The sequence below is a fragment of the Photinus pyralis genome, unplaced genomic scaffold (genome assembly GCF_008802855.1).
Source record: "Photinus pyralis isolate 1611_PpyrPB1 unplaced genomic scaffold, Ppyr1.3 Ppyr1.4_unclustered_Scaffold5100, whole genome shotgun sequence".
In the NCBI taxonomy this organism is placed as follows: Eukaryota; Metazoa; Arthropoda; class Insecta; order Coleoptera; family Lampyridae; genus Photinus; species Photinus pyralis.
In genome coordinates, this window is record NW_022171712.1 from 1 (window position 1) to 51,421 (window position 51,421).

Below are 51,421 nucleotides of genomic sequence, written 5' to 3' on the forward strand. Positions count from 1 at the left end.
ACTCATGTCGCACCGCGCAATTACGATCCCACCGAGCAGATTCGTGGCAATAAGAGCAAAAAGTATACGCTCATAATAAAGCCTCTATTAAAGGAGGAGGAAGATGCGAAGAGGGGGCGTACGAAATCCGGAAGCGGTATTACTCTATTCAAGGAAGTCGATCGACCGATCGAATACAAATACTGGAATAGCGTACATGAATTGATTCGCGATTTAGAGGTTTTATGGGGTGAAAAAATGGCCGGCAACACTGGTGTAAAAAATGACATAATATCAATCGTGGAAGAGATGTACGAGGAGGGTTACATACAAAAGCCCACGCAGCGATTTTTACGTCAACTAGTATAAATACCCCTTTTCAGTCTTTTTGGTTACATTCACCATGGATAAATTCGGACGTTCGCATACCCATGCTCAATTTGGAAAACTGCTAAAGACAACATTTTCCATTACTGACGATACGATAAATGTGGAAAATAAGAGACTAAGTAATGTTGCGGATCCTATTGAACGGCATGATGCCCTAACCTTACAACACTACCTATCAACAAGACTAAATCTCAACGAAAACCGGTTAATGAATGTAGGCGAACCAATAGACGACGGCGATGCCATAAATAAGGGATTCTTCACATATTATATGCAGATTGCGAAAGCACCTGTAGACGGTCTTCGCAATTACGTGGAGGTGCTAGAGGAAGAGCTGAAAGCGGTCAAAGAAACATTGCATAAACTAATAGAGGATGCAGCAGGTGGTAAATGAGCTACATAAAGCAGCGCGCAAAAAGTTTCCACGTAGACGTACCGTTATTAAAGGGTATGATGATCTTTGGCAAGCAGATTTGGCCGAATTCATACCTTACGCTAAACAGAATAAAGGTTACAAATACATACTGGTAGTTATCGATTGTTTCTCAAAATATCTGTGGACAAGGGGATTGAAGACCAAAACGGGCGAGGAGTTAACAAAAGCCATGCAAGATATTTTCAAAACTACCAGGCGTAGACCACAAAATCTACAGACCGATGCTGGGAAGGAATTCTATAACAAATCATTCGCCAAATTGATGACGCAAGAACGCATTAATCACTACTCCACGTACAGTACAAAAAAGGCTGCCATAGCCGAAAGAACAATTAGAACCATCAAAAATTATTTATACAGACAGTTTAGTCTCCGTGGAAAGTATGTATGGATTGATGCAATCGAATTGATCACAAATGAATACAATAATCGTAAACATCGAACAACGGGGATGAAGCCGATCGAAGTAAAGGTCGACACGCAGCTGAATGTCTACAACCACATCAAGCTTTTCAACAAAAGATATCGATTTAATGTTGGCGATGTAGTTCGAATTAGTAAGTTTAAATCTATATTTGCTAAAGGCTACACATCCAACTGGTCCAGTGAACTATTCAAAATTGTAAAAGTACAAATAACCAATCCTGTGACATATTTGTTGGAAGACATGAACGGGAAACCTATACTTGGAGGATTCTACGAGCAGGAACTCCAAAAGGCAAAATATTCCGACGTATACTTGGTAGAAAAGGTACTACGACGGAAGAAAGATAAAGTGTATGTCAAATGGTGGGGATTAGACGAAAGATCTTGGATTGATAAGAATAACATAGTGTTGTGAGCTTATTGGTTGTAAAATAAAAAAGTCAATAAAAACATTTAGTCTTTTATTTACCATACAACATATTTTTTTACAGGTTTTTTTTTCCTAGCACTATCATCTGTACTCATTATTTTTAAAAGTAACTCATACGTCTTCTTATAATCGATTAATTGGGTGGATGGCCAGATTGCAGAATCTGGCCCACAAGTCCAGCCAAGAATTGCGTTTGAATCACCTTCTCCTTTTTGTATATTTCCCATTATCCATCGGTAAATTTGTTTATGACGAGTATCTTCATAAGGGTTAAATTTGCATTCGATACTTTTCTCTATACATATATCGATAAAAATTTCTAGAGCATTGACATTAGCGTACTGTGCAGATTCACATATACTTTCGTTTATCACATAAATAATATTTCTATGAACAGCCTTTGAATTAAGTAAATTGGTCATATAGATTTTGATATTTAGTGGTAAGCTATCTACTATTTGATTGCCACTAATTTTTGGTGAACTTATAACAGATTCAACTAACTTATCTAGTTCAAGCTTCCTATCTACAAGTAATCTAATACTGCCTGGACTTATATTTCTAAAAGTAGCACACCAACTGAAACATTCGTCCGGTAAGACCAGGTTCTGTAAAATTTCATTAATTAAAGCATAATTTTGCACGGACGGAATTTCCAAAAGAGCTCGTTTCAAAAATTTTTTATAAACTGGAACAGAAGTGTAATGTAATTCATGCTCCAACTGAATTTTCAAATTTTCATGGTTCATGATGTGGCGGATGTATTCTGAAATGTAAAAAAGGGGCTGTGAGACATTGTCAATGACATTTGAATCCCCAAGGACGGGTATCAATGTTATTAGCACAGATAACACGTTTGTCATCGTGAGGACTCAATACTACTTTCTCCTGCTTCAACGTAAATACTGTATGTTTTTTCGAACGAATAAGATGCTGACTTCGTTTTATAATTAGAACGTTAAACAAAGCATTCTTGTAATCATTTAGAGTAATTTCTCTGATGCTAGTCGATGTAGACCCTTTAGATTTTTTCGTCAATTTTCCCTCTACTTCATAAGCGTACATCTTAGCACGAAGGCCTACAAATTCGGTCATAATGTGCCCATGATTTTCATCTTTCATTAGACCGGGGATTTTTTTATTGACTAATGGAATCCCATATTCATTATTGATATCATAATTTGAGGTATCAAATCGATGTATATCATCTTTTATATTCTCGTATATATTGGGAACTGTAAAATAGTATATTAGGCTATCGGTATCTGTATATAGAAGTTTTGTTTTATCTTTAAACTTTTTGAGAATGTAGTTATAATGAAAGTCATAGAGAAACGTTTTCGATATATCTAAAACGGCAAATCCCGCGTATATTGGTTTATTGAAAAATATCTCTAACCTATCCATCTCTATTATAACCATATCCTTATCAAAAATCGTACAACTGCTAAAGTTTGGCTTCGCTATATACGCACGGGCTCCATACCTTCCCTCCCATTTAGTTAATAGTTTCACATCTTTGTATTTTCGCACGTTCTCCATAAGTTTACCATAGACGCAATTAATCATTAATTTGTAAAATTCTATTTCAAACATATTTTTCGCTTGTTGCCTCATGCGAGTGTTTAATTCAATATACTTTTTCAACCACGGTGATTGCTTAAACCGTAATACTCTATTTATTTTTATCAACTTTAATCCATGTTGTACGTACATCTTTAAATTTCTATAATGAACTACGTAGTTGTGCTTTGGGTACAAGGTAAGCATTAGTTTCTTTAATTTTGAGTTATTTGGCACTAGATGCTCTGGGGCCAAAGGTAAATCAGAATGTAATCTGTGGCATTCCAAGGGATACTCTAAATCACAGTCTACAATATAACCAACGTCTGAATCATCAGGATGGTTTAGAATATCTAAATTTTGAATGTCATCTACAAAGGAAAAATCGCTACAAGGCAAGAATTCACACATTGAGGCACCATAAAGGTTATTAATATCATAATACATCAAATAAGCCGTCTCGAGGTTAGGATTATATTTCTCTTTCATGTACGGGTTATTGGCCTTCGCGTATCTCATTGAACATTGTGCTACACCTCCTCTTATACCACTTTCAATAAACATCATTTGATCAATGTCACTTAAAAGCTCTAATTTAACGTCGGTGACTTTAAGCATTGCGTCAAATGCCAAACCCGGGGCGGTGTAATAATGTAACGGATCTAAGCGATAGGTGCGCAAACAAGTATCCCTAAAATTTTCAAAGATATCTGCCAAAAGGAGAACGTCCGTCATCAAATAGAGATCAGAATATTGACCTAAGGTTTTAATTTCGAACGTGCTCCAAATGTTATTCGCATGTTCATAGTCCGCTTCGCTCACAGCTTCATTTTTTAATTGACTAAAAAATGCATCTCGAGATGGTAACGCCACCTCATTTAATTTCTCCCACGAATCAACGTAATCATATGGAAACACTCCCTTTCGAGTTAACAAATGGAATTCATTTGCATTACGACAATGCGCTCTAGTAATAGTTTTCTGCTCATTATCTAAATACGAAGATAGGGTATCTATACTACTACTCATAAATCTAAAGGAATCGATAAATCGAAAATCTATGCTAGTGTTCTGCACATGCTTCGTAAAAGAGATATATTTTTCTTTGTTTAAAGGTAAGAGTTTAATTCCGCCAGGAAAGCCGGTAGCGAGTTCTCGAATAAAAAAATGGGCATCGTATCCGCTTAAGTTATGGAAAACGACTGGTATAACGTGGGAGTGGTTAAAGTTCAAATTACATGCCTGGTGAGCCGCCCCCCTGTACCTCCCCGTCATATGATGGTGATCGCGTACTTTAATTTGATCTTCCGTAAAAGGTTTCTCGCAAATGTGACACACTATAGCGTTCAAATAGTTTTGCATCTGAAGAGGATTAAGAACTTCCATGGGAACAATAGTATTCACAATTTCATTTGCCCAATCGGCAATCTCACGCAAGCGTTTAATAAACCATTGAATACAATCCTGACCTCGGTATGAAAAAAATTTTGAAAGTGATTCATCATACGAACACTTAAGGTAAAAGGCAATACTAAACGGAGTATGCTTTTGGTAAAGTATGGTATTGGTATCTGGAAGATTGGCTTTATCACATTTCTCCAAGATACACTCGAGGTCCGCGTAAATAGTAAATGGTACTTTCTCCATGTTAGAATAATGTGTAAATTTTAGAATCTTTTCAGAGTCATTAGGCAATCGAATGGAACACTTATTGACTTTGTGACATTTAAGCGTATGCTTTTTTACTAAATCACTAGATAAAAAATGGTTCAAGCAAATATTACAGAAGAATTTTTTATGTCCTCGGCGGGACAGCTGTGCAGATAACAATGCTGACATATTTTTAATCCATGCAAAATGGTAGTAGCTGTTACTCGAATTGTGAACTTTCGCGCTTTTGCTAGGAACCAACACCAATAAATTGACAGTTTTTCTATTATCAACTTTGCTACTTAACATAAAAGGAAATATATTTCTTTTATCTACGCAATATAAGTTAATGGAAATGTCATTTAAATCCTCAAATATTTTAATATCTGTTAGTTTAATAGGAAATTTAATCGATCCACGTTTTAATACTTGATCAAAATGAGGATAATTATTTACTCTATCAGCATTTTTATCAACAGGGTACAAAGCGGCGACTATTGACCACAGAAAACAAAACTGATCATTATTCTTTACGTTAATAACTGCTCTTTTAGGCTATGAAAGGAGGAACTTTAACGTATGTTGAAAATCCACCTCTAATGGGTACGTAACTATTAATATTGATTTTGAGATTTACGATATCCGATAATGCCCAACCTGAATTTTTTTCGGAAAAAGTTTCTAACTTTGTTTGAATTTTATCGAAAACGTTTTCTCTGTACCATTCCTTAAGATTGGTACCGACATCAATCGGCGCATTTTTGGTCTGGAATGTTTTCAAGTCTATAATACCAGTTTGAGGATGAATAAAATTACAAGTTAAGATTACGTTTACTTTTAACATAGATCGTGTTAAAGCTACCTTAATTTTGCGTAAAAAACAATCGTACGCATGATTTATAAAAATTAGGGGATCCTTATAATCAAAATTAGCAATAACACCAGTAATTAAACGACCATTGAAGCAGGAGTCTAATGTGTACCACGCTAGTTTACGTGATCGATTTTTATTGTTGACATCGATCCCACAACCCCTTTTATTCGAGGAAAAATTCTTTAATCGCTCTTGTAACGTGGCCAAATAGGTTTTCAAGAGAGCCAAATTATTCGAGTCTCGAAGAATTTTCATTCGGATTATTCAAATGAATTTGATTAACAATAGCTCTTTGCAATATTCGGATGTTGGTTTTAGCGATTGAAATGTGTTTAACAATTTCAGATTTCTTTTTTAAGAGTTTTGCGGAATGTCGAGTTAGGTTAACGATCTCACTGCTGATACTCGAAACAGATTCCATACTTACTATGCTGATCAAAGGGTTTTAATTTTTATCTGTGTAAATCCTAGAAATGCAGCACAGTTACCCAACACTTGTGCGATTAGATCACCTAGGTGTAACAACCGAGACACCATCCGAAAGATACTCTATACGTAAGTAAATCTCGGAACAGAAACAGATCCTCTTTTATAAGTGCAAAGCAAAGGTTGTTGCACGCGCATGACCTACTTTCTTCTATTACTTGGAATAATCTTATCGGCAGGTGTGGGTTTCTTTGACTTTTAACCTGTCTGAGCAAAGTTTACATAGCGTGAGAGTTTATCCTAATGTTACTTAGAATTTTCTTATCGGCAGGTGTAAGTTGCAGTTTTTTTTGTTTAGACCTTTAACAGTCAACCTGCCTGGGCAAAGTCTACGTCCCGGGAGAGTTTATGCTAACGTTAACAAAATTTTCTGAGTATATACCCATCCCCATGCCTTACATGAAACAGTTCACGAATGGCTACGATGCCGGCATCAAAACGCGTGAAACTTTCCACCACAAAAAGTGTTCAAAAAAAAACAAGTGACAATTTACCCACACTAAAGGATATGCTGCAAAGCAACTTATCCAAAACTGCAGCACAACAGGAAGACATCATCAATTTGGTTACCGAAGACGAGGGTGGTCAAACTGAGAGGTAAATATGATTTTTTTGTGTAATTGTCTTACCAATAGGTTCAAGACATGATAATAACATTACCGTATTTTTTTTTTATAGAACTACAACTACCCATCTACGGAACAATAGTACATACAGTACTCTAGATGAGTTGCTGGACCACTTGGATGGTAACATCCATCATGTATATGCACCCCAAAGGTAAATAATAATTCATGATGTAAAAAATAGCATGAAATTAATTTTTTCCCTTTTTTTTTTTAGAGTAATACCCACACCAAAGCTCAGTGACGCATCGTTGGAGCACGGCCTAAAAACAAGCAGTGTCAATAACATACTGTAAGTTATTTTAAAAGTGCACCGAAAAAACGTCTAATACTTTTAATTTATATTTGCAGTCATTATCAACATCATGCAAGTGCTGCAGCAGCGCCTCCTGCTCCAATATTACCCTCAACATCTACCAGTTATCAATTACAGTAAGTTGCAAAAAATGTAATCAAAATTAACCTAACATTAATATTTGTGTGTTTGTTTCAGTATCCCAGAGGCAACAGCGCAAATACTGCAGCATATAATCATCCCACCACCCCCGCCACCGCCGATAGAAGAAGAGAAACAACAAACGAGTACCACCACCACAGGTCTGCATCCTCAGTAAGTGTTGCTTTGAAATTTTAGCGAAAAGAATGTTCTAATATTCCTATTCTCTTTATTACAGACATGCACAGAAGGATATGAAAGTGTTGAGGGAAGTGTTCGAAGAAGCTTATGAAACAATCTCCCAGCCGCCTTCAACATCAGGAGTGCCACAACCTTCAGACGTCGCTCCCTCCTGGTTCGAGCCCTCTACGCCTCGAGAATTAGGCAGGGCGTCGCTGGCCTGGTTGGAACAGAAGGCGCCGATATTTAGACAACGTTATCTCGAGGCGCAAGAGAAAACCAGGAGGTTGGAGGAGGAAGTTGCGGCAGCACGCCTCAACGAACGACGTCTGGAGGAAGAAGTAGCATATATTGAAAAATTTGTTAATTTTTTAAAATAAATGTGTAAATAGGTAATTAGCTTTTAGAAAAATAATGTAATTTGCAGGTATAGCTTTTAGAGAAATAAATGTAGTTGAACAGACGGTTAATTTTTTATTTAAAGGGAATAAAACGAGCAACCTATAATGATATAATTCGTTTGCCAACGAGAATGGTAAAACGAGCAATTTAAGTATAATTCGTTTGCGTTTTAAGTATGAGCGTAAATAGTTCGATTTTAGCAGTGCATAAATACGTAGATTTATTAGTGATCGCATAGAAAAGAAGTTTGCATAACGCTTACTCCCACGATCTTGCTTAAGTATAGGAGAATGGCTAGCTGGGGGACACGGCGGGTCTGTATGGATGCAGTTAATGCATTCTCTAATACGGTACCCGATGCATACACTTAATAGCGCACGCAAAACCGCGGTCGCCCGCGCCAACCATCATTCCTACTATAGGTGCTGCTAATTCAGGGAGACTCCGCGGATATTAACGAGATGCAGTAGTAACATTTTCTCATGAAAAGCCGACGCTGGTAATGTAGGATCATCGCTTCCGCTGTATCGAAAAGCATCGCAGTAAATCCCGCTAAATATACATTAGGTATCGGAGCAATTTTTGTTAGGTTTTAAACAAAATATTGTTAACATTTGTGCTCTACCTTAAAGTACCACTCTTTTGAATAAATGTACCATTAAGTTCATTAAAATTACTTATATTTAAATACTACTTGTAGGAGTGATACGTTTTAAAAATGTAACTTTAATGTAGGTACTCTAATATTCTCAATATAAAGGTGAAATGAAGATTGAGAATAAGTTCTCCGCGGAGATAAAACGTCTATTTTTACGTAGTACATAATATGATAATAGGTCAAAGACATGCACAACTAATGCGCTCGATTGAAATTTCTTAATTCCATAGAATGTAGGAACAGTTTTTTCCTTCACCTAAATTCTAAAAGGCTCCAAAATTATCCACCCATTAACTATTATGAATAACTTTCCCATTAAATACCGTAAAACATTTACTCCCAGACGATAAAACTACTTCATTTTGTATTGTGCGCTCCACTCTTGAAACAATTAAGTTCCCCTAAGTTATAAAAATTACTTATATTCAAATACTACTTCTACTAGGGATACGTTTCGAAACGTACCTCGATAATAAAAATAGTGTACTCTTAATATTCTCAATATAAAGGTGAAGTGAAGATTGAGAACACGTTCTTCGCGAAGATAAGATGTGCCATTTTTTTATGTATTTTACGTATGATACCCATTAACTATTATGAATAACTTTCCCATTAAATACTTTAACCGGAACTCTTTTACTCCTACATGATAAAACTACTTAATCTTTTTGCTATTCACTTTGTAGGTGGTTTGGATTTGGACTAGTATAAGTAAATTAGGTGCATTCAAACAAAGTTTATTGGATGCATGTTTACAAAAATTGTAACAAATTTTTGTTTAGCGAGTAATTATTTGGTAAACTTATTTAATTATAGCTTCTTAGTCTCCATGAAAAAATTCTATACAGAAGGTCTTCCAGCCCGAGAACTCCATAGACGAAATTTCTTCCACCACATCACTCATTTTAAATTTAACTTCTTCATTCTACGTTGGCATTGAAGCAGTTCAATATCCCACTTTAATTTCTTTAAATTTATTAATAACTCCTCAAGTCTCTTCTTTTGCGATCCCTTTGATTTTATCACGACTGCTCTAATAGTTTTTGTCATCTTGCTGTCTATTAATTAAGCCTAACAACCCTAACAGATCACTTTATATTCCCGCAAGTTAACCACGCCCTCGTAAGGCATCCCCTCCCTCGAGGTAAATCGTTGACCTTTGTTTAGTTTACAACAAGGCGCAATTAAGATCGTTAACCTTTGAGAGCTCTAGTTTTTAAAGTCGCCGCCAGGGGGAGAGGTATATGACCTTGACGACACTAGAAAATCACCTTATGGGATTTTACATGGAGTTGAGTTAGGATCGGCCCTATATGGCTATATTTGCATATATGTCCTCAAACCTTAATATGGAATTAGTACTGTTGGTTTGAGAAGATTAATAAAATAAATAAATGTTTTGGGCGATTAAAGCAGCATGTACTTTGTTACTTAAATATGAATGGATTGAATTGACGTATTTGAGCAACTGTACTCAATTGAGTTGAGTACAGTTGTACCGACAAGAACAAAACTGCAACACAGCCAAAACAACCGAGGCGCGCGGCGCAAGTCCGCAACGTAATCCTTCCTTCTTTCCCCAGCGACAGTTTTGCATTTACATGAACAAATCGGCGCGCGTGAAATTGAGGCGGAAAGCCCGCACGTTTTCCTCCGTTCTTTCCCTAGCGACAGTTTTGCCTTTACATGGACAATCTTTCGCGTGCGATTTCCCGCGCACAAGTCTTTCGCGCAGGAAAAAATTAACCGTCTATTCACTTACATTTATTTTTCTAAAAGCTACATGTAATTCTTTACAAAATATTTTTTATTTAAAAAATTGATGACATTTTTTTTATGTAAGCCCACTTCTTCTCCCCAGACGTCGTCCACTGAGGCGTGCTGCTGGCTACTTCCTCCTCCAACCTCCTGGTTTTTTTCTTGAGCCTCATGGTAGCGTTGCCTGAAACAGGTTCTTCTGCTGTAACCTTGCCAGCGACGTCCTGCCTGACTCTCGAGGTGTAGAGGGCTCGAACCAGGAGGAAGGAGCGACGTCGGAAGGTTGTGGCACTACATTTTCTTCCTGTTGAAGGTGGCTGGGAGATCGTTTCGTAGAAAGTTTCCTCGAAAACCTCCCTAAACACTTTCATTTCCTTTTATGCGTGCCTGAAAGAGAACGGTCTGGAACCAGTTCAACAGGGCAAAGTTACTACCCCGGCCACCACACAATAAATATTATACTATGTTTTGGGTTATGTAGCTATGTGTTCTTAATAAACTACAAATAAATTAATTATTTAATTCTTGTTTGTGTCACAAACCACTTTGTGTTTCGAATGCATTACAAGAACGGTTTTTAGAAGGTTAATATACGTTTGAATAAGTTTCCCAAAACGGTTTTTCAAGATTTTCCACGTAGGATCAAAAACGGGTTCTTTAAAATGTTTCAAAAACACTCCATAAATAATTCTTCAAAGTTATGAATCGTTCCAATTAGAGCCGTTTTACATTACACGAAATTCAGATCTAAATTATGAACTAAATTTAAGCACAAAGTTTTAGGAGAGTGTCATACTTCACAAAATTTAGAACATAAATTTGGCACAAATTGTTTGTACAATAGTGTTTGACACTTGTCTTAAAAAATTTCTTTAAATATTTGAATGAATCTGCGCAGTGAGTAGCTACTAGCCTTTTAGAAACTTACAAAAATGGAGAATAAAAATATTGAAACAGCTCTCCTCGGTTGTGCAATTGTTAATCTTATGGCAATTTACTTTGTGATAAAAAAGAAAGCAACGTATAAAACGAGAGTACGAAAAATGTGGTGTAGAAATTGGTTACGTCGGCGTGAAGAGGGTAAAGGAATTCTGTCATTGCTAAATTGTGAACTAAAAAGTGAAGACGCCAGTGCATACAACAACTTTTTACGTTTGTGTGAGAAACAAACGGAATATTTACTTACATTAATAAATGATGACATCAAAACGCAAGATACTATTTTACGAGATGCTATACCTGCTAGAGACAAGTCAGTAGCAAAATTGTATTTCCTATTAAAATTATTGGATAATCTGTAGGTTGCAAGTTACATTAAGATTTTTAGCCACCGGAGAAAGTTTCCGCTCATTAATGTACAGTAGCCGAATTCATGAAAGTACAATATCCAAATTTATTCCCCTTGTATTGGATGCAATTATTAAACATTTAAAACCCTTGTATCTAAAGGTGAGACATTTAACACACATAAATCAAATGACGAAATTAAACTTTGCAGACTCCATCTACAGTAAGAGAGTGGGAAATTGTTGCAAAAGAATTTGAAGAATTATGGCAATTTCCACAATGTTTAGGTGCTTTGGATGGACGCCACATTACATTTAGAGCACCACTTTCAGATGGGTCATACTACTACAATTATAAAGGGACAAACAGCATTGTACTGTTAGCTGTAGCCGATGCCAAATATAAATTCATTTATGTCAATGTGGGAGTTAATGGACGAATCAGTGATGGGGGAGTTTTTCAGCAAAGTAAATTATGCCGTGCCTTAAAGCATAATATGTTAAATTTTCCTGAACCAAATGCTCTCCCAGGACGCCAAAAGAAGATTCCATATGTTTTCATTGCAAACGATGCTTTTCCTCTAATGCCCAATTTAATGAAACCATATCCCCAGAGGGGTTTAGATCATCAGTCTCGTATTTTCAATTATAGACTCAGTAGAGCTCGTAGAATTGTAGAGAGTAGCTTTGGTATCCTAGCGAACCGCTTTAGGGTTTTATTAAATCCTATACCTTTGACAGCTGAAAAGGTGGAAAAAATTACTTTAGCATGCGTCATACTCCACAATTTTCTATGTGCAGAAAATGGATGTAGATATACAGAAGGGAAAAATGATAGCAGTAATTTTTTGCATAATTTGGAAGCAGTTAATCGGGCTAACAGATCAGCTAATTTTGCTAGAGATGTTCGGAAAGAATACTCTGAATATTTTAATTCCCCTTGCGGTATTGTGGAATGGCAAGAAGCTGCAATAAAGAATTGTAACATGTAAAACAGTTTTCTTATGTATTTTTGTATTTGAATAAAACTAGTTTCTCCAATTTGATTAAATATGTCTTTTTAACATTAAGAAAAACCAAGTATATAGGTAACTAAATAAAAAATATTAATCGTCCTGATGTATGAATTTAAAATTTTGATCACATCTAACTCAGCTGCACCTCGGAGAGTTTTATTTTTAATCAATTTTAATTTTTTGGCAATGTATTCCCCAAAGCTATCCGACTCATTTTTTCCTTGATCATAGTTAGTAGAATGTTGTGTTAGTGCTTGTGTAATCTGTGTAACAGCGTCACTTGCTGATTGTAATATTTTCTTATCGGAGTCATCAAGTGCAGCGCGATTTCTTTTGCCTCTTGGCTTTTTTTCTATGGAACCTGGTGTTCTGGCAGATGGAGTCAATTGAGAACCACAATAAACTTGGTTTTCTCTTTCAGAAACCATAAAGGTATCGCCTTCAGGTGTTTCCTCTAAATAATACGTTTCTGAATATGCTTCACTCTCATCCATGTTCTAAAATGTATATACGCATACAATTAGTTTAGCCGATGCAATTTTATAAATGCAATTACCTCATCTACATATAAACTTTCTTGAGTACCATCATGTTCTAATGTATCGATTTCCAAAACACTGTCAACGGACGGTCTAGGTTCGGTGCCAGCATTTAATATAAACAACAATTTCTTATAATACCATAGCTTTGGTACATACACCTGATAATTATAACAATTATAGCAATCTAACTAAAACAAATGGTTACTTACATCATCGTCTCCGCTTCCACTTCTTTTCGATGCCAAAACCTTTTTGTGCTCATTCATGAAATTAGTTTTTAGGGCATTCCATTTCTTTTGAATTTCAGCAACAGTAATCTCTGGCATCATTGGTTTTAATAAACTAAGAATCGATTCTAAAGCTTTTGTTCGCATGTGTCGATTTTTGTAGTCCTTAGATTTGATTATGTATAAACAGGGATTTTTTTCGTACTCTTCAATAAGAAGCGTCACATAATTTTGTACCCACGACATTATATATGATAATAAATTCATAAAAATTCACATGCGGTCGTTAACTTACTTCAGTAGTTTTAGGTTAGGAATACGCAATTCATATATAAATAAACCGTACGACAATAAACACAATCATTCTACTACTGCTGCGCCGATTTACGCGCAGATTTTGGGAGAAAAATAGAACAAGTTGTATAAATTTTGCACAAAATTTTAGTTCAACATTTTTGGCAGTATGATACTTGACTAAAACTTTGTACTTAAATTTAGTTCATAATTTAGAACTGAATTTCGTGTAATGTAAACGGCTCTTAGTTCCTAAAACAATATTCAAAACAGTGGATGGACGTGCTCATAATGTTTCAGAAACGCTCCATACAAACGTTTGAAGTGGAACGTTTCTGAGGGCGGACATTAAACGTTTTTATAAAACATGTTTGAAACGTATCATTCGATGTTTCATGTCCCACCAGAACATATTCAAAACGTATATATATATATATTATATATATATTATATATATATATATATCGTGTAGAGATCATGTAGTAGAAGATATTTAAACATTTTTTACCAAATACGGAAGGGCGTAATGCAAACGTTGAATTCATTTTATTTTATCCGCTATTATTAAAAACGGAAGTACAGATACCAACGTTGCGGAATATACTGCTCTTACAGAAGTCACCTTCTTATTAATCTTGGCCCATAACAGAAAACGTGTAGGAGACATCCAATTTATACAACATACAGATATGACACAACAATCCAGTATAGAAAGAGAAGATGAACTGGTGCGCTTATTAAGCAAAACAGAACTACTCTTGGCCAAATTTTACAAAAAAATCCACACCATTGGAAAGGATCTAAAGAAATTTTAGTTTTAATACCACGAGATGTCCAAGAATTTGTTAATATGATGATAACGGAACAGAGGAAGTACATTGAATTTAAAAATAAATATTTTTTTCTACTTTACGTTCGAAATGAACCTATTTCGACACGCAAACGCGTATCGAAATAAAACAAATTAAATGGAAATGAAGTAGGGCTGTTTTGCGCTTCGAAATTGGTACTTACTGATTAATAACATTAGGTAAACACTTTCGCGCGCTAAATGCCTACCTACAAAATGACAAACGTCAAAATAAGGTTAACGGTACATGTGAAAGAAACATAATTTTAATTTTTACTATCAAATCTACAATTATTATACACATTTATGGCAACTGTTCAATGCGTTTGGGCCTAACGTTAACATCTGGAATATTTGTTGCGACGAAATTGTTACCTCCTGTAATTTCTCTTCGAATCTCCTTGGCCTGATTTGCACTAAATTGTGTGTTATCCTTACCAAGGATAGGGCTGGTACGTGAACATCCTGGTATTTCTAGTAAGTTACGTAAACATTTTCAGAAATTGTTTGTACTTTCTGTTCTGTGCACCAGTCTTGCAACACTTTATAGTACCTCTGTTCGTAAACTTTGCGGGATTTATCTGGTAATAAATTTACTTCTGCATTTTTTGCTAATTCTCGTACCTCTGGCGGAGTAAGATTGATTTCAAATCCTTCGTCGCTCATTTTGAGAGGAAAATTATTCAATTCGCCCTGCAACACTTTTTACTTCAAATTCAATTTTGAAGTTCAAAATTTGTTTGTAACAAGTAATGCCAACTTCAAAAAATGAAAATTCCCAAATAAGACATTTTCCTATTTAAAATAAGCATAAAAGGGTGTAAAAGGAGTGCAGTAGAAAAATAGCATAAAACACTCGTTTACCATAGTTTACCGTCAGGCGAAGGGAAGGTAATTTCGCAATTCGTCCAAAAACTAACTCAAAAGGTGTATACGTTGACTCTGTGTGGACCGTTGTGTTATAATAAGCAAAACACCAAAAAGGTACCGAGCGTACCTAGCGTCTCATGATGATAATAGTACTAGCGGTATAACGGAAATTCTTGAAAGATACTGCATTTTTTTATACCAAGGTGCCACTTGGTACACTTGTTCCTTAGAGCCATTTAAACGATTTGACCCGAAGAACACTTGACATTTTCCGTGTGGGTAGATTTTAGAGAGGTTGGGGGTGATTTTTATTGTAACATTTTTTTAAAAACTAAATATGGCCTAGAGACGAGATCTGGGTGTCGATTCCGTATGATTTTAACCCGAGGAATCCAATGGTAGCGCCAGAAATGTAATCCGGATACCGGAAGTCCGTGAAAAGCCGCCATTTTTAGAAAATGACAGACTTTTGATCGAATTATATTTTTAAGGCACACCGGGTCGTGTAAGGTGTCTAGACTTATGTTTTTGGGGTCAGGGAATTCATTTATGATAACAAATATAACCTACTCGGAACTGCATGCTTCCCTACTGCGACGTCGCACGCGGTGAAACCCAAGATATTCCAAAGTTTTAGGCTTCCCTACTGCATTTTTTGAAGACGTCGCACGCGGTGAAACCCAAGATATTCCAAAGTTTTAATATATAAACTTATATTATTTTATTTAATAAAAATACACATTGACAAAACATAAGATATATTAAAACATGGGGCAAAAAATGTATAAGCCGTTGAAGAATCACCAAGTACATCGCTGACCTCTGAGATTGCGTTATCACCACTGAAAGGGAATTTTACATATAAATATTAAAGGTTCGGTAGTAAATTATATCGAAAGTATACAATATTCTTACCCTTTGTTTGAGCAATCTCCCATACATTTTTGGCATGCAGGGGAACATGGTAATCCGTGTCGCCGCAGCAAAAGGTGAAGGAGCACATAAGGAGGGCGGCGTATGTCGCTGGCCATATCTGGGGATGTGCAAACCAGGTGATGAGAAGCTCTACAAGCCCAGAAGGATGGGGATGGACTCTTGAAGCCAAAGGCTGGAAGGTTCTGTGGTCCAAGCTGCCACAAGTATGGAAGGCAGCCCGTGCTCTGGACAGGTGTGGCTGCGAGACCCTTCGGTGCAACTGCCGGCGACACGGATTGCCATGTTCCCCTGCATGCCAAAAAGGTATGTGAGATTGCTCAAACAAAGGGTAAGAATATTGTATACCTTCGGATATACCTAATTTACTACCGAACCTTGAATATTTATACCGGGTGAATATTCCCAAAACGAACATAGGGAATTAACTTGGGAAAAGGGGTTTTTGTAGATAGTTGCTCCCCATGTTAACTTAGAGGGTTGATCATGACACCAATCGAAAGAAGATTTTTTTCCTCGTCTGATATACGAATTAGTTCATTTTCAGGTGTATTTCTCACTCTATTATCAAAAACTCGAGAAATCCACTTACCAAAATCATGTTTAGCCATGACTAAGACAAAAAGCAGATTCAAACGTCGAATTCAATATCAATTTATGACACCTGGCATTAATTTTTTTGTAAAATGCGGTTCACTGAGGAAAAAGTATTTATAATAAACAACGTTTACAGCGGAAATATTTACTCTAGTACGCGATATTTGTTTTCCGTGAATGTGAAAACCTATTTCAATTCGTTAGGAAATCTCCATGGCTTAACATGATTTTGCTAATTGGATTTATTGCCGAATTTTTGATAAAATCAATGAGAAATATACCTGAAAATAAGTTAATTCGTATATCATTGGATGAGAAAAAAATCTTCTTTTGATTGGTGTCATTACAAACCCTTAACATGGGGAGAAACGATCCGCAAAAAACGTTTTTCGCATGTTAATTTCCTACGTTCGGTTTTAAAATATTCACCCGGTATGTGAAATTCCCTTTCAGTGGTGCGATAACGCAATCTCAGAGGAGGTCAGCGATGTACTTGGTGATCCTTCATAGGCTTATAAATTTTTTACTCCATGTTTTAATATATTTTATGTTTTGTTAATGTGTATTTTTATTAAATAAAATATTACAAATTTATATAGGTATTAAAACATTGGAATATCTTGGGTTTCACCGCGTTCGACGTCCTCAAAAAGTGCAGTAGGGAAGCCTCTCATGCAGTTCCGATGCCAGTAGGTTATTTTTGTTATCATAAATGAATTCCCTGACCCCAAAAACATAACTCTAGACACCTTACACGGCCCGATGTGCCTTAGAAATATAATTCGATCAAAAGTCTGTCATTTTCTAAAAATGGCGGCTTTTCACGGACTTCCTGTATCCGGATTACATTTTTGGCGCTACCATTGAATTCCTCGGGTTAAAATCATACGAAATCGACATCCAGATCTCGTCTCTAGGCCATATTTAGTTTTTAAAAAAATGTTACAATAAATCACCCCCACCCCCTCTAAAATCTACCCACACGGAAAATGTCAAGTGTTCTTCGGGCCAAATCGTCTAAATGGCTCTAAGGAACAGCTGTATCAAGTGGCACCTTGGTATAAGATAATGCAGTATCTTTTGGTATACCGCTGGTACTATAAGCTTTAGCTGCTTAATCTGTAATAATTTACAAGTATCCTTAAAAATTTCGGCCAAAAAATTCGGTTCCCCTGTCTGCCACAACCATATTAGGCACTCCGTATCTCAAAACGAAGTTATTTACAAAAGCTGTGGCTAATGTTGAACTATCTTTGCTTTTTAACGGGTATGCCTCTACGTACTTGGTAAGATCGCACTGTATTGTTAAAATGTATTTATTTCCACTGACATCCGTTTCAAGCGGTCCCACCAAATCTAAGCTGATGCGGTATCCTTATCCCAGACATCACTCAAGTTCAATCGAGAATGAGCGCGAGCGAGTACATGTACATTATTATTTTGATTACCAATTGAACGTAACTCTTCTGACATCAAACGCTAACGTTAAATCTGACATCGAGGCCTATTGGTGAGAACCCCTGACGTTTGTTTTGGAATAAAATATTTCTTTAGATCTGCAATTCGAAGTTCTATTGTGGTGTAAGTTTGTCGCAAACGAATTCTTTCACGACGTTGCACGTTCTGCGTTTAAACCTGCTTCGTACAACTCTATACCTTCGATTAATTGATAAATAGATTCGATATCGTCCGTTAGCTTTGGTAGTAAATTTACAGCAATATGCACGTCCTTTACTATAGATTCATAATTTTGCCTAAATTTATGCAATTCTTTTAACTTACGTTCCGTCAGCGCCGCATTTTGGCGTCGTGCTGCATTGTCCTTTTTTAAATTGTCTCTAAAAGTTCTGATATTGTCGTTTAAGTTACTAAGTGTACTTTCCATCAAACTCCCTAATATTTACTCCACACTTCACTAAATTTATCATTATCACCTTGATCACGACACTTCACCTAGTTGCTATACTGGGGCGGTGCTGATTCTTGCCGAAATCCTGCCCTGGGTCCTGTCATGGTCGCCATGTAATGTTAGGGGATTTATCCTTCCTGTTCGGATTCTCACCTGGAGTCCGAAGGAAACACACTTTCTCTGACCAGTCGAGTTTTATTCGCTACTTCTACAATACTCCTATCCTACCTACATTCTAATCTTACATGTGTAATGTTCCTAGGGGGGTCTATCAAGCCGACACGGAAAACGTTGACTTACCCTATACTTACGGTTGGCAACTCTGACAAAAACTACAAGCAGAGCCACCTACCTTTCAAGTCGAAACGATGGTAGTCTCGCGGCACTTTTGAATTTGGATGACAGTCGGTTCGATATGGGTGGCACAAATGGACTCCTACGTTGTGTAATCGGTTCTTTTATGTGTTGGGACGTGAGACATAATCGGGAAGGGAATTAAATAAAAGACAGAACTTGTGTGCGTAAGAAATGACAAGATCAAATAAATATATTAACGCACACACAAGACCATGCCAGGGAAACCTTCTACGGGACTAAAACCCTGGCACAGGCCACACAAATACATGAAATAAATCACCTACAGCAATAAAATGCAAGAGAAAATACACATAAATAAAACATCTCAAATGGTATGATAAAAATCAGATAATCAAATCAAATGCAATTAAACAAGTTCATAAAATCAAAATTCACAAGACATCATAAATGCAGTGGAAAACATGATAAATCAATTCAGTACAAAAACACATCAAAATACCTGTACGATCAATTGAGATAATACAACTCATCAAATAAACAAATTGCATGTACATAGGAAACATGTAAATGGTGTGGCTCTACTCCATCCTTCAGTTAACATAATTTAATTTACCACGAAAAGTACATGTGAGAATGCCATTGGTCAATAGCAAGTATTCATGTGAAAATCGATTATCGCTCAAACAGAACATATTTTAAATAGAGGAAATGTAAATGAGAGGGCCCCCACTCGTATTGCTAAGATGTTAAGAACTACAATCCGCACGAGACGAGTAGGCAACAGATACAGCGAAAGATCTAACTGCATTAGGTACCTACTCCACGGAGACAGAATGACCCACTCGCACACACAAACATCGAAACATCAAATAAAAGAGCCCCCCGTCGTATAGCTAATGCGCCACGAATAAGAAAGTAACAGATACAGCGAACAATCAAACTGTATTAGGTACTTCCCTCACGGAATAGTTACGGGTCAATCGAACAGAGCAACATCACACCGATAATCAACTCCTCATGAATAACAGAAGTAAATTACTTAATTAAACAAAATAATGGCATAATCATCTGTACAATATGACACAAACATGATTCATCTAACGGTACACGAAACAAAGGCATGGAGTACGCCATGATTCAGATATCGTAGTTTATGCAAAATCAGCAAAATGTAAATATCACATTGTGGCAAGAAATTCAATGATTAAATATCTAGTACAAGAAAGAATAAAATGGTTACTACCTGTAAATACATCTTCAAAACACCACCACCAAAAATAATCAAGAATAATAAAAAAAAAACCGGGAAAGCGTGTGTCTTCTGTCGGCCTCGTCGCCATCTTCTCTCCATTCTCCCCTAGCTTCGTTACCAAAATCCCCTAGTATTCGGCATCTGCGCAAAACGGTCGTTGGTTATATACAGAGCATATTATATTTTTGTTTCGGATGTAAATGTGTGTTGCCTAACCATCAGGGTGGATTATCACAATGCTAGCACTATTTTCCCCTACTACTTATTATTAACTACTACTACTACACCTTGTGCTCAACTTTACCTGTAATTATAATTATGTATGAAAACTAAGTAGACCACGTTTTTGTCATTACTACACTGCCCTGCTAAGCACAGAGGGGGTATCTACAACAGAGGTAAACTTGAGAAATGGAGGTCTAAAGTTGTATGTTATCCATTTTTGCTTTTGTATAGGCTTAATATATCAAATCATAGTTATTCAATTAAAAATTGTTTCGCCTATTTGAAACCAACGTTTTGTAACTATAAACCTTCATTTATAATTATAACTGCATTTACAACTGACCAAAAAATTAAACCAATGTTGGAATACTAAGATCATTTAGCGTAAGTACAAAAAACTAGAATTGCTAAGTAGTATCTGCGTACTTACGGTTGAATTGGTTTAGTAAATACACATGTAACCAAGTTTCCTGAGTATTTTATTGTCCGAAATAGAGGGAATAGTCTATAATAGACAAAGTAGGGAGCTATTTTTAAGGGAGGTCAAAATTGACTCATATATAACGATTTGTAAATGTATAAAAATAATACAAATAATTAGGAAATGAAGCAAAATGATTAAGATCGTACATCACTAAAATAAAATGAAATACCATGGTAGTACTAAAAAAAACTAATTTATTAAAACATACGAAACACACCCAAATACTAAGCTAGAGATAAGGTTACAGCATGATAGCCTAATTAAACGTGCGAGTAGAATAACAAAACTTCCCATCTGTAATCGATAGTCCTACTTAGTGCACTAACTAGTTGTCACCTGGCCTCTCTGGTAGATTTTCCCAAAACGGAAACCGGTTTTCTGGTATAATAGCTTTTTTCCCATGAACTAGTTCTTTCAAAATGGAGGTTTTTCTTTTATGTGAAATTCCTATCGGCATTTCGTGTGCTGGTGGGACCTTCAAACCTTTTTTTAAAGTTGTAGCATTAAGAAAATGAAGTTCTTTCCAATCGTCATTCTCATTAAAAGAACTTTTATAATACAGATTCATTTTACCCCTGATCGCCTTTATTTGATTCATTTCCTTTAAATAAGGCAAAGGTTCCTTTGCATCAGAACATTCAACAGATGAGTGTTTTTTCTTTGTATTAGGTGTCGTATTATTTTTCTTTTTGGTAGTTCTTTTAATGCTGCAGTCTACCCATTGAAAAAAGTCGCTTGGTTTCATCTCAGCTACTGCAACTTTTGAAGAGGCACTTTGAACACATTTTTTAAAATCCTCGAAGTCATACACTTTCTTGAATTGTTGTAATGATTTTTCTACCCTATGGTGAAACGAATCCGCCGACATAAAACTGTGTCCTGTTTCAAAGTATTTTATGTGGATTGTATCAGCAGATATTTCAGTTGAGTTGACACAAAAAACAAGATGTGTAAGAAATGCCCAGTTTTTGTTCTGCGAGGAACAATTGTCCATCCACAGAATTATGGTTTTAACATCACGTCCTTCAGTTAAAAAAAATTTGTATGCAGTGCTAATTAGCTCTTCTTTATTCCTTCCCCGAATTGCATCGTGCCATACACATGCCACCGTTGGACGTTTCGATTTGGTCCCAACAGGAACAAAACATTCATTATATACAGTTAGCCTTGTGGTAAAAATGACATTTTTGAACATGTCACATCTTGGTAGCATTATGACTTTTTGCATATCGACAGAGTAAATAATTTCATCTTCATTTGATACCTTAGCGGAGTCATTCTTGTAGTCTTGTCTTGCAGCACCAGCATTCTTAATGTGAGAATCGTAGATTTTGCAAGTTTCACAGTTCTCAATTTGTACGTTTTCTTTGTTGTGCTCATGTAGGTTAAAATGTTCACATAGTTCGCATTGTTCATGACCAAGTTTCACAAACGAGATGTTTAACTTTGATACCTCACTTCTATACAGATCATAAGAACATTTAAAATTTTGATGCTTTTTTACAAAATCTTCGTGCATTTTTGTAATGGTTAAGTCGCTTGGTAAATACCTACGGTTAGGCGCATGCTCACGCCTGTAGTGAGAAATTGAGGGTTCAAAAGATTCGATGTGTTTTACAATAACCTCATGATCAACTTTGTTTGCTGGAATGCGCCCTTTCCTTTTATCATGACTGGATGAAATGTTGGTCGTTTGCTTAGAAAGGCTCTGCAAGATTTTGTCATTATTTTTTTCATAGCCTAATGTAGCTAAGAAAAACGTCTTGCACACGCGTAGTGAGGTACCATCCGCATTTTTTAGAAAATACTCATTGGTAAAAGAACGCCTTGAGTTTGGACTGCATGTTGTTCGTCTGGTTACCGGCTTTTTGCTTACGGAACTCAGAACAAATGTTTTCTTTTCCTGTGTTGTAGGAAGACACCAATACTGTTTATTAATCTCTTTTCGTCGTTCAGGAGTTATAATTGAAGAGCATTTGACTTTGCAGGTAACTGGACATGATTGTTTTACATTGTGCCCCTCCATTGCTTTTCTTTTCTTAATTGTATTCCTTTCGGTTCGCGACAACAAATATTTCTTTCTCTTTCTTGGGTTTCCAGTCTTGGTAAGTCCACAATCAATTTCTAATTGAGCTTCCGGTATTGGATCACTAGGGGTTTCAGGAACAACCTTATTTACAGTAGGATTATCTGATGTAACTTCAGTTTCTGCTCCTAATTCAATTGGATTAACACTCGGACTAACATTAATACTGATACATACCATTGTTGAAATTTTGGTTATCCTCAGCTGAAGAAATGCAAGGTTGATTAATTGTACGTATTTCATCGAAAGGTAACTGAAGACCATCTATCTGAATACCATCAACATCTATTTCAGTCTCAATATAGTCAATAACTGGATCCAAATATCCGTTATCGTTAATTATATATATGCCATCAGGTATAACTGCTGCTGCACTGGTGGTAGGCGCAGAAACACACAAATCACTATCGCCTAATAAATGATCAGTTTCCGTATCTTTAGCTTCAGATAGATTAAAATCATTACGAGGATCGTTGGAGTTGCCTTGATGAAGGTTTGCGTTGTTGGAGGCGGTATTAGCTTTTGAAGTACTTGTCACCGTAGCCGTTTTCAACTTTTCTCGTTGATCAATACACAAACTCACTAAATGTTTACCTCGTGAAGCCATCAGTTAAACCAACAATGTAAATGTAACGAAGTGAATTTATTATTAATTATAATAATAATACTCAGAAACACAGTCACTGACGCTGCCTGATATGCACTTATTAATTTACTGCAGCTGTTTATTAAGGTTAAAAATGACGTCCACTTACTAGAGTATAATGGGGGCAAGTGATACTTTACTAAAGCAAAAAATGTAGTATGTGACGTTTGCTAAGGCAAAACGCCTTATCTGCAGTAGTTACGGCTGCAGTTGTCTAGTAATCTGTACTTACTCCCAAAGCCTTTAGTAATTCAAGCAAAAAAGGTAGTTACGGCTAACGAAATACGCATGTTTGTTAATATTCAGGCGAAGATACAACTATAATACCTTAGTATTAGGCACATTAAACCGCAAGGAGTCACTTGGCATCGATTTCTCAATTTCCCCAAAAATTGCAGTTACCCCCTTTGTGCTTAGTAGGGCAGAATGTTCGTGAATTTTATACAGTGGCGTACTTGCTTTTAGGAGTGTGAGCACCAGTGCTGTAATAAGGTTTCAGGTATGGTGAAATTTTAGTATGATCATTAGTGACGGGTGTGAGCAGGGCCGGATTAAATCAAATTGCCGCTGTGGGCATAACCTGTGAACGCCCCCCTATTTTAAGTGGGCACATATATAATAATGACCATAACGTAATTATGCAAAAAAAACTTTAATATACATAAATGAAATAGTAAAACAATATAATTATAAACACAACACAATATTAAATCTCCGTGGTTAGTGCTGAAGTCTCTTACGTCGACATTTTAAAGAAGAAAAGTCAGAAATAATGTCATCGAAATTTAAGTCGTTTACTAGCTGTCTTTCGATGTACAGAATGGCTAAATGATTGAATTTTCCATTAGACATTTTTGATCTTAAAAAGTTCTTTATCCGCTTCATTGCCGAAAAGGATCCCTCCGCTGAGCAGTTTGTTGAAAAAAGACAAAGATAAATTCGGAATGCAATATCCATATTGGGAAACACATTTTGTAAGTCACCGGATCTTATCAATTTAGCAATTTGTATAATAATATTTTCTTCGCTGTGAGCTGTATTTTCTGTGATTCCTTGTTCACATAAACAGAAACACAGTGTTTCGCCATTTTTTGAAGATTTTACAAATGAATGTGCCCTTTCTTTGACATATGAATGAAAATGTAGGCACTCCTGCACAAAGGAGTCTTCTAAATCGTTTCGATAAACGCTTATAAGGTTCTTCGCGTATTTTAGAAGGTCACACTCCCGAGTTTCCTTTTTATAAACACATTCCAATATTTTGAACTTCTCCCATGTTTCCTTGTAGGAGGCAGAACGCCTTGTTAACTCGGAGTCGATTTTGTGTAGTATTGTTAAGTACGTTTCAACCTTAAACTTTTCCCTTCCATTCAATTCTATATCTCCTTCTCTCGATTCGTCACTTTGTAGCTTTCTTCTTTTTTTCCTTTTCTTACATGCGTCATATTCCCCATCAGAGGTCACTGATATTTTTAACGCTTCGTTCTCAAAATGCTCAAACATCCCCTGCTCTCGCAAAGAGGGTACAAATTTTGACAATGAGTCATACAGGTCGACGATTTCATTTAAACACATATTTGCAGACTGCACCTTAGTCTGCACTGCATAAAACCTTTCCATCAGTGTCAACCACATAACAGTTAGCACAGCATTTTCAAATTGTTCTAAACGAGTAATAAGACCTTCAGCTTCAGAACGAGTGATAGGCTTTTCAGAATTATCACCAGCTATATTGCAGTTAACGAATCGTAAATTGCATCATAATTTCTGTGCAAACTGCTACACGCATCCGCTCTAGCAGCCCATCTTGTTGCAGAAAGACTTTTCACAACAGGATTTCCTTTAAGTTTGGAACACAGAATGGACCATCTATGCGTGGACGCAGAAAAAAAATTATAAATTTTTTGAACAATGTCAAAAAACTGGCGAGCTTCACTACAACACTCCGCAGCATGAACACCTATCAAATTAAGCGAATGAGCTGGAACAAGGTACATACGTTGCCAAGCTATTAAGTTCTTTTACACGCGCTTGTAGCCCACTATACGCACCGGACATATTACTGGCGTTGTCAAAACTCTGCCCTCTACAGTCTTTTATGTCAATGTCCCAAGTTCTTAAGGCATTCAAAAGAGAATTAATCAACTGTTCGGCTTTATGGCCCACATTGTTTTTAAATCCTAAAAAGCGTTCTACAGGATTGCCATCTTTTGTAACAGTACGGATAACAAAAGCCAATTGATCAACGTGAGAAATATCAGGAGATGAATCAACACTCACCGAGTAATATTTATTTTTCTTAATGTCACTTATAATATTGTTTAAAACTTTCCTCGGCCTGGATTTCCATACTTAGAAATGTGTTCAGCTAAGAAGGGATCGAATTCCGCAATCATTTCCAAAGACATCATGAAATTTCCGTTAGACAGTGACCCGAATTTTTCATCGGAGCCTCGAAATGCCAAACCCCGACTAGATAACTTTTTTACGACAGTTACAACCCTCATGAGAACATTCCTCCAATATTTTTCCTCTGCTTCTAACTGTGTTTTCAAGGACGCATCTATTCCACATGTTTCTCCACGCTTGAGCATTATAACTTCGCATTGTTTATGAAGTGCCGAATTTTCATGAGCTTGTACTCTTTGTTCTGCGTATTTCCAGTCGGAAAAACCCTCTGAAAATTGATTCTTTTCATTAGTGAAAAGTTTACAAAGGAGCACAATATACTGCCCCAACCTTTGGAGAATATATCAAATATTGCCGATTTATTTTCGCCCCATTCGACATAGTTCTCGTGAACAGTGATTTTGATAAAAAACGTGATTTATCGGAGTAGACTCGCTTTGATTTTGTAAAATCGGAATCCAAGTTTTGGTTGATTCCATTTTTTATTAAAAAATTTATAGTCTCGTTATCCACGCCCCATTCAGAAGGTTCGAAAACGCAAACACCACTCTTTATCAGCTGAAGTGTCATATTTTTCGTTAATATTAGCTTCTTCTTGCAATGAAGTTGAAGGTTGAGAAAGTGTGTTTTCAATACCACTATTATAAGTAGTGAGCGGAAGTTGTGGCACTAAAAATCACAAAAATTGCGCCATAAATGGCAACCAAAATAAGGAAAAATTGCTCTAAATAAACTAAAAATTGCAAGTTATTAATCTTTATTAATTATTTTTATTTATTACTTATTATTAGTATTGCCTTATTACTAAATATATCGCTAACGATTTACGCGTTGTAATTGCACACTATATACATTTCTAAGTTTTCTTCGGTGAAATTACACCTTCGCGAATCTAAAATGTGCTTGTATATGGAAAATGAACGTTCGACATCTACACTAGTAATGGGTGCATATTTAAATTTTGGAATCATCTCCACTTTAATGTCTTCATTACTTTCCCCATCACCAGTTAAAATTGTTGAATACTGTTCAAGCGTTTTAAATCCAACATTTTTTTCTAAAACATTGTCTAATTTAGATTTCAGCCGTTTTCCTTTCTCGCCAGGAATACGTATTATTTTGGATTTTACGTCTTGCACGATAGATATGCTGTCATATAGTGACATTCCTTGATTTTCTAATTGCTTCAAACACTCAGGGAGAAAGCACAAGTGTGTTTTAATAAATATTAATTCATTCTGTACGCTTCGTTCTTCTATTAAGAGTTTTAATTTTTTTACGGATTCTGCGTCATCCTCTAACCTCCTAACAACTGCAGCAAATTTTTCATAGTTGTTGGCGTAAAATATCGCTGCTTCCAACCAAGTACCCCAACGAGTAATTATTGGCTCCGGAGGAAGAGGCGAATCTGGCATAATTTCTTGGTATATTGCCACACGTGAAGGTGCTTTAAGGAACGCTTTCTTTCCTAAAAGATCCCACGGTCAAACAAGCACTAAAACTTAAATATAGTAATACCATTGTTAACCAATTTGTTAACTCCAGGGCACAGTTCTCTGGCAACCTCTGCAACCCTATTTATTCCATGTGCTAGACATGTAACATGTAATAAATTTGGATAAAAAACCTTCAGTTTTTGCAGCTTTAACCATATAAGGCGCTGCATCGGTAAGTAAAAGTAAAACGCGCCCATTAATGGTAGACGAGAAAGCAGTAAGAGATTTGTTTATAAACTGACATATTGTTTCAAAATTAGTTGTTGGCAGACGTTTACAAGCAATGAGAAATGGTTTCTGGGGTTCATCAGTGTCTAACACGCCAACCAGCAAATTTGCAATGTAGAAACCTATAAAATGAAATTTCAGAAAAAAAAGATATTGTGAAAATTCTACTAGCCTCTGGAATCTGTTGTTTCGTCTACAATTAAGTACACACAGCTATTCCCAACGGAAGTTTTAATATTTTCCATTTTCTTCCGGAATACTGTTGGAAGGTATGTTTTCCTTAAAGTACTTTCATCTGGAACGTGACGACTTGTGTACTTTTCCAGAAATTGTTTGAAAGGTTCCGCATTTACTTTGTAAAAAGGTATATTGGACCCCAAAAGTGCACCACATAAATCCTCGTAAAATTCATTTCTTTTATCACTGGAAGTCAAGGCAGGTATGGTCAGCAAAGTTTGTTTGCTTTTCACATTTTTACTCAATGCGCGTATGTGGCTTTCTATAAAATGTCACTAGATCAGCAACGAACGAGAAATAAATACAGTTTAAAACTTACCAGTTTTAACATGGGCGTCTATAAAATATTTTTTTCCTGTCCCTACGGATTTAGAGCAGACATTGCAAAATATAATTTTGCCATCTGAAGTAAATACTTCCGCGTTTTTATTATAAGGACCAATCTACTCTTGCAATTTTTGGGAAATTGATGAAGCAACTTTCGGCATTTTAACAGAAATATAGGATTAACAATACCACCTACACTTTTTATAAGGTATTCACTCGCACTGGCAGTCTATATAAAATGCAATTATTGTAATATGTTCCCTGCTTAGGTTTCAAGTTACTGAGATTATTTTTGTGCTGCTATCTCGTACGTGTTTTACGTTCAGCCGACGCAATTCATAACCAGCTAAACATATTTAAGTGAGGATCATTATTCATTCATTAATATCATCTGACTAAAGTTGAATTCGCGAAAAATTGCACTAAATTAAGGAGTATTGCATAAAAATTGCACTAACATGGAAAATTGCAAAAATTGCAAAATAAAATTTGGTTAATGCCTTCTTTTTATTGAGTCTGGTGAAAGTCTGTTATTAGAAAATCTTTACAAGGAACCAGACACAAATTGCAAATGCCACAACTTCCTCTCTCTAATTATAAGCAACTGTATCTGCTGTGACTTCATTGTCAATATCAGTGGTACTTGTAGTTGTAGAAAGAAAGCTTGATGCAGCCGCAGGTATAAAAAAGTTGTCTATCTTAGCAGAGATCTTAGCAGTTCTGCTTATAACATCATTTTGTTCTTTTGCCTTTTTTGCCCTTTGCTTAGCGTATTGGTGTCCACAAGCGCACATTTAAACATACCACCTTGACATTGGATTTTTTGCCAACTCACTTTATGCTTGAACTTTATTTCTGTGTCTCATATCCGCGAATCTAACTGTACACCCGTTATGATCTTCTTCATGATTGAGCAAACGAGGAAAAATCTCTTACGCCCATCCATATCTTATTGTACCTAGGCCGTATAAGCACAAACACTGACATAAAAGAGAAATTCCACACTGCGCACTGGCAATAAAATAATTAGCCTATGAGTACAAATTACATGGATGATTGCAGACAAACGGAAACGATCATTCGAAACAGTTTACTTAGTCATGAAGCACAAAACAAAACCTTTCTCTAACTCACTAAAACAAATCCGCAAAACACAATTTTACGAATCGTAACTACAGTGTTCGTGTCCCGTGTCACGTTTGGGTATCGTGTAATTGTAAACAATAAATCGCCAGGCGCGCACGTTTTTACCCACCGCACCGTTAAGAGTCTTCTGTACCCACTGCACCCAATGTAAATTTCCATAAGAGCGCCCGCCATAAAAACTCTATTTGTTTTTACAAAAACAATTTTTTTTAAGAACTATTTTATAAATTTAGACCTTTATCTACAAAATGTTCGGACTATTTTTTTTTTTAAGTTTATAGCAACTGAATACAGATTGTTTAAAAATTAGATGTTTCGCACCGATTATTGCGCTAATCTGTTTTATTTTTTTACTCTCGATCAAGACGATTTATGGAAAAAGTAAACCGACAGTTTTTTTAGATAAGTTACTTCTAAACATGACCCCAAAAAATGAAATCATAATTTTTGTAAATAAAGTCTGTATCTTGGCGGGCGGTAAATCATCAATTTGAGTGTAACAAGTGGCGCCGCTGCACAGTGTCGGTGGGAACTAACTAAGGACCAAGACAGGAGTTGACAAAGCAAGAATATCATCTTATCTCTTGCAGCTATAATCATCTATACACTATAATGTAAAAAAGTTGCGGTTAGGTAAAGAAGACTCTTAAGACAATAGTACAATACTAAACTAAACGAGTTTACGTTCTCGGTTATTCTCTCCGCCTCTGCGGCTGCGTCTGTGTCAAAAAAAATGTCTCAAACTTTCAAGCAAAGCAATTTATAGGAAAATTTGCCGCCTTAAAATTTTTGCCGCTGTGGGCCCATAGTGGCCCCTTATATTAATGCAGGGCTGGGTGTGAGAAGTTTGTGCAGGTGTCTTTCCGGGAATTCTTTAAGGTCGTTTAGTAGGAAGTTTTTTGGTTGTTGTAAGGCTGAGTGTATGGCGAACTGTTCAAGAATGTTGAGTTTCTTATATGTATATGTTTGTAATTTCTCTACATTGCCTTAGAATTGGCATGTTTTGCTGTTAGACAATAAATTCATTATTATTATATGAGGTTGTTTGATATAGTAATTGGGTGTCGTCTAATGTTAGTTTATGTTTTGTCTCTGCTATATGAGTGCCTATAGCGGAGTTTCGATCACTCCATAACTATTTCTGCCATATGCTCCCACATCAATGGCATTAAATCTACAGTGTGCATCAACAAACGCCAATAAAACAATACTGAAAATTTTTTTTTATAACTATAGTATAAGGAACCACTGTTTGGAGGTTTATCAGTTAATGACATGCTTGCCATCAATTGCAGTAATACAATTTGGAAAGTTCCAGAGCTTGTTGAATTCGATCTCGTTCCTTTCCTAAACATCTCTTGTTGGTGAAGGCATCATAAGAGGTTGTAAAATTTTCCATATGGCATCACAAGTATGATGCACAATTTCTCGTACCGTTGCCTCTCCAAGCCGATAGCTCATCGCTGTGGTTCTAAATGTATTTCCTGTTGCTAAAAATCTGCAATCAAAATTGTACCCACCTATTATACTTACATATCCTAGTTAACCCAATCAGTCTACTACCAAAATCGCTAAATAAAAATAGAAAAACCGCACCCCCCACATATGAGGTTTTGGTATGTTCAAGAGGAAGGCTCAAAGAGTATTTTTGACCAATTTTTTATTTTATTTAACCTTGATTGACTGGGCCAAATATCTATTATGCAGATCAGTAATGTAGACGCTGAGGATGAAGGTGATAATGTTGCAGATGGGGAATGTATTAGTGATTCTGAGGAAGAAATGTATGAGGTGACACCATCATCATCCACGCCTTCCACATCACGCACTCCCAACACCTGATCAGTCCGGGAAGGCCAACAGAAAAAAAATAAACCCAAAGATATCGGCTGCAAAGAAAGAAAAAAGTATTGTCACAAAGCAATGAGGACAGAGATTAATAATGGATACAACGAGTGATGACGCATTGATGGAAGGGCAGAACCATATAATAGAAGAAATGAAGGATGACAACATACCGATACCACAAGCAATATCTAATGAAGATAATGTTAACCAGAATGTAGAACAGCATATTTTGCATACAGCACAAAAAGAAACATTTTGAACCAAAAATGAAAGTAAGTAGAAAGAGGCAACGAAATTTTGATTAATCTAGAAGCAAATACAGATGGGTTTATCTGCTCCTTTACCAGACAAAAGAGTTAAACATAACAATAGACCCAACAAAATTGGTAACGATGTTGTGGCTTACATAATTGGGCATATTTCAAGTTTTCCTTCCGAATCATCGCATTATTCAAGAAACTGCAATGTCCATAAAAAATATCTGTCTCCCATATTATCACTTCCTATTATGCATAAACTCTATATTGAGAAATGCAATGCTGATCAAGTTCACAGTCGTTTCAAAATTAAAGAGTGCACGTACCGCAATATCTTCAATAATGAATTTAATTTATCGTTCGGACATCCGAAAAGTGACACATGTAGCACTTGCGATTCTGGTGCTGCAGATGAAGAACACGCAACAAAAGATTAGCTTTTGCAGCTCAGGATGCCGATAAGGGGCTAGCCAAAAACACCAATGACCGTTGCATATACAACATTTGACCTTCAACAAACAATGCCTTTGCCTAAACTGAGTACGTCCAAAGCATTTTACCTACGCCAAGCTTGCAAAGGTAGTAGCGAGATCGCCAGTTGTCTCTTAAGAACAATTGAAGTTGAACTGACACTTAAACAAATAAATCATTTGATAATATGGACAGATTCTTGTGCAGGCCAGAATAAAAACTTTCTTATGCTGTGTGTTTATCAGTATCTTGCGACAAGGGGACTATTCAAAATAATCGGTCATAAGTTTCCTGAAGTGGGCCACACATACTTAGATTGAGGCCAAGATTTTGGTCGCATACAGAAAAGATTGAGGAAACACCAAACTATTTGTACACCACAAGAATACCGTCAAATTATCGCCTTTGCCAGTAAGAAGAATAGTCTGGTTATTGATATGCAACATCATTTTAAAAATAGTGAGAATTTACCGAACAAAATGCAACTGATGAACAGAAAAAAAGACATTCTAAATGAAAAAGTACATTTTCGAGACGGGATTAAGTGGATCCGTGTAGATACGTATGGGTCATACCTCTTCAAAGAGAGTTTTGATTATTACACTCCCTTCAAGAAAGCCGACATCCAAAAAAATGTGGAAAAGCCCTCCTGTCTTTCCGAAGATTTTGAAATTCCCAGACTCTACAAAAACTGGCTCATTATCAGCAGAGAAAATTGAAAACTTGAGAGAGCAACTTCGTTTCGTTCCAGAACATAAGTGGTTCTATGAGCTGCAAGAAGGCAATGAAACAACTTAATATGGGACATATTTGGTTTCAAAAAACATACAAAAATTAATATGTAGAAAAAGAAAAGTATATCGTTTTGAATAACTATGTGACCGAATTTTCAATTGCATGTTCATAACCCGTTTTGACCTTTCAACGAAGGTGAAATATACTTTGAGGTAAAATATCTCAAAACTCACTTTCTGTTACATACCTCTTTCATCCACTCACCCCTTCAATTAATTATTGGTTTTTCTAACTAAACTTCTACAAATGTTATCCCGTATTTTATTGGCGTCTCGATGTTGAATTTCGACTTATACCACCGTGTTCCCTGGACAATTATCCATAAATGGGTTTGACATTGGCTTCGTATCAACGAAATTTCCCATAACACTTCTGTCTTTCTTTTCGGAAATCCTTTTCTATGGTATTCGAAAAATCATTCTGCCAAAGTAACTTATTCGTCTTTGGTTAAAATTGGTACGAACCATGCCCGGTTTTTTTAACTTTCCATTTTTAAATTGTAATTTAGTATGAGGTGGAATTCTTTTATCTTAAATTTAGTTATTGGACCACCCGGTCTTTACTATCGACCCTCCGGCCAATCACTGAAGGAAAATATACCAAAAAAAACCTTCCACAAAATTTATATTTGATTTCTAGTGGAATTTCTTACATTGACAGCAAATTTGCTTGGGAGTATTCGTGGGAGTCACGACTGTACACGGTTGCAAATTTCCGTTCCCTATACAAGATGGTGATCGGTTGCACGAACTCGTATAGGATATGGAAGCAGTGAATGTTTTTACATATCCTATCCGATTTCGTGATTTGCTAGCGCAATATTCGATAACTGCAATCCATTATGAATCTTGCAATCACGCCATTTGCACTTGTCCTTCTACTGATGGCTAGTGTTCACTGAATTAAGTTGGTTCGTCTGTGCTGTGTGCTTTGCTAGTACCTACTTTCGGATTAGTCATTTTTATTTGCCATGTGTGAGGACGCAAATGGTACATACATGGTAGCATATATTTGATAAACAGTGTCAAGTTATAAAAGAATGTGAAAAAGACGCAAAGAAAAATGTAGAACTGCGAACAAAATTTAGACCTGAATTTTGCGAAGAAGATGCAGTTATGATCAAAGACAATTCAAAAGTTACAAAATCAAACTGGATTGTCCAACGGAATTACCAAGATCCAAAAAAATCGTAAAATATTTCATACTTTTCATTATTTTTTTTCTGTATCCAAAATGCCTTTTATTACTTGGTTCCAATGTTTTGAAAATGCAAATGAGGATAGTGCAATGTTCATATTACACATTATTGATGACGATCACGAAATCGGATAGGATATGTAAATACATTCACTGCTTCCATATCCTATACGAGTTTGTGCCACCGATGACCATCTTGTATAGGGAACGGAAATTTGCACACGGGACATCATATTGTGGACTGTTCCACACAGAAAAGCAATTTCGTCATTGGAAATTTTGGCAGTTAACTTTGATAAGAAAGTTTGTATATTAGTTTCGGTGGTTTTTGCATTATTTACTTTAGCTTGGTACATTTTCGACAAATTCAAAACAAGCTTGAGTAAAAATTTTTGGAATCGCAGCAGTACCATTACAAAATCTTCAAAATGATTCGTAATCATGTGCTACATTATATACAGTGTGCACATACAAACGGCGTTAAGTACGTCGTCTCAAACTTAATACGTTTGATTATGTCACCTCCAATAAGAAAATCTATTCACAATTGAAAGGACCTGCTAGAGGCTATAGTGCCATATACAGAAAAATACAATTAAGACCACGTCCATGACAATCTCGCAATCCTCGTGTCGCTGGTACGCAGTTCAAATCTCTCTATCGCTATTTCATTGAAAATATTAAACTGACAGGCATTAACAGGCCTATTTTATATCTCGTAGCGATATCGTTACAATTCGATTCTCGTTCCGCCAACGATCTGTCAGCGAAAACCGATTTTGTAACTAAGCGAGATCGTTACAAAGCGATCAAGTTGTTACGATTTGATCGTTCATGAACGGTACCGCTCAGAGCACTCGTTGCCGATCGAAATAGGGACAAACGGTAGATCTTTAAAAACTGACGACGCATTTTATATCACTGTCACAATAATTATTAATAATTAATTAATCGTGTATTGTAAAATAATAATTAGTGATGGATAGGAATAACAACTTGTTAGAAATTTTAGCAGAGCTAGAACGAAGGTAGGTGGAGTTTTTATGTAGGTGCTAGCCCTAACCTCACCCTAGTTTATTGCTACCTACTATTATTGCAAAATTATTTGTTTTAATTTTGCAGAGAACGAGGTCGAAATATGTGCAAGTATTTGAGGGACACAAATGATCCTTTCTTTATTCCTGAAGAAAATTTCAGAAAAATGTATAGGTTAAGTAAAGAGGCTGCAAGGGATCTGTATTTGGAATTGTTACCACACATGGACCAGGGTAGAAGAGTTACAAAAATTCCATCAGTTGTTCGGGTATGAATGTGAATTACCTATATTAACCACAAGTTAAATATTTTCAATTTTTAAAACTCTCCAGTTTATAACAGCCCTACATTTCTTTGCACAAGGCAGCTACCAGAAATCTGTAGGCAAAGATCAGCACTGCAGTGTTTCACAAAGTGAATGAGCAAAAGTATCAATCAGATTATAAACACTTTATTGGAACATGCAGCTGCAAATTACATACGATTTCCTAGAAATATGGCAGACGTAACCAGAGTTAAAAGAGGGTAGGGAATAACTTAAACAGTTATGCAATATGGTCAGTTCTTTTTTTCCCCAGCCTATTCCAGATAGAAATCATTTTTATTAACCATCTGAATTCTGATGTAATAATTTTAAGGTTTTTTGAAAAGTTTGGCTTCCCAGGAATAGTGGGATGTATTGACGGAACCCATATATTGATTGTTCCACCTCCAGCAGTGCATGATGCATATCCTGGTCGAATTTTTATCAATAGAAATCATAGACATTCCTTGAATTGTCACTTATAATTGCACAAGAGGTTTGTATTTTACCGAGTAAATTTGGGTTGTTAAGGTAATGAAAATTTGTTGCCTAGCAATTAGACGAGAAAAACTGTCAACTAATAAAAATGCGACACCGAAGGTGGAGCATTTTTAGGTTGACAGTTTTTCGAGTTCAATTGCTAAAAGGAAACAGATTTGAATTGCAGCAACCCAAATTTACTCGGTTTAAATGCAAACCTCGAGTGTAATTCGGCAGGACAAATTAACGAACAAGAAATTCACCAAACTAGTCAATTATTGACAGACGTCAAACTAGTCATATGGGAAAGGATAATGCGATAATTGGTGCGAAAATGAATAAGTGAAAAAACCACTAGTGCATTTGTCGCTGGAAAAGTTGCAGGTAACTTTTGCCGCTGTCAAAGTGACAATTGCACTGCGGCTTATGCGATTGTGTGGTGTCACACTATGCGTTTTTACCGTTCCCGCTAAAACGCTCCTGTTTGACGGGATGATAATATCACACGTTATTAAATGGTACTAGTCACATATATGCGTTTTCGCCGCACCAACCGGATGCAACCGCATCCTGCTGCCGCTGCGCAGGATGACATGACAACCCCAATGACATGAAACCACGTGTTGTTGCACGTTGGTCGTCATCAGTTGTCACACTGAGCGTTGCAACCGGGTGTTTTGTTAGGTTTACAATCTTTGATGTCGGTTTATTCATCGAGTGCGTGCATGCAAAAACTGCACTGTGGGAAAAACAATCTAAAGAGTATGTAGATAAAAGCTGTAGGGAGAAATCATGGGTAGAAATTGAATTTTTGGACATTCGGTAATATACAAAAAAAAATTTCTTGTTCATTCGAATTTTTTCATAAAACTTCGCGAACCTATTATTAGATTCTCGTCCTGACTTAAAAGGATCAATCTAATATTGACAATATATCTGCTTTCGCAATAGCCCCTCCGCCTCAAGCGCACAAACCATCTTTAACAATAATTGAGACATGACACTACTTAGACTGCCAAAGTATAGCAAAAACGCATCCCGTTAAACCGGAATAGTGTGACAAGTAGATCTCATCCTGTCAAACCGCATCCGTTTTAGCGGGAGCGGTAAAAACGCATAGTGTGACACCACACATTTTTTATACATGAGTTGAATTGTCAAATTGTAAATATAATAATTAAATAATTAACAGTAATGGTAATAGTTGATTTAAAACGATGACATAAATTTTATCCACAGATTTGTGATTCTGATTTGAACATTATGTCCATCAATGCCAGATTTCCTGGCTCTGTCCACGATTCCGCGATATGGATGATGAGTGGTGTGAAGCAAATTATGAGAGACGCTTATGAAAATGGGGACAGATCATCATGGCTCCTCGGTAAATATACCTATTTAAACAATAATATATCCATCACTTGAAAAAACAAAACATTAATTAGGTGATTCGGGCTACCCATTGGAACCATTTCTTCTCACACCTATTGAAGGAGCAAATCCACAAACCCCAGAAGGTCGGTATACGACAGCCACAAAACAGTCAGAAATTCTGTTGAAAGGTGTATTGGGGTTTTGAAGGCATATTTTAGGTGTTTACTTAAAGATCGTGTGCTTCATTATACTCCACCTACTGCTGCCAAAATTGTGTATGCTTGTGCGATATTACATAATATTTTGCGGATGAGGAATATTGTATATGACAATATTCAGATAGGCAAGCATGCAACTCACAAAAATGTATTATTTATTAATTTAATTTTTAGTGTATGATGATCAACCTCAACAACATCCCATAATTGAAAATGAAGAAAATTTGCTACAGCAAGGACGACGAATAAGGAATCAAGTGATAATGCAGCACTTTAGATAAATTATACGTTTATTGCAACTAACAAAATAAATAGAACTTATCAAATACCTAACTTCCTTCACAAAAGTCAGATAATTTGCAAATCGTTAACGAAACTGCAACTACAATGCTTCAACAATGTCTAATAAACAATATATACAAAAAGAAAACTTTAATACATATATAGGTACAATTTATACATTTACTAATCACAATTAGTATCAAACACAAATTCTGTGTCGGGGTACTTCATTTGAAGTTTCATCCTCTCAATGGCCAGCTTCTCCTTCTTCACCTTGACCTTCTCCTGCTCAAGTTCAACAAGTTGCTTTAAACTCTCGTTTACTTCTTCAAGCGTTGTTTTTTTTTAATCTCTGGTGGCATCGTCCATTAAAGTTCGTACAGATGCCGCCAGAGTCAACTTCTTCTTCGTAGCTGGTGCCCGAACTGCTGCAGGTGGATAGACTGCAGGAGGTGGCTTGACTGCTGGAGGTGGCTGGACTGCTGGAGGTGGCTCGACTGCTGGAGGTGGTTCGACTGTTGGAGGTGGCTGGACTGCCCCATGTGCTTCAATGGGATTATCTGTAGCAATATTGATATTTAGTTAAAAATAATGATCTGTACCTACTTATCTCAAAACTCACCATAGCCAAGTTCCCGAATCCCTTCAATGCCATTAACGACAGCCCTACCGCTCAGATTCAGCAGTCGATTCTCCAGATCTGAAAGTGGAACATCAGGTGGTCCTCCGCCAGTTCGAACCCTCGAAAGTTCAAGCTTTCGGGCTTTCTTCCTGACGTTACACTTCCAGTCCGCAAATCTCTGAAAATGTGTACAATAAGTATAATATAACAAACAATGGAGAAATAACTCACTTCTTTCCACTGGGGGACCGTTTTAATGGGTCCACCTGCAGCATTTAGCTTCACTGCAAGCGAATTCCACGTTTCATCCAAGATGCTGGGGTTCTTGGGGTTGAACTTAATAGTTCGAAACGATTCATTCGCTTGCAGTTCTTCTAAATACAGCGAATATTGTCCAGCAGTTATTTTCGACGAGCGGGCCTTTTTGGACGTAATCTGTGTACTCATTTTGTAACTTTTTTGAATACGGCAGCACGTGGTGAATGGCTAACAACACTGAATCACAACAAACACACGTGAAATGTCAGCAGTTGAACTGTCAAACCGGTGGCAAGAACAACATGAAGTTTGCAGCAAGTGTTACTATTCATTCATAAATACAAAGCTGCTCGTTCGGGCAAGCGTTCAATGTCAACTCGTAACGGAAGGAGTTACAAAATACGATTGTTTAGCGATATCGTTCCGAGCATCATCGTTCAGGCACTGAACGGTTATCGTTCCCCTACGCATCGTATCGTAACGATATTTTATAAAATAACCCAGTAAGTTTATGATTGCATACTGCGATATTGATAATCACATTTTACCACCCTCGATTCAGGTTGCACGATAAAATGAGATCACAAATTTTACGTAGACTCTAAAAAAGGGATCTACCGCAGGAAATATGGTAGCATTACCTTTTGAGCACTTGTGGTTTTTTTTTTGCTGTGGTACTATCTGTAATGGCGTTTATTGGAGAACTAATTGTCCACCGTTGTTTAATGTGCTCACTGAAAATGTAACACAACGTTATTAAGCCAAAGGTTGACAGATGATAGTAAAGACATGCAGGCACGATATATACTCGAGTAACCACCCTAATAATGGTTCTTTACGGTGACGGACAACATTAATTGAGATTTGAAGATTGAAAGAAGCAGTACCTATACTCAGAGAAAAGGTAATGATTAAATCGACCAAATTAAATTGTTGCCTACCAATGGTAAATTTCAACTAAACTCGATTTCATTTTAATGATTTACAATTGTAGATTCAATCAATTCAAATTCCTTACATTTTATCATGGTAGTTTTATTATTTTCGTATGTTGTAATAACTTATAGTTAGATTACACAATACAATTGGTGTGTTAACATTTAGGTAGGTACTTTTATCAAGAAATCTTGGCACTTTCCTGTTAACGCAATTCCTTTTAACATTGAAAATAGTAGACTAATCAGAAACGCTGTAAAGTTAAACTCCATGTAGTTTCATATTACCTATCCTACTATATGCGTTTCTGCATGAAATATCAATATATGTTTTGACAGTCCTTTTCCATAATACCTATTACTATTAGTTCAGAAAAAACTTCCTCAATACTATTTTACATTCTTTGTGTTGCAGCTCAAGAAATTTATTTGGAGGTAAATATTTTTTTAATATTAAAGGGGGCGTTTATTCAAAAGCATTCCCTATCATCTCGCAAAAATATGTCTGCATGAACTTAGCGAAGCACCAATTTACAATCAAAATGTGATTAGGTGGATTTTTTGCGAATTACTTGCTAATTAGTTCTGTGATTTTGATTTTGTTGCATTTTTTTTATTTTTTTGGGGTGTTTCATATGTTCATATGAAGACGAATCGGTGCATGGCTCGGAATTTGTTTGTAATTACTTAGGAAAATTTTGATTTTGAATGTATTTTGTATTTTCATGTAAGCTTTGTTTTTATAGCAGGTAGCTCCTAACAGTTCAGATGTTACAAATACTGGGCCTTTATGGTTGCTGAATGAAAAGGGAAATGCGGCTTCGATTTATCAATTGCTAGCACTTGCAACTCATATTTGTTGTCTGAAGAAACTACAAGCAGTTGTTCTTTTGTATGCTTAGAACATCATGTGGCTATTATTTAAGAAGCTTCTAATTGATCACTCTTTTCAGGACTTGTTAAACGTTATTAAAGGATTCCATACAGGAAGTTACGTTTTTCAAACTTTTGACACCACAAATAAACTGAATGATACTGCTCGAAAAATAATTGTGGATGCTGTTGTAAGCTGGCTTATCGAAATTTAAAAAAATTAGAAGACAGGATTTTAAAAATTTTAAGATATGCAGCTTATAATCGTAGCAGTTGGTGATGTAATACTAATATTAATTCATATTACGTTTTCTACGATAACATTAAATATAAATTTGATAACTGCTTAGGTGCCCTCAGGGCCGTACCTAGTGGTACTCGAGTGGGGAGGGGTATAGAGACTAAATTTTGCAGACTAAAATCGAGAATAAAATTTATTAAAGGAAAAAGAATAACATACTCAGTCGTAACTCGTAATAAGAAATTAAGAATATGTATAATAACGTAATAAGATTAATAATAATGAAAACTAAAAAAAATTTTGAAACAAATAAAAAAAATAAAATATATTTTTGTCCAATAATTGTAACCACTCTCCGTTCCTTCAAGGCGCTCCATGTGGTAACTAAACCGTCGTATTCTCTCATAGCCAACAAGTCCTTTTCACAATTTAGGAGAACGAGACTACTCAAACGATCACCCGCCATAGTAGTACGTAGAGAATTCTCGATACATTTCAATCTACTGAAACTTCGCTCACCTGTTGCTGTAGAAACCGGACTGCATAAAATATATTCGAATAATATAGTAGAAAGTGGAAGACCACGGGCTAACGCCACAGCAATCGGAAAATCATTCTACGCATGAAATCCCCAGCATTATTTGTTATGTGTATGTCATTAACAATTCGAAAAATATCTTTATCGATATAGTCTTTATGATCCTGGCACACCTGAACCAAAATTCCTCGATTCTCAAGATACGATCTAATAGAGTCAGTGACTGTATTCCACCTAACCTCCAGGGGCATGGTGAGTTTCTTTCCCTTTGCTTCTTTGTACCAAGCTGCAGGCTTATTACGAAAGTATTTTATTACTTTAAGAATATTATCCTGTACACTGTATATCATGAGCTAACAAATTCAAGAGGTGAGCCGAGCATCCGTACTGCAAGATTTCGTCATTATCTTTAGCCATCTCGCTTCGCATTTTCTTGACATTTCCGGTGTTGTCGGTCACAAAACTTCTTACTTTGACTCCAAATCTCTCCTCAGCTTTCTTGATGCTTTCTGTCGCGACTTCCTTCAAGTAATCAGCTGTATGTGCATTTCCTGACGTATCCACCGTTTCCACCAAGACCGATTCTCCATTTTGTGTTACCACTGAGCAGCATACAATGGGTTCGTTATGAATATTGGACCAGCCATCCAAAACCATTGACACGACCTGTCCCTGTAGATCTTGTTTGCATTTTTCCTGCAGTGTTGCATGAACATCTTCCAAAATCTCTCCTCCGAAGTTTCTGGCACTTGGTGGTTTGAATCCCGATCTCAGTATTTGACACATAGTTTTAAATTCATCATGACATGCGTGATTGAAGGGGGTGTTTGTTGCATAGAAATATCTACCAATTTGCAAGTTTATTTTTCTTGCATAGGCAGCAGATGTTGCAACCACATCTGCATTTGCAGCAACTTTCAGTTCCGATGATTTACTTATTTTCTTTGCCGGAGGGTGATTAGCAACGATAGGCCTGTTTGGTTGGTTACCTGTGAAAAATTCTTAACTGAAATTTGAATTGGAAATAAATTCATGTTGAAACTGGGCACAACAAACTATAATCGAAAAATTACCTGTTTCATCACCTTCTCTTTGTAAAGATGGCTTTTTTTGTACACTTCTCGATATGTTTACAGAGTCTTTCTGGTATACCCTGCATCTCCTTTTTGCAATGTTTACATCGAGCCCATTTTCCACTGTTACCAGGTTTCTGAATGCAATCAAAGTCGTCCCAAACGGGGTACATACGTTTTGACATTGTACTGAGAATTTGAACTGATTTATCACTACTGTTTCACTCACAAAAACAAAAAGAAAAAAACCCGAAAAAAATACAGGTTCTGTCTTCTGTGTGTGACACAACAACAACAAAGACTGCGAGGTATTCACTGTTTGCTCATTGCTGTAGTCAAAACAAAAGATCATTTATGTTCTCAGAACCGCACAACGATGCGTGACTCATTTAGTGTCAGATTGCGCAAAGAAAGCGGATTTGATTTCCTGTCTGATATATATCAACTCTTAACATTTTAAATATCGTGATACATATCATAGATATACATATATCCGATACATATCGAAGGATATATATCGGCGAACCCTGCCCAATAATGGTGGTCCACCGCCGTCAACAACATGCACATTTATCACTCTAACATCTAACTACATTGTTGAACTCCAAGTTAGCAGTAAAAAAACCTACGGGTACGGTAGTTTTACCTGTGTATTATTTTAAAACAATCTTGCTAGCTTGTAATTATTGACACTCGTCAAATTTACTTGTAAATAAATCTTTCGAAATTAAGCTTACATCAGTAAGACTATCGACCTGCATATCTAAATTCTTACCATTAACCTTTACAGCCGCATTAATTGGTTCATCTACATTAGACTTGGACTTAATATTAAAAATCTGAAGTTGCTCAACCTCGACATCTGAATTAGTAGTATCTACGTAATTGCTACCTGCCTGTTTAATGTTTTTTCTGCATTTATTTGCGTAATGCCCTACTGTATTGCATTTAAAACACTTAATCTTTTTCTGTTTACAAGTTTGGTTTTCAAAATGAATCTTACCGCAATCATTGCACTGCCTGCCCTGGTTATTCGGTTGATTTCGTTTTGCCTTTTCAAGTGGCTCACCAGTCAACTTCTCCTATCGCCAGTAAAAACTCACTTACCTGGCTAATAATGTACAATACTATTTCAAGTGGCAACCGTTACTGATGTTTAAGTAAATGTACATACCTACAAAAAGTGGCAACACTGTGCAAGCCAATATTTTATATAAATACGTTGTGATTCGTTGTCAAAGTATCCCGCCTAATTGCACGACGTTTGCTACGCTTTAAAAACTTATGCTGTAAAGATCACAAAAAGTACGTAAAAATTAATGTACATAAGATGTATTAGACACTTAGGACAGAGCTGTGTATCCGTATCCGTATGACTTATCCTTATAGCATTACGTTAGGCTTCTCCCATTTTACGTATTATCATGTGGATACGTGTAACCTTGAGAATAAACCAACATAGCTTTACGGTTGGGTTATGAGAGTCGGTGTATTTGAAAAAGTGAGGTTACGTTTGTGTTTACATCACTGAAATTATGTTTCTGCAACAGAACAGTAGCTGTGCAAAAACGGTAAGTGCGCATACCATTGAGTTAAAATGACCAATCAACGTTTTCTTAATTTAATAATAATGTGCCTATAACCCGAACCACAAATGCTGATTCCCGCAGTGCAGATGAAGATGAAACAGACAATTCTAATGAAGTTTCCACACCCCAACTGAATACAGCAAGACCTCGGGTCACAGCAGCGAATGTGGAAAAACACACTGCAGACATGGAACTCTTAAATCAGACAGGTAAGCAAGTAACTAGTATGGCAAGAATAAAATTGTATAGATTCCATTAACATACTGTAGAACATACAGCTCCAGGACCCATAACAGTAAGAAAAAAGCGTCGTGCGCTGCTTCCTGAGGATGAGCTTATCAAACGAAAACAAGAGCAGGATTATGACATTGAAGTGAAAAAACTTGAAGAGCGAAAATGGAAATCGAGTATGACCTGCAGCAACAAAAAGCAACATTGGAACGAGAAAAATTAGAAGTTGAGAAGGAGATCAGAATTACAGAAGAAGAAAATAAATGACGTGATGTCCAACAGTAACAGATGTATGAATTGTTAATGCTATTGGCCAAAAAATAAATTGTTTTACAGATACAACAGTGTTTATTGTAAATATTCTTGAATACTAGGTGGTAAACAAGCAAAATAAGCTGAGATTTGACATTCATTCTCGCAAATATAACACCTTACCTACTTGGTATTTACGAGTTTACGACGATATTTCGTTGTTTTTTTTTAATTGCACACTTTTTCTCTCTGCGCTATTAGATGCTCTCGAGAATCCGTATCGCTTCCATGAGAATTAGAAGGATCTCGATCTATATGTATAGTGTCCAGGTCCATTTCAGTACAGTGTAGGGTATCAAAATTCTGTAAATTTTGAAATCCACTTACAATAATTCTAAGTGACATTTTTAGTAAAAATAATTATTTACAAACTCCAATAAGTAGGTCATTGCACGTATTACGTATGATAATTTATTTGCTAAATAAAAAACAAATCATTAGCATTAACCAAAACACGACAGGTTTTTGGTTAAACTTAGAGGTTAGGTTAGCCGTTAACGTTCGGCTGTGGCTGTGGCTAATTGTACTAACTAGTAACTACTAACCCGGGTCCCGACTCCCGGATCGGCATTCGGCACACGGCTGAACTGAAAATTAAAAATAATAAAACGAAGCTACACACATTTTATGTTTATGTACATTTTTAAATGTATCAGATGTACTCTAGCTTATAGGACTAAAATTCCTCTAAGTATAACATGCATGTAATTCCTCAAAATTATTTTTAGTTTCCTCAAATCTTCAAAATTTCCTCAAATTTGAGGAAATTTCCTCAAGATTGGCAACACTGGTCGCTATTCTGGCTCTGATCGCGCAGTTCGCCATACAGCCGCAGGCTGCGCTGAAATAGCCGACATTTTTGCAAAATTGCGTCAGTTTTTTTTTTTGAATTTTTCGTACTTCCGAGACTAAAGTGACAACTTCACTCCATTATGACAAGTACTGAAGTGTCACTTTTTGTCCCACCTGGATTAAATTTGGACGAAAATCCCGGAAGGATGAAATTACTAACAAGGCAATTTCAGTAGGTTGTTCCACATTTTGTACGCAGCACTACTTCTTAAATGCATCGTACTGCTACTCATATAGTTTTTTGGATTTCAATTCTTTACCTACTTTGGCTGCTTTTTATCAATATCCAATACACTTTTGTCACCCACCACCAAAATTATGACACTAGCAATGACAAGTTTCCAAATTATTTTTGTTACCATACCATAGAGATTGTCGTACCAACGCAACGTTCCTATGGCAACTTGTTAAGCAGCGATTTTTTGAAAGAACGCGTTCTCTAACTCCATACATACTAAGTGTTTCAGTTTCGGAAGTACGAAAAATATCGTATATACCTTGCGACTGAAGTAGTGGTCTTAATCCCTCAGGTAAATTTTACCTTCGAGATTAAAAGTACTACTTGAGTCCTGCGGTATATTGCGATGCGTTGCGACATAAGATTCTTTTAGTGGAAATTGAAAATCCGGCGTCAATTGTTCTTATTGACAAATATACATGTTAGTTTCTGCGAATTGGCCGGAGATTAAACAAATTTGATAAAACGTACGACTTTCTAGTACAGGATTTAGAAGCAGATTCTCTAATACATTTGTATAAATATGAATATATTCTTCCAAAACTTTAAGCATCAGGTCAATTGATCTACTTTTAATATTTGGCAGCTACATTATTACAGTAAATTTTAAGAATATATTTACAATAATAACGAACAAATTTTTATAAACGCAACAAAAAATAAAAGATTAAATGGTGTAAAATAGTAAAGGAACACAAACTTTTTTTGTATCTTAACAGTGAGATCTCTTATTAGACAAGCCGTTATATTCTTCCCATTTATTATTGTCTCGTCGACAATAAGCTATGAAATGTCTCATTTGGTGTTTCTGAATATACCTTCAAATTCTACATCACGTAAAATATATTGTTTGTCTGAGATATTTAAAACATAGGGAATATTATTTAACGAAGTAAAAACCTGCAACGTTTTTTCTTCTGTATTCACTGGTTCGATAAAAATAGACCATTCTGAAAGTTTGTTCTTTCATTTCCCTTTAACAAATAGTAGATATAGTAAACGTGACTTTGAATAAATCATGTGTGACGTGACTCCAGCCCTTTGTTTTTCCATACAACCAGAAAAAATTGCTGGATAGTAACTAACTCCACACACTTTTTCTGTAATGTTTTCTATTTTTGTACTTTGAATTTGTTGTCGGTCCCGTAGTCATCATACCCTTAATTTTTATTACTATTTTTTACAAAATGAATATTATACTATTTTGACTTTGGACGAATGTTGGAAACTCCTTTTTCATCCACAGGGGGACTGAATAACAGATTTAGTGCCGATCTATGGGAATTAATTACCAAGAAGGAGTTCCCCTTATTTAATGTTTCCATTATTAAACAATCTTAATATACATAACTATAATTATGGTATGTTTCTGGTCCTTGACGTAAAACAGAATAAACAAGAAGAATATTGCTGTAAGGTGCCTTTTGATAGAAATGCTATCAAAACGACGGAATTCGGAATTCACTTTTCGAGGAATGTCCTTCGAATGCCACCAATAAAATTTCGTTGCGAAGCGGATGACTGTCCCTAAAAGGGGAAATAGGTAGGTAGCTACCTAAATGTTTTTCTGGTTAAAGAGAGGTGTGATAAACCACGGATGATTTTTTGTCTTTGCTCCTATTTTGGTTAGTTTTCGTCTGACTGTCGCATTCTTTTTACTGTCTTCTTCTCAGCTTGTTTCTTTAGGCAAAAATCTTAGCAACGTTATCATATTTTTATTCCCTATGGGTATTTTAAATAAAGTTGATTTATAACAATATATGCCATATCTGTGGAGTGGTGTTTCGAGCTAGATGTACGCAAATGATTGTATATTAATTTCAGTTTGCTGAAACTCCGTTTACCAGCTGCCGATGAAATAGAGCAGGTCAAAAGTAACTGAACAACTTTGTAAGCCAAAAAATTTGAACGCAACTTTTGAAATCGCTTCAAAATTTTCACACTTTACGGAAGCATCTAGAAGAATCTGCAGTTCAGAGTGAAAACCAAAAGGCCAACGTGTTTCATTCCTCCGACACCCCGATGGATGCCGGAGGCGGATTGCACAGGGTTTCCTGGCCCTCTTCAGCCAGAAAAAAAGGAATTTAAGGATGGGAAGGAAGGAATGAGGTTAAGAGTACTGTTCCAGCATACGCCTCGTCGATTGCGAAGCTACATACGTCTAAGGAAAACCCTCTAACAAAACCCCAGACAAAGTAGTCGGCAGCGGAAATCGAACCCACAACCTCCCGAATAGCAGTCGTCAACGCAACCGCTGCGCTGTACATGACAGAAGCATTTGGGCTAAAGGCCGCTTTTGTACAACAAAAAAAACCTCAGACGCAGACACTAAATGTTACGTAGATGCATCTGATGATTTAGAATAAATAAATAAATTTTAATTAAATCGGCGAAACTGATAATCAAATCAAAACGCTAAGCAAAGCGCGGAACTGTGAATTAAATTAATTCCACGAAGAAACCAGGCAATGTAATTTAATTGGACCAATTTAATTCAATTGAAGCCACGAAATTAATCCAATTAGTGAGCGTCCGTGAATTAATTCCGCGAAATTAATCGACCAATCACAGCGTGAATAAAATAACGATGGCCGATAGAATGCACTCCCACTTCTTTAGACAATCAAATTTAACAAGCCCTGCTTAAGAAGACGCGACAATAGAAAATAAAGTGTGCCATCTGGTGCCAAGCAACCCCATCTCCGTGCCACAGTACTAAGAAAACAAATTGCCACCGAATGTGCCATTATGGATTTAAGCGAAAATCGTATCGAAGACGTGACAATTATTCATGGGTCATGCGGAAGATATCCACAACAAATGCCACAGAAAATCTAAGAAAAATAAACGTTATAACACAATTCGATTTATTTACCATCCGCAACAAAATTTACCGATTAAGGGGAGACCGGGGCTAGTTGTCACAGGGGCACATTGTCACAACGCTAATTAAAGGAACACACTCAAACTTGCACGGTTGTGACATCTACCGGATAGTGCCTTAGTAAGCTGAGAATCGCATCACGGAGTTTTACCGCCATCCGATTCTCAATACTTCATCAATTGTTAAAAGTGTGTTTGAAGCTTGGCAAAGTAAATTCGTGCTACGTTCAATATTGTGTGTTAATATAGGGATTTTAATGGCAAGGTAAGATATAAGTTATTTGTCATTTAGTGTAGCTCTTGTGGATTAAACAGTACCATCATAACAATGATTTCGGTTAATAGTAACAGAGATTACATCACTTCAGTTAAAAATGGCCGTTTGGGGCAAGTTGTCACGCGTTCCACGGGGCATGTTGTCACTGTGACAAGATGCCCCGTAAACAGTACAAAGTTGGAATGGTAATCAATGCATACTAAAGTGCGCCCATTCGTAGATTCGTAGATTATGATTTTGTCTAACTTTACTTCTATAGGTAGGTATGCATGTACTTACCCATGTATAAAAAAACGCGCCTTTTTTATAGATGGTGCGAAAGTATCAAAGAAAAACAAATAGAACTGCTCCCGCTGATGACGTTCTTCTTAGCGCCGCTAGAGCCGTTAAAGATAAGGACCATCCAATTTCAATAAGGGATGCGGCTAGAGATTACAATATAAATTATAGAACTTTGGCAAGATTTTGTAAAAAGGTCAATAATGATAATCTCGCTAATGGCGTGCCTCATATTCGGATGGGGTATAAAAAACCTCGACAAATTTTTAATGATGAAGAAGAGGTAGAATTGGAGAATTATATTAAAAAAGCATCCGACATATATAACGGCCACCGAAGTGAGGAAACTGGCCTATGACTATGGACTTGCTCTGAAAAAAACCTGCCTCCGTCCTGGTGCAATACCTTCATGGCAGGGTCTGATTGGTTTTCTGGGTTTTTAAAGAGGCACCAAAGGCTATCAATAAGAACCCCGCAGGCTACAAGTTTGTCGAGAGCAACAAGCTTTAACAAAACTAATGTCGCATCTTTTTTTGAAAATTTGAGCAACTTATATGATCGTTACCAGTTTCGGCCAAGTGACATATACAACATGGACGAAACGGGAATCACCACCGTGCAACGTCCTGATCGCATAGTAGCTAGGAAGGGATTCCGCCAAATTGGTTCGTTGACTTCTGCTGAAAGGGGGACACTTGTGACCATGGCCATAGCAGTATCTGCTGCCGGAAATAGTATTCCTCCTTTATTTGTATTCCCTCGCGTGCATTTTAAAGATCATTTTCTGCAAGGTGCACCTGTGGGAAGCATTGGAACAGCTAACCCATCGGGTTGGATGAAAAATGAGCAATTCTTGACGTTCGTACAACATTTAGTAACTACAGTAAAAAGTACGAAGGAAAGCCCAATTTTATTGTTGCTAGATAACCACGAGTCACACCTGTCCATCCCGGCTTTGAACTATGCGAAAGATAATGGGGTGGTAATGCTATCGTTTCCACCCCATTGCAGTCATAAGCTGCAACCGCTTGACAGGAGCGTTTTTGGTCCATTAAAAAAATATATAAATAGTGGTTGTGCATCGTGGTTAAAAACGAATCCAGGAAAGACCATTAGCATATACAATATTCCAGCAATTGTAGCAGCTGCTCTTCCACTAGCAATTGTTCCTAACAACGTTACAGCAGGCTTCAGAGTAACTGGAGTTTATCCGTTTAACAGAGATATTTTTGAGGACCAAGAGTTTCTGCCCAGTTACGTTACCGACCGCGAAAATCCAACGACGGCACCTGACAAATTGTTAGAACATCAAAAAGAAAACACCGACAACACGGCTGTTCCTCACATTGGACCATCCACATCTGGCCCATTATCATCTCCACTGTTTACTGAACCGCCATTTATACAATCTACTGAAGTAATTCCTGTAACTTCTGCCCCATCACCACCTACACCGTCTACCCCACCTCCACTTTTAACCTCTACTCACGCAACGCCATCAACTTCTTCTCAGTCGTCATTGTCTATTCAACCTACTTCATTTGCTGTGTCTAAGACGAACCATTTGATTACTCCGGAAACCATTCGTCCACTTCCAAAAGCCGGAGAGAGAAAACCTGGAAGACAACAAAGAAGAAAACGTAAATCAGCCATTTTAACTGATACGCCGATAAAAAATGAACTTGAAGCACAACAAGCCTTAAAAGCCCAAACTAAACCATCAGTGGTAAAACGAAAGGTTTTTGTTGGGAAAGTCCATGTATCCACCAAAAAGAAACGGGTGAAGAAACCTTTGTCCGATTCATTCTCTGAGGAAGATGAAACCTTCTGCCTAGTGTGTGGCGGCACCTACAGTGGTTCAAAAGACCCATGGCTGCAGTGTGTCCAATGCAAGGAATGGGCTCACGAGAAGTGCGCCAATAAAGATCCATTCTACGTCTGTCAAAACTGTGACTCGAATGATGATATGTAAACATATTGTGTATTTTGGTTTTTAAATATATTTTCATATTTGTAGCTGTTTGAGTTATCCTTTAACACGTGACAACTTACCCCAATGCTTGTGACAACTTGCCCCGGTGTGGGGCATCTTGTCACACATATCATGCACTTACACAACATTACAATACTCCAAACATTTTTCATATTTTGCAATTTTGTAACTCTTATCATAAGTACTAGACACGCAACTACGTTATTTAAAAAATAAATGGTTTGTACAATTACAAACAACAACAAAAAAAAATCAAATGCATATTTTGTGACAACTAGCCCCGGTCTCCCCTAC

At 36.5% G+C, this 51,421-nt stretch overlaps 7 protein-coding genes and 1 long non-coding RNA gene across 10 annotated transcripts; 4 read left to right on the forward strand and 4 right to left on the reverse strand.

Annotated features, from left to right (window-relative positions):
• Positions 1-4,107: 4,107 nt before the first annotated feature.
• LOC116182391 lies at positions 4,108-8,648 on the forward strand. Its single transcript, XM_031502925.1, has 6 exons — positions 4,108-6,831; positions 6,913-7,014; positions 7,078-7,152; positions 7,212-7,292; positions 7,354-7,470; positions 7,535-8,648. Exons 1-6 carry the CDS (start codon positions 6,650-6,652, stop codon positions 7,854-7,856), a joined length of 879 nt encoding a protein of 292 aa, XP_031358785.1. The 5' UTR covers positions 4,108-6,649; the 3' UTR covers positions 7,857-8,648.
• A 2,817-nt stretch (positions 8,649-11,465) lies between these two features.
• LOC116182390 lies at positions 11,466-11,882 on the forward strand. The gene is made up of 3 exons (XR_004147503.1): positions 11,466-11,546; positions 11,596-11,743; positions 11,793-11,882. It is a non-coding gene; the product is annotated as an uncharacterized LOC116182390 (long non-coding RNA).
• Positions 11,883-12,439: 557 nt separating this feature from the next.
• LOC116182389 lies at positions 12,440-13,822 on the reverse strand. 2 transcript variants are annotated; one of them, XM_031502924.1, is made up of 4 exons: positions 13,661-13,687; positions 13,348-13,530; positions 13,153-13,296; positions 12,440-13,093 (listed from the first exon to the last, which is right to left on the reverse strand). In XM_031502924.1, the coding sequence occupies exons 2-4, from the start codon at positions 13,510-13,512 to the stop codon at positions 12,647-12,649; spliced, it is 756 nt and encodes a 251-aa protein (XP_031358784.1). In that variant the 5' UTR covers positions 13,513-13,530; positions 13,661-13,687; the 3' UTR covers positions 12,440-12,646. The 2 variants fall into 2 exon arrangements, with proteins under 2 accessions (XP_031358784.1, XP_031358783.1); XM_031502923.1 differs by having other exon boundaries at positions 13,348-13,822.
• A 7,207-nt stretch (positions 13,823-21,029) lies between these two features.
• Positions 21,030-24,221, reverse strand: LOC116182386. Its single transcript, XM_031502920.1, has 2 exons — positions 23,361-24,221; positions 21,030-23,311 (listed from the first exon to the last, which is right to left on the reverse strand). The coding sequence occupies exons 1-2, from the start codon at positions 23,788-23,790 to the stop codon at positions 21,423-21,425; spliced, it is 2,319 nt and encodes a 772-aa protein (XP_031358780.1). The 5' UTR covers positions 23,791-24,221; the 3' UTR covers positions 21,030-21,422.
• Positions 24,222-26,974: 2,753 nt separating this feature from the next.
• LOC116182392 lies at positions 26,975-29,101 on the reverse strand. 2 transcript variants are annotated; one of them, XM_031502928.1, is made up of 3 exons: positions 28,519-29,101; positions 27,757-28,461; positions 26,975-27,706 (listed from the first exon to the last, which is right to left on the reverse strand). In XM_031502928.1, the coding sequence occupies exons 2-3, from the start codon at positions 27,929-27,931 to the stop codon at positions 27,063-27,065; spliced, it is 819 nt and encodes a 272-aa protein (XP_031358788.1). In that variant the 5' UTR covers positions 27,932-28,461; positions 28,519-29,101; the 3' UTR covers positions 26,975-27,062. The 2 variants fall into 2 exon arrangements, with proteins under 2 accessions (XP_031358788.1, XP_031358786.1); XM_031502926.1 differs by having other exon boundaries at positions 27,757-29,101.
• A 6,265-nt stretch (positions 29,102-35,366) lies between these two features.
• On the forward strand, positions 35,367-37,752 carry LOC116182385 (putative nuclease HARBI1). Its single transcript, XM_031502918.1, has 3 exons — positions 35,367-35,543; positions 37,299-37,443; positions 37,505-37,752. The coding sequence occupies exons 1-3, from the start codon at positions 35,379-35,381 to the stop codon at positions 37,636-37,638; spliced, it is 444 nt and encodes a 147-aa protein (XP_031358778.1). The 5' UTR covers positions 35,367-35,378; the 3' UTR covers positions 37,639-37,752.
• A 351-nt stretch (positions 37,753-38,103) lies between these two features.
• On the reverse strand, positions 38,104-41,636 carry LOC116182388 (disheveled-associated activator of morphogenesis 1-like). Its single transcript, XM_031502922.1, has 3 exons — positions 38,787-41,636; positions 38,556-38,733; positions 38,104-38,493 (listed from the first exon to the last, which is right to left on the reverse strand). Exons 1-3 carry the CDS (start codon positions 39,000-39,002, stop codon positions 38,279-38,281), a joined length of 609 nt encoding a protein of 202 aa, XP_031358782.1. The 5' UTR covers positions 39,003-41,636; the 3' UTR covers positions 38,104-38,278.
• An 8,090-nt stretch (positions 41,637-49,726) lies between these two features.
• LOC116182387 lies at positions 49,727-51,106 on the forward strand. The gene has a single exon (XM_031502921.1). It carries the CDS (start codon positions 49,727-49,729, stop codon positions 51,104-51,106), a length of 1,380 nt encoding a protein of 459 aa, XP_031358781.1.
• Positions 51,107-51,421: the final 315 nt, after the last annotated feature.

What these genes read in the sequence shown, in the direction of transcription:
- LOC116182392 (XM_031502928.1), bottom strand. Translation starts at nt 27,931, where the DNA reads ATGGGCGCGTTTTACTTTTACTTACCGATGCAGCGCCTTATATGGTTA. An exon ending in TAACAAATTGGTTAACAATG is followed by an intron (nt 27,707 to 27,756) that starts GTATTACTATAT and finishes GGGATCTTTTAG; the next exon opens with GAAAGAAAGCGTTCCTTAAA.
- LOC116182387 (XM_031502921.1), top strand. Translation starts at nt 49,727, where the DNA reads ATGGACGAAACGGGAATCACCACCGTGCAACGTCCTGATCGCATAGTA.
- LOC116182386 (XM_031502920.1), bottom strand. Translation starts at nt 23,790, where the DNA reads ATGGCTTCACGAGGTAAACATTTAGTGAGTTTGTGTATTGATCAACGA. An exon ending in TAACCAAAATTTCAACAATG is followed by an intron (nt 23,312 to 23,360) that starts GTATGTATCAGT and finishes CAATTGAATTAG; the next exon opens with GAGCAGAAACTGAAGTTACA.
- LOC116182388 (XM_031502922.1), bottom strand. Translation starts at nt 39,002, where the DNA reads ATGAGTACACAGATTACGTCCAAAAAGGCCCGCTCGTCGAAAATAACT. An exon ending in CGGTCCCCCAGTGGAAAGAA is followed by an intron (nt 38,734 to 38,786) that starts GTGAGTTATTTC and finishes ACACATTTTCAG; the next exon opens with AGATTTGCGGACTGGAAGTG. An exon ending in GATTCGGGAACTTGGCTATG is followed by an intron (nt 38,494 to 38,555) that starts GTGAGTTTTGAG and finishes ATATTGCTACAG; the next exon opens with ATAATCCCATTGAAGCACAT.
- LOC116182391 (XM_031502925.1), top strand. Translation starts at nt 6,650, where the DNA reads ATGGCTACGATGCCGGCATCAAAACGCGTGAAACTTTCCACCACAAAA. An exon ending in AGCAGTGTCAATAACATACT is followed by an intron (nt 7,153 to 7,211) that starts GTAAGTTATTTT and finishes TTATATTTGCAG; the next exon opens with TCATTATCAACATCATGCAA. An exon ending in ACCACAGGTCTGCATCCTCA is followed by an intron (nt 7,471 to 7,534) that starts GTAAGTGTTGCT and finishes TCTTTATTACAG; the next exon opens with ACATGCACAGAAGGATATGA.
- LOC116182389 (XM_031502923.1), bottom strand. Translation starts at nt 13,632, where the DNA reads ATGAATTTATTATCATATATAATGTCGTGGGTACAAAATTATGTGACG. An exon ending in GTGGAAGCGGAGACGATGAT is followed by an intron (nt 13,297 to 13,347) that starts GTAAGTAACCAT and finishes TATAATTATCAG; the next exon opens with GTGTATGTACCAAAGCTATG. An exon ending in AAAGTTTATATGTAGATGAG is followed by an intron (nt 13,094 to 13,152) that starts GTAATTGCATTT and finishes TATACATTTTAG; the next exon opens with AACATGGATGAGAGTGAAGC.
- LOC116182385 (XM_031502918.1), top strand. Translation starts at nt 35,379, where the DNA reads ATGTGCAAGTATTTGAGGGACACAAATGATCCTTTCTTTATTCCTGAA. An exon ending in AAATTCCATCAGTTGTTCGG is followed by an intron (nt 35,544 to 37,298) that starts GTATGAATGTGA and finishes TTTTATCCACAG; the next exon opens with ATTTGTGATTCTGATTTGAA. An exon ending in CAGATCATCATGGCTCCTCG is followed by an intron (nt 37,444 to 37,504) that starts GTAAATATACCT and finishes AACATTAATTAG; the next exon opens with GTGATTCGGGCTACCCATTG.